Genomic DNA, 72,089 nt, shown 5'->3' with positions numbered 1-72,089 from the left:
AAAAAGAGAGATGAGACTGATCAGAGATGATGAGATCCATGAGAGGCATATAACACACATTAAATGACACTCTCCAGCACTGATAATTAGGCTATACTAACACACACACACACATAGTCAGCTCTGATGTGCCTCCTTCCCATGATATAAAGATCTTATCTGTAGCTTGTAAATTTACTCTCCTCACATTGAGGTTTACCAGCATGAAATGTGGGAGTATGTGTGAGCTCATCTTGGAATGCAGGGGGGAGACACTTCAGTGTGAGAAAGGAGAATCTGTCCTGCCCGACCCTAAGCCAGAAGATTAACAGTTGGATCCTAGGGTAACCTAGGACTGATAGGGACAGATTGGACTTATATCAGTGAAATGCAGTATTTATTCTAATTGCAGAATGAATTAGAGAATGTGTTAATTTGCTATCCTGGGTATATTTAAGAATCTTGTTTTCATGGTAATACCCCTTTAATGAGTGGAGGCTGCTACTGGACATTTTATTAACAAAGGGAGGCTGCTGTACATTTAATTGATTAGGGTAGAATGCTGGACATTTTTTTTATGAGGGAGGTTACTGGACATTTTATTAAAGAGTAGCAGCTGCATTTCACACCCTAGGCTTATAGTTGAGTCAATATGTCTTCCTCTGCTTATATTCGGGTTGGCTTATACTGGACTATATACAGTAACTATACTCTATATAAAAGTAAAACAGAGCAGCAAAGTAACTTAAACTGACACAGTTGATAATCACTGGTTTCTTTATTGAGGATGTATAAGTAATATTTATTCTTTTTCAAAATATGGTGGAAAATTCCAAGCCAGCAATAGATAGAAACGAATAGAAGGACACAAGACAAAAGTTATATACCATATGATGTACATTTCAGAATTTTAGAAGTGATGTGTGGCAAAATAATTCATTCTGTATAGAGCTCATATGCGATAATCAGGCAAGCAAAAAAATAATGCAATATTTTAAAGACCCATCCAAATATTAATACACATACGGATCCTCTCAGTTCAGTTATATTCATATATCTATTTTCCCCAAATATAAACTAGATAATTAACACTCTCAGAAATCTACCATCTGATCCATACCTTTTTAAGCAGTGTCACTACTGAGAGAATCCTCTTTGCACGATGATACAGGATTTGGACTTCTAATTTCTTTTTGATGGTCTCATTTTCCGAAAAAAAAATTGTAATTATGCTAATGAGCTGCAAGTGTTCCAGTGTTCCTGCTCTTTAGCACATTTTTAAAACATCTTTTTAGAAAAAAGAGACCATAACAAGTATTACAAGGCCAGATACTGTATCAAAGAGGATTCAGTCAGTGATGTTACTTTATAAGATGAGAATCAGTAGGTTTACCCCCAAGTGTACACATAATGTGGGACAAAATAAGATGTGAACATTTTATGCTATGCATAAGTATGAAAAATATGTATTTGTGCTATTCTGGCAGCAAATGAAAACTAAAAATATAAAACTAAAATATATCTGTGTAAGCATTATTCGTAATGTGCACCAAAAGACAAGTAGAAAGACCCAGTATAGAGCCATAGTCATAGTCATAGCCACAGAACCATTCTGTAATGTTAGACGTTCAGTAAGCAAAGTTTCTTGCTCTTTGCCAGTAGACAATTTCAAGGATTTCTTTGTTAGATGATGACAAGCATTAGGCTCTTTACATACTCAAAACCGTACGGATGCTGTAAAAAAATACATAGGTTACAGACTTTTATGATACATCTACTCAAATAACTGAATGACATGAAAATATTTTATAGAAGAAAGATTTAGTTTTTTCTTTGTATATCACTTTTTTAATCTGCTTTTTAAAGTGTGTATAAATCAACTTTCCCTCTTAAACACTTAGGGACAGATATATTGCAACTGGGCTCACTAGTTCTATTTTTGCGCCTACATGAGGTGCTTTGTTGTGCTTGAATTATCACAAGCTACAACCATCTGTCATGAATTGAGTTCCTGCCTCGTATTAATCACTTGTCTCAAGATGATTGTGTAACTGCATTTTACTTTAGGTGTAATTTAGGCACAATATAGGTACAATCTTTCAAATCAGATTGATTTTTATTAGTTTTACAATTTTTTAAGAAAACAAGACAATACAAACAGTACTCTCTCAAAAAAACACCCCATCCCACCCCATCCTTCCCCCGTCCCGGTTCCGGCCCACAACAGCTTCACCTTCTACAATTCTGGGATGGGTCTTGTCTGTCCACTTCTATCTTATGGGATAACATAGGCCATGCCCCAGCCATTCAGCTTATTACCAAACATACATAATGACTCATACTCCAACATTCGTACCCCCGAGTCTAATCCTTCCTCTCAGTAATGCTTGTAATGCCAGTCCCGGCGTATCCAACCACTCACTCCACAATTTCTCAAATTTGTCCGGTTTCCCCCTTTTTTGGAACACCGCATGTTCGTTTAGCAACAACCCATTTGCTTTGACAAGGATTTCTGCCTCAGTGGACGATACAGCCTGTATCCAGTGGGCCGCTTTTGTCTTTCGCGCTACCAATAGGAGGCGACCAACAGCCGTTTTACCTCTTAGTCAACTGCACTACCTCCATGCATCCCAACACACACAGCAGTATGTTCCTAGGTAATTGTGTAGAAAAAACCTTATCCAGAAGGTCCAACACCCCTAACCAAAAGGAGGAGAAGTGTGTGCAGGTCCACCACATGTGAGCCATATCTGTGGGAACTTCCCCACATTTTGGGCATCAGGACGGATGCCTATGTCATGCAAGAGTTTAGGCATGCAATAGGCGCAGTGTAATAATCTGACGGATTCGGACTGAGCACGGGATTTAACTTTTAAATTGTGTCGCAAGATCAAGCATTTATATGCACCAGGAAGAAGAAGGTGAACTCCGGCAGACCTGAGCGGAGAAGTGACGCTTGCAGGATAGGGGGCGCACGATCTCAGTGAATCGCGGCAAAGTGCATGATTGTCGGACAATGCACTTTCTGTGAACTCCTCCCCGGACAGGTGAGTAAATGTGCCCCTCTGTGACTACTCTGACAGTAGAGAGCTAAAACTAGTTGTTGTTTTTTTTACCAAAATTAGTGTGATGCCTAATATACTTTCCAAGAAGTTGAAATTAGGGGAGATGATGAATGGCCCCCTTTAAAGCTGTGCTGGATTAGTAAATCAAGAATGGATTCTAAGCTTGGAAAGTTTTTTTTTGTCAGCTGACAGATACATACACTGTTAAGAGAAATCCCTTAACAGCCCCTTAATGCCCAGCCCACTATTGTTAAATGGATTATGACAGCCACTGTACTTGTGCTGTTTAACACAAATCAACAGGAAATCTACCAACAAAATCAAGCATGATAAATCATGGACATTTACTTATAGATCCAGGCACTGTGACTGTGGTGTCCTTCTTATATCTGTTATACAAGCAGGGGCGTCGCTATGTTAAAAGATCCGGGGCTCGTGCCCCGGATCTTTTGGCCGGAGCCCCGGATCAGCAGGTCACTGGTCCCGCTGACCGGGGAGTTTTTCTCACTCTCATCCCTATCTGTGTCGTCAGGACACAGATAGAGATGTCTCGTGGAGTGGAGCACTGAGCTGTCAGCTCCGTGCAACACTACACAGAACCGGAGTTGCAATAATGTGATTACATTGCGTCTCCTGCTTGGAGCAGCTTAAGACAGCAGCCGGGAGCAGGAGACGCGATGTGATGACGTCACCGCCGATCGTCCTGCACAGAAGACTGAAAGGGTAAGGAGGGAAGACTGGTGAGTATTAGTGTATTTTTTTGGTTTATTATTAGACAGTGTGGGCATAATTATGGACTGGGGGCATTACTGTGCACTGGAACTATTACTTTATAAAGAGGGTTTTACTATGGATGGAAGGCATTACTTTATAAAAGGGGTATTGCTTGGGGCATTACTTTATAAAGGGGGCATTACTATGGACTGGGGGCATTATTTAATAAAATGGGCATTGCTGTGGGCTCAGGGCCTTACTCCATAAAGGGGGAATTTCTAGGGACTAGGGGCATTACTTTACAAAGGGCTTCATTACTGTGCACTGGGACATTACTTTATAGAAGGGGCATTGCTGTGGGCTGGGGCATTACTTTATAAAGGGGGCATTACTTCAGTCTGAGGGCATTATTTTATAAAGGGGGCATTACTGTGGGCTAGTAGCATTACTTTATAAATTGAGCATTCCTGTGGGCTGAGCGCATTACTCCATAAAGGGGGCATAATTGTGAACTGGGGGCATTATTTTATAAAGGGGGCATTTCTATGGACTGGGGGCATTATTTTATAAAGGGGGCATTTCTATGGACTGGGGGCATTATTTTATAAAGGGAGAATTACTGTGGACTTGGAGCATTACTTTATAAAGGGGGCATTATTTTGGCCTGGAGGCATTACTATATAGAGGGAGCATTACTGTAGACTGTGGATAATAATGTGGGATGCAGGTAATTACTGTGGGCATTAATCTGGGCTTTACTGTGGTGTGTGGACTTATTTGGTGTGAAGGCACTATTAGGCAGGGGGCTCCTTTCAGTGGACAATGTTAGGATGGGAGCCTCAATTGGGGAAGGGGAATTATTAGGAAGGTGAAACCAATTGTGGAGGGGTATTATTTAGTGTAGGGGTCACAGTGAGATGACATTAGTGGGGTCCACAGGGATTAAGTGTGGATGGCATTATAGCATGTCAGGACATATTAATGGAACATTTATTGGGTGGTTGGCACAATTAGGGGACATTATTAAATGCAAATAACACAAGAGAGAGGGGTAATATAATGTATGGGACTACTGGGGGGGGAGGGATTGGAAGATAATTCATAAAATGTGAGGACCACAATAAGGGTATATTATAAACTGTAAGGATCAAAATAGGGACAATATACTAAGTTTAAACCACAATGTGAAGTTTAATGATTGTGGGTCATTACTAAGTGTGGGGGCCAAAATCAGGACAGCATTCTGCCACAATATCAGGTTTTATAAAGAATGGGGCCCACACTTGAGGTAGTGCTGGTATTTTAGAGTGCAGGAATGAGGGCTACAATGGGGAACATTTGACAGTGTTTTACTAGGAAGCATTATTACTGTGTACTGGTAGTATTTTCAGGGGTACTTAAAAATACCATTAAGTACCCCTGTTGGGGGAGCAGCAGCATAACACTGTTAGGAGATCAACATGTAGGGACATAAGATGTGTTTGTGGTAAACCACACAGGTATGAAGTGTTGCTGAAAGAGGAGACATGGTGATACTGGGCCTAATGGAAAAGATACAGAACAGGTACAATGCGAGGGCACATCAACTGCATTTACTGGATGGAATAGGTAGGGATTTCGCCTGTGTTTTCTCTAGCTGTATAGGTACAATTGTTTTTGCTGCAAGCACATGTACAGGAGTGGACACTTCAGAAATTATGGTACATATGCATTGGGGCCCGTGCCACGGATCTTTTGCTACCCTAGCGACGCCCCTGTATACAAGGCCTCTTTTCTTCTAAATTAAACTTTTAAAATTATGCTAGTGAGTCACAAAGCCTCTTGGGGGCATTGCCAAAGATCATCCATGCTGTAGCTTTACAGGCTGTCACACATTCAGGCCCCCTCCCCCCTCAGCTCCTAATGAACTTTTATATCCTTCTGCCTGCTGTACTCTCACAGCAGAAGAGGAAGTTTCAGTACAGTAGCATAGGGGAAGTGCTATTGTACAGTGAAACAACCTGTGAAGCTACAGCATGGTGGTATTCCGGTAACACCCGCAGAGCCTCTCTGACTCATTAGCATAATTCTTAACTTGATTTTAGAAGGTAAGAGGCCATGTATAAATAAATATAAGACTATTATCATGGTCATGGGGCCTATGAGAAAGTTTCCTTGGATTGTTATGCTTGATTTTGACACTGCAAACACTGCTCAGTATAGGGGAAGAAAATAGCCGAACATAAACAGAGGAACTGCTGCAGATGAACGGGGTGTTCCCCCAGTGATGTCACTGTCCAATTACAAACAGTGACACCACTGGGTCCTCCCCATACGTCGATCGGCAGGGCTGTGAGGAGAGATGCAATATGCTGCATTCACTCCCTCAACGTATACACTTAACGTATACAAAACATTGTAATGTGAACCAAGCCTAAGCAAGTTTTTTGGCTCTATGTAGAGTCTTTGTGAATTGGTTTTAATTTTTACTGGCCAACCTCATTATAGTTTGAAACAATTGAAACTGTATGTTATTTGTTTGCTTGGAGATTGTGCTGCGAGTGTGGGTCTAGTTGTGTGGACCTAAATATTTTTCATATGGTGCTGCGCTGGACATTTGTTTAAAAATCTGATTCAAATTCTTCACCCAGCTCTTACTCTGTTGTATAGCAGTGCTGTAGAAATGAGTGGACATGTGCATTTGTGGACTTTTGTTATGATCCCCAAATATTTAAGAGTATTACTAAAATAGCACTTCCACTTTATTTATGGTGTATATATTTGTAAGGAAAATGTACAAATATACAGATTTTGTGTATTAGAAAAAAGCAAAAGTACCTTTTTCCTTTGCGCAGAAGTTCAAATCCTAAATTGATGTCTTTGAATGGTAGTTCATTTGTGATCAGCGCATCAAAATTTATTTTCTTATTCATATAATCAGACACATGTTTTGGAACACAATCTTTACTCTTACAACCTGTCTCCAAACATAAAAAAAAAATATTTTTTTCTATTATACAGGAGAATAATATATATTAGTATATTTTAATGTTACAAAATGCTTAGATAAAAATTGATGTTAATTGAAATGAATGTATCCTCGGAACTAATATATTGCTTTAGGTTAAACTTATTGTTAAAGAGAACCTGTCACCACATTTTTCACAAATATAGCTGGTGGCAGGTTCCCATAGAGCCCATAGAGCTAAATGCCACCTTACTTCTAGCGAAAAATTGTTTCCCCCAGATCCCCATATCCAACTTTATAAATTTACCTAGTATGCAGGGATATCTATAGCGAGCCAAGGGGGTCATGGCCTCCTCGGGTGGAATCCAGCAACTCATCCCCATGCATTCTCAGCGTGCAGCAGTAATGCCATGTGACCAAGGTGACATCATTTGAAGTCCTTTAGCTTCCTTACATTAGCAAACTGCACACCATGCATATATCTCATGAAATCACACCATATCATATCACATGAAATCACTGCAGCCTCCATGGACTTCTCCTCCTCTCCATGCCTCCTACTGGGCTGCTTTGATTTCATTGATCAGATATATGCAAGGGGTACAGTTTTGTACAGGAGACTAAAGAACCTGAGATGATGTCAGCCCGAGAAAGTCAAGCCCCCTTCTACTCGCTATAAATATCACCAGGTAAAATTATAAAGTTGGTTATATGGGTATCTGAGGAAAACAATGTGCTAAAAGAAGGTTGTCCATTTATAGAGATGCTAGTTCATTTTTAATATTATTAGCAATTGAAAACCAGGATACATTGTTTTCTCTGTGTATTTTATATAATAAGCTCCTGTCCGGTGAATATAGGATCACTATGTGAAGTATAGAAACAAGGATCTGCCTGCATTCATCAGCATTTAACTCAGCAGGTAGTTGTATACATTGTTATAAATTTTTTTTTATATTTTTGGAATTTTTCGGTTACTTCAACTGTGACATAGAACTCAAGATCATAAGTTTTAGGGCTCAGTATGCTAACTAGGATCTCTACTGGGTGTTATTGGTCTTGAGTAGACATACTGTACCTACACTCACAGCAGAGAGCTAAAAATAGATTTTTACCAAAATCATTGTGATGCTTATTACAGTTTTCGAGAAGTTGAAATTAGGGGAGATGATGAATGGCCCACTTTAAAGCTGTGCCGGATTGGTAAATCAAGAATGGATTCAATGCCTGGAAAGTTTTATTTGCCAACTGACAGATGCATTCACTGTTAAGAGAAATCCCTCCGTTGATGCCCAGCCCACTATTGTTAAATGGATGACAGTCACTGTACTTGTACTGTTTAACACAAGTAAAACTTCATTCCTTACACACAAGTTATAAAACATGAGATGTGAGAAAAATGTTCTTATATATAAAACATTACCTCCTAACATAGATCCAGCAAGAACACGCCCAGTTAGAAGTAGCATTGGATCAAATGTAAGCTTAGCATGTGGAGGAGCCACACCTATGATCACAGTTTTTCCACAAGCAAAGTGACTGGATAAAAGAGCAGATATCTAATGGAAATTCACAGAAAACCGTAATTTAGCATTAAGAAAAACATCTAATATAGTGATTGTACAATTATTATTTGTTTTAGTCTTAATTTTGAAGAAATATGTCCAACACTCAACATTCAGTATAATGTTATTATAATATTGAAGAACATTTTGTATTCACATACCATAAGATCAGTGTTTCCTACAACCTCAAAGGCATAGTCCACTCCGTCATCAGTCATTGCTGCCAAAACCTCATGGATAGGACGGTCATAATCTTTGGGGTTGATACATTCAGTGGCTCCACACTCTTTGGCTTTTGCAAATTTATCGCTGTTTATATCAATTCCTATAATCCGGGAAGCGCCAGATACTTTACATCCAATAATCACAGACAAACCAACTCCTCCCAGACCAAACACTGCACAGGATGAGCCGGGTCTGACCTGTAATAAGTGAAACAATTAAGGCTGCTGTTACAACTATAAACAGGGGCACATTTGCCATTTCTGGTCCGCTACAGGGAGCCAGTCAAAGCTCTAAACTGCTCCATATCCTATGGAGAGCAATATCAGTATCTGATGGGTCCCAATCAATTCTATTGTGGTGTAAAGCAAGTCAGGAATTTTTAAAATTCCTGGCCTGTCTTGCACCAGATTAATAAGAACACAGCAGAAAGTGCTGGAATTTACACTCACCGGCCACTTTATTACCATGCTAGTAACGAGTTGGACCCCCTTTTGCCTTCAGAACTGCCTCAATTCTTCGTGGCATAGATTCAACAAGGTGCTGGAAGCATTCCTCAGAGATTTTGGTCCATATTGACATGATGGCATCACACAGTTGCCGCAGATTTGTCGGCTGCACATCCATGATGCAAATCTCCCGTTCCAACACATCCCAAAGATGCTCTATTGGATTGAGATCTGGTGACTGTGGAGGCCATATGAGTACAGTGAACTCATTGTCATGTTCAAGAAACCAGTCTGAGATGATTCCAGCTTTATGACATGGCGCATTATCCTGCTGAAAGTAGCCATCAGATGTTGGGTACATTGTGGTCATAAAGGGATGGACATGGTCAGCAACAATACTCAGGTAGGCTGTGGCGTTGCAACAATGCTCAATTGGTACCAAGGGGCCCAAAGAATGCCAAGAAAATATTCCCCACACCATGACACCACCACCACCAGCCTGAACCATTGATACAAGGCAGGATGGATCCATGCTTTCATGTTGTTGATGCCATATTCTGACCCTACCATCCGAATGTCGCAGCAGAAATCGAGACTCATCAGACCAGGCAACGTTTTTCCAATCTTCTACTGTCCAATTTCGATGAGCTTGTGCAAATTGTAGCCTCAGTTTCCTGTTCTTAGCTGAAAGGAGTGGCACCCGGTGTGGTCTACTGCTGCTGTAGCCCATCTGCCTCAAAGTTCGACGTAATGTGCATTCAGAGATGCTCTTCTGCCTACCTTGGTTGTAACGGGTGGCGATTTGAGTCACTGTTGCCTTTCTATCATCTCGAACCAGTCTGCCCATTCTCCTCTGACCTCTGGCATCAACAAGGCATTTCCGCCCACAGAACTGCCGCTCACTGGATGTTTTTTCTTTTTCGGACCAATCTCTGTAAACCCTAGAGATGGTTGTGCTTGAATATCCCAGTAGATCAGCAGTTTCTGAAATACTCAGACCGGCCCTTCTGGCACTAACAACCATGCCACGTTCAAAGGCACTCAAATCACCTTTCTTCTCCATACTGATGCTCGGTTTAAACTGCAGGAGATTGTCTTGACCATGTCTACATGCCTAAATGCACTGAGTTTCCGCCATGTGATTGGCTAATTAGAAATTAAGTGTTAACGAGCAGTTGGAAAGGTGTACCTAATAAAGTGGCCGGTGAGTGTATATATCAGCCCCTTGGTCTTTGAAGTGCCTTTTCCTATAATTTTATGCACTTTTTTGCAGTACCAGGCTTATAGTTTGCATGAATTTAATGTCATGTGTTACTAACATGTCCCTTGTTTTGTCATAGGGCATTACATTTCCTGAAAATTTAAAGTAACTATGTTTAGTAAGGCAATACCGCAAAATAAATTAAAATTAATTAGAAAAATTAATTTTTTATCACAAATTTTAACTAAAATTAGCTTACTAACTCTCACTGTCTCGCTGAAGCATCCAACAGTAGTCTGCCATCATTGCAATGCTCAAATTTCCCTGGAATCGTTCACTTTGCTCTACACTCACAGCTACCAAATTTTCAGGAAAGCAGTGAAGGTGGGAATGGAGGAAATGCAGCTTCAAGGTCCTCATGAAACCTAAAGCTTGAAATGCTTGCAGCATCTGTCCGACGATCATTTTGTAGTCAGGATCTTTTTCATTGCCTAAACATTTCTCTAAAACTTCTTTAAATACAATCCACCCTTCTTTTTGAGGATCCGTCATGTTATTGACAAACTCTTTATCAACTACAAGCCTCTTATATCTGGTACGACGAACACAACAATGAAACAAACAAATTTGGGCAAAGTAAGGAACAGACTCCTCGTGATGTCTGAATCATGATAGAGACACTTCTGGTAACAACGAATTCCTGATGTTGAGCCTTGATCTGAGTAACTTGGTTGCATCTTTTGGAAGATTCAAAACTCTTACTAAAACCTTTTTCTCTTCCTGGGAAAAAAAAACCTTTTGTATTTATAAAGTCAGAACTTGATTTGTCATTCAGGTATCATTCCATCTTCATCGGAGCTAGGAATCTCTTCCAAAGCAGCAGGGACCTTTGGGTACTGGTATATCTGTTCTGCGATAGATGGGGTGATGTGCTGAGTCAAGATTGGGAGATAAAATGGAATGCTTTCATTCAGAATTATACCCTTTCACATTGCATAAGCAAAAGTAACAGTCTTCACGATAGTTCGTTTGTTCTCACTATACTACAGAACTCCCATTATGGAAGGCTTTTTTCTTATCCTTGAACCGATTTGGGAGGTCCTGAACACACCGGTTTCACACTTTATAAGGCACAAAAACTTTTTCTTGATCTCCAAGTTTTAATCCGAAGTATGCAAAGTATATAGTATAGGTTTGTGGCAAGCCATGACGTCTAGATTTTTTTCAATATTTTTTTTTGTTTTCAACACACCAGAATGCATGGAAATGATCAAACGGCTTATTAGTCACAGACCCGTGTTATTATTGTGCCAACCTCTCTTTGAAGCACCCATTACATTTATAAATAAAAAAGATTACTGATTTATTTCAGAGTAATCTTTATAATTTTCTACTTTACTGTGGCCGTTCTGCAAATTATGGCTAATCACTAAGGGTCTCTAAGTGGGGTAGTTTATGATTATTTTACTAAAGAGGTACTCTACTAACTAAAAAGAGATTGTAAAAGAACAGACAACTCCTTTAACAAATTACTATGAAGAAACAAATCTAGCTCTTACTTTCGCAGTATTCACAGCGGAACCATATCCAGTGGAGAATGCACAGCCAATGAGGCAGACCTTATCCAGAGGTGCATCCGGGTGTATCTTCACAACAGCAATATCATCCACCACTGTGTACTCGGTAAATGTGCTGGTACTGACAAAGTTATACACTGGCTTCCCTTTGCAGGTGAATCGAGAAGTGTTGTCCAGGAGCACTCCACTATATCTCCCAACGCTGTAAGAAATAGAAACAAATGTTAAATGGACAACAATAATCTTGTGTATTGCTCTTCTTACTTTTATGTGATTATCTATTCATTTTCAACCCTGGATTACTAGATTGTCTAGAGCAGGAAAACATATTTTGGGAAAAAAAAACTATACTATGTGCAGTTTGCCTGTTGAGTGTGCAGGGTGCGCCTGATTATTGAATACTGGCACATGGTCTGCAATAATCTGGTGCACCTTTAACATATATAGTGTACATGACACAGTAATAAATAATAAACGCCCCTTTAAGTGCAGAATTTTGAGGCGTGGTAGACACAGTGAACCCCACAAATAGCAACCCAGAGCATCAAAGCAAAAACTTAGATCACTTAGATGAGATCAACCAACTTTCTTTACTGATCACCCTCCAATTGTAACCTCAAATGTGTTATATTGTTACTGTATGTTACTGAATCAGTGAAAACTGTGACTAATCATAAATAACAATATTAGTCAGGACCAAATTAAATGGAAGAAACTTCTTCCACCAATCTTGGGAGTATCAACCAAACAGATTGAACAACATTGTTTCTTGTGGTGATGTTTAACATCCCCCACTGGGTCCTAGGCTTTCTTCGGTGGCTACAGACAGCCAGGGCCCAGAATACCGGAGTGGCTGGCTAGTGCGGCCTTGGGCATGATTTTGTCACACGGCTAGGTATTGGGCCTTGAGGACGGGCCTACAGCCCGGCATATCTCCAGCAGGTGGTGTGTGCGAGCTATATGGATGGAGAGGCTGATGCAATAGATTTCTCCCTGGGGAAACCCCTGAGGTGTATATGGCCTCGTGATGGTGAATCAGCTTGATCCAGGGATTACACGGAGGCATGTTGTGCAAATCAATTTACAGTTCTTTATTCAATTCCAAATTTAACATAGCCTTAACAGTAGCAGATTCAACATGCTGGAAAGCTAGCGGGAGATAGCTGGCCCACAGGAAAGATTGCACGCAGCCTGGTAATAACTTCAGGCTGGGCTGGTAAAGATGGTGCCGAGTCCAGATGCTCTGGGACTTAGTCTTCTCTGACTTGCCCTGAGTATCAGGAAGCTTGCACTAACACTTCTGCTTCCTGGTAGTGTGTCTGGATCACAGCTCAGCAGGAGCTTCAGACTGGACCTTGGTTCTTACTGACTTGCAGCACTGACATGTGCTTCAGACCACGAGGTCTATCTCTCTGCTCTGATCATGTGCTTCCAGCTCGCTTTACAATAGAATAAAGATTCTTATTGTATAACAACATTTCACATTGTTAACTATTGCCTTACCAGGCAGTGGTTACAGCTGCAATTACAAAGTTCTCCGGTACTTAGAGACCTCCTAGAGAGGTGATCAATCTCCCTAACAGCTCCTAACATGGAGAGGTCACTATTCGCAACTACCACCATGCCTATGCATTGACAGGGGTGTTGCATATGCATTTAAGTGCAATCCAATTAAGGGATTGACAGAAGCGTAACTCAGACTCCTAGTATAAATTGTGTTGCGTTGGTTTGTTGGTTTTGATAAAGTTTAATGCGACCCCCATTGACTCTATGAATCTGGTTGCCTGAAGCACTCTTTCATAAGGGTCCCTTAGTAACCCCTTCCCGCCGCAGCCCTTTTTCGTTTTTGCGCTTTCATTTTTCACTCCCCACATTCAAAAATCTGTAACTTTTTTATTTTTCCATGTACAGAGCTGTGTTATGGCTTATTTTTAGCGTAACAAATTACACTTGTCGTATTTAATATTCCATGCCGTGTACTGGGAAGCGGGAAAAAAATTCCAAATGCAGTGAAATTGGTAAAAAAACGCATTTGTGCCATATTCTTGTGGGCTTGGATTTTTTACGGATTTCACTGTGCGCCCCAAATGACATGTCTACTTTATTCTTTGGGTCGGTATGATTACGGGGACAACAAATTTATATAGGTTTTAGAATGTTTTCATACATTTAAAAAAAATTAAAACCTCCTGTACAAAATTTTTGGGGGTATTTTGCCATCTTCTGGCGCTAATAACTTTTTCATACTTTGGTGTACGAAGCTGTGGGTGGTATCGTTTTTTGCGGATTTTGATGTTATATTTAGAATGTTATTATTTTTAGGATGGTAGGACCTTTTGATCACTTTTTATAGAATTTTTTTAATTTTTTTTTTAAACGGCAAAAAAGTGCCATTTTCGACTTTTGGCGCGATTTTCCGTTACAAGGTTAAACGCAGTGAAAAACCGTTATCATATTTTGATAGATCAGGCATTTTTGGACGCGGCGATACCTAATGTGTTTATGATTTTTACTGTTTATTTATACTTGTATCAGTTCTAGGGAAAGGGGGGTGATTTGAATTTTTAGGTTTTTTTATTAGAATTTTTTTTTTTTACTTTTTTTTATTTTTACTCCCTTGGGTACTTTAACCCTAGGGTGTCTGTACGATCCTATCATATACTGCCATACTACAGTATGGCAGTATATGTGTATTTTACTACTCATACATTACATTGTGCTGATCTTTTTGAAGCCGCCGGCAGGAAAACAGCCCTGCAATATGCAGCAAAGACTTACTGGCTATGGAGAAGGCTCGGCCCGCGAGCCCTCTCCATGCACCGGGACCCGGCATGTGACATACTAATACGTCACATGTCGGTAAGGGGTTAAAGAGTGCTTCAGGTGACCAGATTCTGAGAGTCAATGGGGGTCCTTTATCTTTATTTTTATTTTTCAAGAATTTTTTTGGTGCATTGCAATTTTTGGGGACTTTTTGAAATGTGCACTGAAGTCCGCCGGAGATTTGTTTATCGTCAGTAAGACAGATTTATCTTCTATTTCAGATGTGCTGAATGTCACAAATGACATTTATGTTTTCAAATTGTCTACAATTTGTGACATTTTTTGGCGCAAAAACTCCAGATGAAACCATACTTAACCCCTTAACGCTCTGCGCCGTAGCTCTACGGCGCAGAGGTATAAGGGCTGTATGAAGAGGGCTCACGGGCTGAGTCCTCTTCATACAGAGGTGGGGGTTTTTGCATATTGCACAAAACCCCCACCGCTAATAACCGCGGTCGGTGCTTGCACCGATCGCGGCTATTAACCCTCTAAACGCCGCCCGCAAAGTCGCGGGCGGCGTTTAAAAGACGGCGGCGCGTGGGCGCCGCCATCTTTTTTTCGATCGCCACGCCCCCGAACGTCATCGGGGGGCGGCGATCGGTTGCTATGGTAGCCTCGTGTCTTCTTTTGACACGAGGCTATCTGGCAGCTGCAGATTCGTTACAATGAGCCAGTGGCTCATTGTAATGAATGTGCTGCAAAAATGCCATATATTGCAATACAGAAGTATTGCAGTATATGGTAGGAGCGATCTGACTATCTAGGGTTAATGTACCCTAGATGGTCTAAAAGATAGTGAAAAAAAAAATAAAAAAAAAAGTTTAAAAAATAAAAAAAATTAATAAAATATTAAAAGTTCAAATCACCCCCCTTTCCCTAGAACGGATATAAAACATAATAAACAGTAAAAATCACAAACATATTAGGTATCACCGCGTCCCAAAATGCCCGATCTATCAAAATATAAAAACGGTTACGGCCGGCGGTGACCTCCGAGGCGGGAAATGGCGCCCAAATGTCCGAAATGCGACTTTTACACCTTTTTACATAACATAAAAAATGAAATAAAAAATGATCAAAATGTCGCACAGACCTCAAAATGGTAGCAATGAAAACGTCGCCTCATTTCGCAAAAAATGACCCCTCCCCCAGCTCCGTGCGCCAAAGTATGAAAAAGTTATTAGCGTCAGAAGATGGCAAAAAAAAATTTTCTTTTTTGTACACATTCGTTTAATTTTTTAAAATGTATTAAAACACAATAAAACCTATATAAATTTGGTATCACCGCGATCGCACCGAACCAAAGAATAAAGTAGGCGTATTATTTGGAGCGAAGAGTGAAAGTCGTAAAAACTGAGCCCACAAGAACGTGACGCACGTGCGTTTTTTTTTCAATTTTTCCACATTTGGAATTTTTTTTCAGCTTCGCAGTACACGGCATGTTAAAATAAATAACATTACGGGAAAGTAAAATTTGTTACGCACAAAATAAGCCCTCACACAGGTCTGTACACGGAAAAATGAAAAAGTTATGGATTTTTGAAGTTGGAGAGCGAGAAATGAGCCGGAAAACCCTCCGTCCTTAAGGGGTTAAGGAGAAGTGACTTGAGACATTTGTGTGACACGTTGAGACATTTGTAACAAATGTTGCAAAAAGAGACAGGAAAAAAAAGTGAGATTGATAAATTACCATAGTAGCAGATGGAAAAAAAGACAGACAATGAGCCCCCCAATGAGCTTAACTTATTGGAAGATTCTACAACAAAATATAAACCCTGCTACCTTTATATTACACTACCACCAGGGTTAGTTGTATAACTCTTTCCTCTTCAATCTCTGTAGGTGGGCCCCATGGGCATAGCTAATCTTTTATACATACAGGAAAATTGGCAGACATACATGAAAATTACTGCAATAAATGAGTACTTTGTGTCTGCTAACCTTATCTAAATGCTTACTCATTTTTGTAGCAAAGATTACTCTCTGGATTCAAACAACTTCTGCATTTTCCACATTGTGGGACACAGAGCGGGATGACTTTGTCTCCTGTAATAAAGGTGAAGGAAATAAAGGTTAAAGGAAATCTACAATTAAAATCAAGCATGATAAACCAGGGACTCTTAGTTATAGATCCCAGCACCATGATTTGATGTAAAAAAAAAAAAAAAAAAAAAAAGTTAAAAAGCCACTGTGGCATTCAGACCAAATTTGGCTGCATCCACTAAGGGCAAACATATGTTAGACTAGTAAATAAAATGGACTTTAGCAGAAACACGTAATTCTTACCAGGTTTCAGGTCTTTTACTCCTTCTCCAACACTCTCTACAATCCCAGCACCTTCATGGCCCAGTATTACAGGAAATTTGACATCTCCTAATTCACCATTTATGACATGATCATCTGAGCGACAAATTCCACTTGCCACAATCTGTGGTGATACAGAAAAATTTACAATTATCTCTATAGACACCACCAAATCTAATTGATATACCAAATGCTGTACATTCTGTGGTTATATTAATAGCATGAAGGACAGCTACACTGTCTAGACGGGTATTTCAGGTGTGCAGCCTGGGGAAGGTTGGCATGTGCCCTTGGTGCGTTGCTAGGGTGGTAAAATATCTGGGGTACGGGCCCCAACGTATATGTATAACCCTTTCAGTAATGCCCACCCCTATACACAACACATATAGCTCCATAAAACACAGGAGAAACCCCTACCTACTGAATCCAGTGCCAGGAGGTGCTTCCTAATATAACATGTTATAAAAGTCATAAAACCTATTTACAAGTGATCTCCTACTTTAGAACACCCGACTTACAGACAACCCCTAGTTACAAACGGATCTCTGGATGTTGGTAATTTACTGTACTTTATCCTTAGGCTACAATGATCATCTGTAAGAGTTATCACAGGTGTCTACAATGAAGCCTTATTGTTATTTGGTATTTGTGACAATCCAACATTTTTAAAATCCAATTGTCACAGAGACCAAAAAAATTCTGGCTGGGGTTACAATTATAAAATATACAGTTCTGACTTACATACAAGTTTAACTTAAGAACAAACCTACAGAACCAATCTTGAACGTAACACTGTATGTATTATATACATACTTTCTGGTTTATAATAAAGCTGAAAATTACTGCCTCACCACCGTATAAGGCCCCATAATTTACATGACAGTGTGTGCCACCCACCTAATAATGTTACCTAATCTTGAACTAACAAGTAATAATGCAATTTACACTTAATGACTGTGGCCCCCACTAATTAGCTCTCAATGTGACCCTAAACCAAATAATTCCCTGCCTAATCAGGCCCACATAAAGAATCCCCTCACCTTATACCTCCACTAAGTAATGTCCGCACAGCCCTCAATAAAATGTTCTCCAGAGCCCCCTGTAATGTTCCCCACCGCCCTGACAAAGAAGCCCCTCACAGTGCCTTTAATGTCCTCCACAGCCCCCCACTAATGTCCCCCACACCCCCTTCAATGTCATCACAGCCCCCCTAGTAATGTTCCCAAAGCTCCACTATGAAGTCCCCCACAGCACCCAGTAATGTCTCCAACAGCCCCCAATGTCTTCACAGCCTCCAATAATGTCCCCAAAGCCCTCTGTAATGTTACCTACAGCCCTCCCATGTCTTTACTGGTGGCTGTGATGTCCCCAAAGCCCCCTGTAATGTCCCCCACATCACCTCCAATGTCTCCAAAGACCCCTGTAATGCCCCCCACACTCCCCCATCATCCCCAATGTCTTTGCAGCCCCCTGTAATGTCTCCAAAGCCCCTTGTTATGTTCCCCAAAGCCCCCTGTAATGTCATACAAACCCCCCTGTGATGTAATGTTCCCCATAGACACCAGTAATGATAAGTCCCCTCAATGTGCCCCCTCCACCTTGCATATTAAAAAAAAAACACTGATACTTCTCTCTGTATCTCCCCCGGCTTCTCTCCGTTCGCTCCTGCACTGAGGCATGGTGACATCATCACCCGGCATCTCCTGTCGCTGTAGCGAGGAGCTTGCAGCAGGAGACGCTATGTTATCGCATCTCCTGCTCCCTGTAGTGGAGAGCACTACAGTGCTGAGGACATAGATAGCGATGAGAGTAGGAAAAAATTGCCTGGACATTCGGGCCACAGGTCAAAAGATCTGGGGCATGGGCCCTGGATCTTTTGAGCTAGCAACGCCCCTGGTAGAAACATTTACTAGTCACAACTAGTTGCATAACTTTAGCCCTATTTATTCCATAAGCATGTCTATTCTCTGGAACGTTGCAATGTTTAATGAGAATTACTGACTTGTTAACAAATGATGTTGACATAAGATTTTGATCTGTTAACTCAACCACACAAAGGCTTTATTGTACGAAACAGCGGGTGCTGGGTGTGCTACCCTTCAGGGGCAATTCAGGACATGTGGGATATTGGTGGTGAGTCCCATAAAGAAATAGCATAACTTTGTCATATGGCATCACTTCATTACATATAAATACCCCACAATGTTATGTAACCAATGTGGTATATTTTAGAACCAAAACACATGCCTACCATAGTATGGAATAATTGTAGTTACTAAATAATAATACAATTGTTTAATTCTCACCTTTATGCGAACTTCATGAGCCTTCGGAGGTGCAACCTCAATCTCTTCAATGCTGAGCGGTTGTTTTGGTGCCCAGCATATGGCTGCTTTACATTTGATCACCTAAAGGGAAATAATAAAGCATTAACCCCTTAAGGACGCAGCCAGTTTAAAGCTTATAGGGGTATTTACATTTCAACTAATTACTGTTATTGTTTGAATGATGAAAAGTTATACAATTTTCCAATATACTTTCTGTATCAATTCCTCGCGGTTTTCTAGATCTCTGCTTGCTGTCATTCCATAGAAAGCTTCTTTGTTTACTTCCAGTGGACAGAAATCTGACCATGGTCACACAGGTGCACAGCTCGTTATATCACAGAGAGTAATCAAAGCAAGCAGAGATCTAGAGAACTGTGAGGAATTGATACAGAAAGTATACTGGACAAAAGTATAACCTTTTTATCATACAAACAATAACAGTAATTTGTTGTAATGGGAATACCCCTTTAAGGCTCAGCTCCATTTTTTGTATTCTGACCTGCATCTCTTTATATGGTTATAACTTTTGAACACTGTTATTTTTTAAAGCGATTCTAAGATCGTTTTTTCCCCCACATGTTGTACTTCATTTTAGTGGCTGATAATTTTTGCGTTTATTTACAAAAAAAAGAAAAAATACAGAATTATTTTGAAGAATTAGCCATTTTCAAAATTCTAAATCATTGCGTTTTAAGGATAGATTTACCACCTAAATAAGTTGCTGAATGACATTTCCCATATGTCTGGACAGACGTATTTGATAATAAGATACAGAGGTATTTTAGTGAATCTTAGGTCTAGGGCTTCGGGGATCTCCTGGTCCACCAAATAAACGCATCTATGAATAGTGTCCTATAAATCAACCATTTGAAACCATTTTTTTGTTTCATCAAGTTTTACTTCTTTCAAATATATACATGTATTTACATCAATTCATTTTCATTTTCTTAAATCTTCTTATATATTATAACATTTTTTTGGCTAGTGTACGTACGTCCTAGTGAGTGTGCTATCACATGAACTTTAAAGATATAAAGAAATTCACCTCATTTGGCGTTCTAGTAGTTTTTTTCTTCGCAACACTCACATGTTTGGGGGCGTGTCCCTCGAAACGTCACAGCAGGTGGACGATACCATTCTGTCCAACAGTCAGAGACAAGGCAGTCTCAGCCCTGGGGCCTCCAAACATGTGAGTGTTGCGAAGAAAAAAACTACTAGAAAAAAACGCCAAATGAGGTGAATTTCTTTATATCTTTAAAGTTCATGTGATAGCACACTCACTAGGACGTACGTACACTAGCCGAAAAAATGTTATAATATATAAGAAGATTTAAGAAAATGAAAATGAATTGATGTAAATACATGTATATATTTGAAAGAAGTAAAACTTGATGAAACAAAAAAATGGTTTCAAATGGTTGATTTCCCATATGTCTACTTTACATTTTCATCATTTTTGAAATGTTTTGATAATTTATTTTGATGTCACGTGGCTTACAAATCGAATAGCGATTTTTCTGTATTTTCAGAATTGACTATTTTGGGGATAAATACAGAAAATTTACATATTTAACATAAAAAACCCTTATATAATCAACCCCCAAATCTGCACCCCTCAACCTATCAGAAACAGCTTTTAGGAAGATGGTTAACCCCTTGAGATCTTCATAGTAATTGAATCAAAATGGAGGTGAAATAGTAAATTTGTGTCAGTTATACGTTCATTTAGCCCTAAAATTTACACATTTCCAAAAGATAAAAATCCACCTTACAATTTGTTATGCAATTTCTCATGAGTACAGAGACCGCCCACATGTGGCCGTTACTTGTTTTATGGGCGCACAGCGATGCGCAGAAGGGAAGGAGCACCCTTCAGCTGCCAGGATTTTAGTTTCCTCATTGTTCCCTTTTGAAGGCTATAAAATTTTACTGGGACCATGTGACGGCAATTTTTTTGCAGGATGGGTTGGTATCCCCTATTGTTGAAAATGTAACTTTTTTGAGGCCGGAATAGAAATGCATCAATTCTGTACTGGATTTTTAACTTTTTTTTTGTTTTGGTGCTCTCCGTTTAGCCTAATAATCATGTTATCATTATTCTATGGATCAGTACGATTACAGGGATACCAGACTTGATTATTTTTTCTTACGTTTTACTAAATTTGCCAAATAAAACACCAATGGCTTGTTTTTTTGTGGGACATGTTGTACTTTGCAACAGTATCATTCTGGAGTACATATGTTTTTTTGTTCACTTTTTATTGCATTTTTTGTGGGGTTCAATAGGTAAAAATCATCATTTTTGGCGAGTTTTTAACAGTTGTTTTTAGCAGTGTTCATCGTGCGGGTTCAATAATTATTTACTTTTATTTGACGGGTTGTTACGGACATGGGGATACTATATATCTGGGGTTTATGTTATGATTTAGATGTTTTTTGCGTTATATGTCTCTTTATATGTCATGGAGCTTATAGGCATTTTTATTTATTTATTACTTTATTTTTTTTATTGAAAACCTTTTTCTTTTACTAGTTACACCACGGGACTTGAACAAGCAATAATCTGATTGCTTGTTCATGATAATACCCTGCAATACTATGCACAAGAAACGGTCCACAAAATGCACCACAAAACGGTCATGTGCGGATACTCCTTAAATACCTTTGCAAGCAGTTTTCACCTTAAAAAAGGCAATGTTAACTCAGCAAGTAACTGTGAGATAAACCTTTGAATTTACATTGTACAGCATAATATGTATATAACATATATGTGATGTGTATTTGCTGTATATGTGTGTATATCTGTGATATTTATATGCTCTATATATGTGCATGAGTGTATAAATATGCATATAAGTGAACTGTATGTGTACCATGTGTACAGTATTTTTCGGACTATAAGGCACTATAATGCGCACCATCAATAAATGCCTGCTAAAATGTCTAGGTTCATATATAAGGCGCACTGGACTATAAGGCGCACCTGATTATAAGGATGAATGACCAGTAGGTAGCAGACCTGTGCACAGTTCAAGGCAGCTGTTGTCTGTAAGTAAGGTTCATATATAAGGCGCACTGGACAATAAGGCGCACCTTTGATTTCCGAGAAAATCAAAGGATTTTTTGTGCGCCTTATAGTCCGAAAAATATGGTATATAAAGTTTATACATTTGTGTGTTTGTATATATATCAGGGGACGGGCCCCATTCAGAAGCCCTTCCTTTCCTAGTTAGGCTATTTAAGTAATGCATTATTTGGCTGTAAAAGTCTAAGGGTGATGACACATGGCGTTTTTAGGACGTTTTTGGCCCTTTTTAGTGCGTTTTCAGATCGTTAAAAAACGCATGCGTTTTTGACCAGTTTGAATTAAGATAATTGGTCAAACCTATCAAAAACTCAGGCGTTTTTTCTGATCTGTATGTCACCATCCTAAGGGTGCAGTCACAACGGCATCACAATCAGTTATGAGGTGGTGTTAGGTGGTGTGACCGCACCCTCAGAGTAGGATCTACTATCATCAATAATAGTACAAACTTAGACTGCACTTACATACGTACATAAAATGGGCGCATGGAGCGATACACTGCCCCACACGTATGGAACCGTACTGATCCAGACCTGGGGAAAAGATAGGGTATGTTCTATCCTTCCCTGTGTGCATGGCCATATGCCATGCATCTATATGGAGAGGGGAGGGGTCACCCCCTCCTCTCTAGAGTGCTGGACATATGCACGGGCTGGCATACATTAATGTGAATTCGCTCTTAGTCACAATGTATTGTCTTTTTGTGGAACAAGTGAAGCCCTCATGTACTCTACAAACTGCTAGAATAAAAGTGCTCTTATATTTTGCATATCCACTACCACCTATCCATCCACATCTAGCAGCTAGAAAGCCCATAGAAGAAGCTGCATGAAATATAAACCTTCCAGATGTGAATAATCCAGCAATGTCCGATAATATACTCTGTATAAATTTTTTCTATAGTATTACTGATGTGCTTAGGAAATAAAATTGTATCGTAAATTACAAAATAGTAAACTCCTACTTACCTTTCCGGCTGTAGCCATATTCTACCTCCTTCTGTAAACCTTTCTTGAGATGAATGCGAATCTAACAGTACTTGCACTTTTGCAAAAGTTCCAAACTTCACCTCCCTTTTTCCCAAATGTGCATGGCTATGTGCCTAGTACTCCACCCTTAGAAATTAGTCACAGAGAGTTTTTCTACCAGCAAAAATAAAGCCCATAAAATATACAGATCTTTCATATTGTAATACAGAAATGTTTTAGCTCACTTTGCTATTTAACTATTAACCTAGAGCATGTATTTTGTATGTGAAAACATATAGTATAAAGCAATATATATATAAAATAGTTTTCTCCACCATGTGCAGAACTTGTTGTTTCCAGATCCATACACTGTGCACGAGAGCTACTTGGTTAGGTTATCAGAGGTTATACCTACCTAACATTCTAACCTATCTTACAGGGAACCTGTCACCGGGGACCTCATTTTCACTAAAGACAGGTTGCAGAAGCCCATCACACCTGCTGTGCAAAAATGCCTAAGCATTTGTATTACAATATAATTGTGTGTTATAACTTACCTTGCACCCTGACAAAATCCTGGGGTAGTCACAGGGGTTGGGCTTTGGTTTGGATCTAACACCTTCAATAAATGTGGCACAGGGTATTTCAGGTGCTGGGCAGGGGTGGGATTGAATGATTGTACTGGGCAGTGGGGTTATTGTACTGGCTGGATGGGTAATTAATTGATTATACTGGGCAAGGGGGTGATTGTTGTACTGGGAAGGGGGAGGTGATTGTACTAGGCAGAGGGTAGCTGTATAGTTGTATTACTGGCGGGTGAGGCGGCTGTACATAGATGTATTAGTGGGAGTAAGGCGGCTGTATATAGACGTATTACTGGGTGGTTGGTGGCTGTATATAGATTTATTCCTGGGGGTGAGGCAGCTGTAGGTAGATGTAGTACTGGAGGGTTGGTGGCTGTATATAGATGTATTACAGGGTGTGGTGAGGCGGCTGTATGTAGATGTATTACTGGGGGTGCAGAATCTGTATATAGATGTATTACTGGGAGGTGCAGCAGCTGTATATAGATGTATTACTGGGGGTGTGTGGTGGCTGTATATAGATGTATTAATGGGGGTGTGGCAGCAGTATATAGATATATTACTGGGGGAGTGCTGGCTGCATATAGATGTATTATTGGGTGGTTGGCGGCTGTATATAGATGTAATACTGGGGGTGAGATGGCTCTATGTAAATGTATTACTGGGGGGTTGACGGCTATACATAAATGTATTACTGGGGAGTTGGCGGCTGTATGTAGATGTATTACTGGGGAGTTGGCAGCTGTATTTAGATGTATTACTGTGGTTGAGGCGGCTGTATATAGATGTATAACAGGGTCCCCCACCAACCCTAATCTGGCCCTGCTTAGGAAAGCCTTTCAGAATAGCAAATAAATTGAAAGAGGGACGATTAATAAAGGAACTCCCACTCTCGAGGTCATTTCCAGGATGATAACCACTTTTGACAATGAGGCAGAAGAGGCAAAAAGGATAATACAAAAACACTGGCCTCTCCAATTATGGATATAAATAAAATTACCCAATTTACCTTCAGAAGCGTTGTTTCCTAAGAGACAAACTCACTATTTTATCACCCCTAAACCAGAGGAGAGATGGTTCAACAAATTAAGGGATGTTACAGATGTGGGGGGTGCATTCAGTGTTGGATTGAAAATTATTTCGGAGGCCCTAATTTTTATGCCATTTTAAACTGTGTTTCCATTGAATTTTGAAATGCACTGAAAACACATCAGGCAAAACACATCATTATTAACCCCAGTTTGTAGCCTAAGGCTCAGCCCCATTTTTTGTATTCTGACTTTCGTCGCTTCGTAGGTTTATAACTTTTGAACACTTTTCTTACCAAAAAGACTTTAAGATTGTTTTATTCTACACAACAAAAATATTTAACAAAATGTTCAAATAATGTAAGCAATTTTTCATACTGTATTCTGGAGCATATGCATTACAAATATTACAAATTTTGTTCTTTTCTGTGTCAAAAAGGGCCTTACCCTGTGTCCTTGTAAAGATTGTGAACATGGAAAGGAGGTTTTATAAATATTTCACAAGTAATGCTGTTTTGCCAAAATCTTGAAAATGTGAAGGGTTTATAATTCTTGGACTGATTTAATACAAACTTTTTGGCTGCCAGCTACACAAGTTTAAACAATAATTACAATAATAAACCTATATTTTCGTCAGCATCCAGAGGGCATAGAATAAGGTGTATGGAGGTTATCTTGTCTCACAGTAGATTAATGGGCACAAGTCACAATATGTATAGTGATGGGATAGTGGTAAATCCCCAGGCCATACCCAGCTAGTGAAAGGTCTCTCAGATGAAGATGTTAGGGTGTTATTGATGTTAGTGTAAGTTAGAAATACCCAGAAGTCACATACAAGGCACTAAATAGGTATCTCACTTATTTTGATACATGGGGCTTTAAAAAAAAAACCCTTTTCTAGTCCCTTTGTCTATCTGTAGGAGCATTATTTCTGTATTCCACCTCTGACTTAAAGGAAACCTGTTACCAGCGTGCCCCCCCCCTTTCTTACAACCACACTCATAGTACCTTTAAGACTCCTCTATCCATGGGATTAGAGCCACCATTCTTCTAAATAAGTATTTTATTGATGCCTTCTGTTGCTTGAGATCCAGTGATGGAGGCAGGGGGGCACCAGCATACAGTCAAGCTACCCTGCCATCCTCACTGACACTGCTAACCTAGCCACCCTCAGGAATAAGAGAGAGACCGGTGACTGAAGAGAATTCCTGAAAGAGTTGGGAATGAAAAGGTTTATTTCTCTTCACACATTCAGTGTCTCCCTAGAACCCTTCCTGAGGGAATGGTTAATGATGCAGCAGAGCCGAGTCAAACAGAGCCACTGTCTCTCTCAAACTCCTCACCACTCCCGCAGGAATTCTATTCAGCTGGGTTAGCAGTGTCAGCATCAGTGAGGAGGTGAGGGAGCTTCCCTGTATGCTCGATCGCATCACCACCATGACTAAAACAGAAGGCATCAGAAAGTCTTTTTTAAAAGAATGGTGGCTCTTATTCCATGAATAGAGGCATCAGTGAAACATGTATAAAATCAACTAAAAGGTATTGTGTGTGGTTTGTAGGGGGGGGCGGGTCACTTGTGACAGGTTCTCTTTAACACCCTGGGAGATATTGCTTCTCTAAATCCAAGGACACAACATCCTGCACCAACATGAGTTCTCTTTCACTACAAAGCTTCCAGCTGCCATTTTTAGCAGGATAATGCTCACAAAGCAAGGGAAAAGTTCCCAGCTGAAAATTGGGATATAGTTGAAATATAATATATAAGCTGAAAGTTGAAATATGCAGCACAGATTTACATCACACAGAGGGCGGGATTTACATCACACGGCACGCCAGTGTGTGATAAATCAAGTCAGTGGCTGTAAAGAATGTGAGACAAACAATAAATGTTATAAAAGGTCAGATAAATGGGAATCCTATCTAAAGCATCCACTCCTAATTTGAGAATTTAAGCTTGTTGGCTCAGCTTCCTGGGTGCCCTTAAAATCAGAAGAGGTCAGACTTATAAAAAACAGTGAGTTTGCTGTACTATTTCTGTAACTAATAGGAGCTGGACAATAAAACCAACAGGTGAAGCATACATTTATCTGATATTTATGGCATGTGTGTATTAATGGTGGATGCTGTATCTATGATGAAATGAAAACAAACATGAACATTAAAACACAGGAATTTGTATTGGACATAAGTATTTTATTATAAGATCTGGGATCTGTGTAAACATACTTTTGAAGGCATAAGTAGCAGCAGAAATGTTAAAAATTTGTATTCCAGGATTGTAGATGGCCTTGGAGTACTGAGGGAGTCTCCTCAAACATATGTGTTCTTAGATCTAAAACTTTTCCATTGTCCACTCCAGTACTACAATATTAACCAAAAAATCTACTACAGCACTTACTGCAAATGGGAGGGGCGGTGCTATCTATAAGACAGTCTATCAATTGTGTCCGACGTCCAGGACCCCCCCCCCCCCCCCGATTTGTGTCGCATGCAAGCCTGGCGCGATGCGCCACAATCCGATCGCGTGCGCCTAAAACCCGGGGCAATTCAGGGAAAATAACACGTGAAACCCAATGCTCAATTACATCTGCTGTATATCTTGTGGCTGCTACACTATAAGCAAAGATCTAACAGACACTTACGTCCTTGTTTCAGCAGAAGACATAGAAAAACCACATTCTGCTGAAAGGTATGTCTGGTCACATGACCTCCCATCAACAGCTATTCTTAGGAGATGCATGCTCTGGGGAAAAATGAATGGGGTTGTAAAGAGGTTAGAAAACATGGCTGTTTTTTTTTCAAAAATAGCACTGCCCCTGACCATGCGTAATGATGCTATTGAATCTCATTATAGAAATAAAGCTCAATATAGAAATAAATGGAATTTGGCTACTTTCTTTCCAAAACAGTTCCTCTCCGGGCCATAGGTAGTGTTTGTTATTACGACCAAGTTTTTAAACCACTGTAAGTGATTGTTAATATACAATAGGATTGTTGTTAATTCAATCTGACCATGTGTAGTGTGTGGTAGTGCAGCTTGCTCCACTTATTTCTATAGAGCCGAAATGCAATAATGGCACAAACCATGAACTGGTGTTGTGCCTTTTCCGGAGGAATGCAGCCGTGTTTTTCCAACCTTGTACAATCCTGTTAAGGATATAGAAAAAAATCTTGTTTCACTAGGTCCAAAACGGAACCTCTATATATTGTCACATTCTCAGTCATAACTTAAAAATTTTTGTGTTGATGTAGCTTTATCATTATTCTTAATGTGTATTTGAAAAATAAGTAAATTCATGTTAGAATATACACATACACATATTCAATAAGATTAGACATTTCAGATCAGACATTTCAGCCATATAACAATCGTTTCTTGCATGCTGTAGGCAGATGGTAATAGTGATTTCTTTATTAGTTGATGACACGGATTAACCTCTTCAAAGGGATAACACTGTGCGGATACTAAAGAAAGAATAAGGGTTAAAGAGTACAAAATGGTAACTATAAAGTAATGCAGCTTATATTAAAGTTTAACTAAACATTTGATGTCATTATGAATAATTCAAAAGTGTAAACTCTGTTGCAAATGTTGTAATATGCTTCTTTATCCTATCTTTCCCTTTTTCTTGTCCCTCGAGCTGGTCAAATGTCTGCATACACTTTCTTAAGGAGAGGAGGATAAGGCTTAACTCCTTACATACCCATATTTCCTCTCAAAAGCAGATAATTTTATCAAATGACTGAAAGGAGATAAGTTGGTAGAAACTTTAAAAAGTTACTTTTATTCTATGCGAGTCTATGTGGATACAAAGGTAACTTAATATAGACACAATTCTAAGGGCACATTCACATGGCCGTCTGCGGGGACGTACATGCGGCCGCAAATTTGCGGCCGCATGTACGTCCCCATAGACGGCAATAGCGCATGCTCTATCTTTTGGCGTGTGTGCGGCCGTGCGCCGCTATTCTCTATGGAGAGAGGAGGGGCTGCCTCCTCCTCCTCTCCAGCACACGGCGGTATGCCCGCACGGTGGGCATACCGCTGTGTGAATGTACCCTAAGGGCAAGGAGAAAGGTTTCTAAAAATCAGAAAAATACATTTTGTAATGGTAATGATAAACTTTGTAATATACTTCTACACAATTCAATACAGAAAAACATGGTTTAAAAATGTTTAGTCTAGCGGTGTTCTTTACTCATGTTCTATATATTTGTACAGATTTCATAGTGTGCTCCAAATAACACATCTCCTTTATTCTTTGGTTCATTATAATCAGACATACAAATTGATATAGTTTTGTTAAGTCTTAGCACTTTGCAAATAGTTTTCCATTTTCTGACAACAGTTACTTTTTCATACTTCAGTTTGGAGCATTGATAACATTTTAGGACCTATATCACCTTTTGACCACTTTTTATTACAATATATATTTAACACACAATGACACTCCCAGCTCTGCTACATCTCAGCTATAACACACACTCTCAGCTCTGCTACATCTTAGCTATAACAAACAGGTATGCTGAAACTATGGTTATCAGAGCACTAGATCAGAATATTGTACAATTGAATGCATTGTATACGTGCAGTATCAATTTTAGGACAAATTGTACCTTTCTCCTTTGCGCAGAAGTTCAAATCCTTCATTGATCTTCTCAAATGGTAATGTGTGTGTTATCAGACCATCAAAATTTATTTTCTTATTTATATAATCACACACAAGTTTGGGTACATCATTTTTACTCTTCCAACCTATCCCCACAAAAAGAAGTTGCTGTTTAGAATAATTTTGTTATATATTATTATTAATATTATATTTTCTTTACTACGGATTTACAAAAAACTCCAACATAATGTAAATCTGATCCTAATTAAATAAGTACAAAAAAAAAGAGAAACCAAATTAGCGTAGTTCTCTACATAAATATAAATGGTTAATAACAACCCCCCCACACACACACACACACACACACACAAATGCCCTACCCCAGGTGGTGGTAATGACAACAATAAGACAAACATTAAAAAATCGGGGAAGTGACACATGCAAGAAATCGGGTGCACAATCTTCTTGAATCGCGGCAGATGTGCAATCCGGTTGGACTTTCGGGGATCGTGCAGGACAGGGGCAGTAAATGTGCCCCTCTGTATGCTTGGATAGGCAGACAATGAGCCATATGATAAAGATGGGCGGTCCTGTGTTCCTGTGGTGGTCCTGTGTTCCTGTGGCGGTCCTGTATCCCGATGGCCTTCCAAAGGTCCTGCCTTCCCGGGGTCCTGCCTTCCCGGGGTCGTGCCTTCCCTGTGTCCCTACCTTGGCTGCCACTGCGGGCCTAGTCGTACCCGCGGAACGACCTGGTGGACCCCGAAGACCAGGGGTCCACTTAGATTCCGGTCCCGGCTTGCGGCTAGTACCATAATCTCCCATGGTGGTCCAGGGAGTCCACAGACTCTAGTACCTAGAGACTCTCCCACACCCCGTGTGTGACACCCATGTTATTATTATATTCTGTGTGTCACCAGTAAACCTGATATTTTTAGTCAAACACATAACAAACTGGACTGGTGAACATTGCAGCTTAAGTCACTACAGACACCTAGTGGCAGTACTGGAGAATCAGCAGCTGCATGTTTTTCCCCCCATGGAACCATAATGTGGAGGTATTGATATCCATGCACAGCAGCCGTCATCACATCACTTTGGTTGCCCTCCTCTAGGCCCCAATTTTATGCTCCATTAAAGATTTGTTTTAGTTATACTGTATGACCTCATAAGTTTTAGCCTGTCTAGCAATCCCCACTATTTTATATTCAGTGATATGAACCTTGACTTTTGGGGGTATACTTCACTGATCCATGTTAAATTTCCTTAAAGGGGTTATGCCACGAAACAATTGACTTCAAAAAGCTGTCAAAGAGGTTAAAATATTTCATAAATCTATTTGTAATGGTTACCTGGAAGTAAAGATTCCTTTCTATTTGTTATTATGATGCTTGTTCAGCCTCTATTCTGCTCCACACAGAAGCAGATGTGGGAGGGGCCAGGCACATGCACAGCACTGACAGCGGCAGTTACTGCACAACTCAGTGCTACAGAGCGCTCAGCCTTCAGAGTCTCCTTCCACCTGCTGTGCTCAAATAGTCCCTGCATTTACTGATCCAATAGAAGTCCAATTGAAATGTGTCCTACGCCCCATGTTAAAAGTGCACCAAAAAAAGTTGGTGCAGTCTGTCAAAGCAGTGCAAGGGACACCAAATTCAAGAAGAAAGTGCGCCAGAAATCCTGAATCTGGCGCCCCCTGCACACTACACAGGACACTGCACATAGTACACATGTACTATGTATTCTCACAGCAACATTGTCGGTCAGGCTGACATGCATGGATGCATAGATAAATAGGTGACAGCTTCTACCATGTTACTGATCTTTAGCTACTTCCCTGCTAGTCAGGGACAGGGGCCCCTTTGCAGGACAGCAGGGTAGCATGGAGTGACAGTGAATGGTGGAGAGTACAGGAGGAGGACTACAGGACAGCAGTGTAACATGGAGGGACAGTGAATGGTGGAGAGTACAGGAGGACTGCAGGACAGCAGTGTAAAATGGAGGGACAGTGAATGGTGGAGAGTACAAGAGGAGGGCTGCAGGACAGCAGGGTAACATGGAGGGACAGTGAATGGTGGAGAGTACAGGAGGAGGACTGCATCAGGAGAGATCAGAGCTCAGCCTGTTACTTGTGTTATCTCTGCAGCCTCCTGTGTGACCTGACTAATGGTGGAGGGGGGAGAGGGCTGCTGCATTGCTATGATCCATGTTAGGGGAGGACTTCTCTGTGCAGCAGATAGCATGTCTGTCTGGCTGCAGTTACCTTGTATCTGCTGCTGGAAGCAAGTGTGGAGCAGTGGAAATGCAGCTCTCTGCCCCCTGTCTCACTTTCTATTGGCTGCAGTGTGTCAGGTGATCTCTCAGTGTGGGAGGAGCTGTGAGCCCGTGGAGTGATCTGTAGTGCAGAGCAGCTGCTGACTCCTTGAGCGCAGACTCTGCCAGATCAGCTGTAGCTCAGGACGGGGCACAGCTACCACTAGAGGGCGCCAGCAACCAGGACAAAAGGAGTTATCTCAGTAAGGCTGCAGATTTTGTAATAAGTGTAAATGGTGAAAGTACTTGTCACAATGCATTGGACCCAATTACAGCCATGTGCTATGGTGACACAACCCCTTTAAACTCATAAAATTTTTGTAACCTTCTTTCTTTACTTGAGTTGCAGCCAGAGCAAATTCTACTTAGCAGTCTAAGATCTTAGATTCTGTGCATATATGGAGGGGTCTCGTGACAAAACACAAGACCCAGTGCAGCATACTTTTTTCTGCAACTTCAGGAGTTTATTTAAATAAATACTTGGGCAGCACGGTGGCTCAGTGGTTAGGACTACAGCCTTGCGGTGGTTGGGTCCTGGGTTCAAATCCAGTACAACATCTGCAAATAGTTTGTATGTTCTCTTCGTGTTTGCATGGTTTTCCTCAGGTTTCTCCGGTTTCCTCCCACACTCTAAAACATACTGGTAGGTTGATTAGATTGTGAGCCCCATTAGGGACAGGGACCGATTTGGCAAGCTCTATGTAGCGCTGCAGAATCTGTGTGCGCTATATAAATTAAGGAATTATTATTAAATGTGAAATACATTTTCTGGTCATTGTTAACTTCCACATATTACTTTCCAAGTAGTGGAAAGTAGTGGACTAAACGGATTTGGGCTGGTGTATGGGCTTTACATTTGTGTTCCTATGAACTGGGAATAGCCATGTATAATTAATGTTTGATTTTTACCACACTTTCCCTGACAATCTGCTTCAGAGATCATTGATCTGTTGTATAATGAACTTAAAAACTTTACCAATTGCTTAAAGCGGTATTCCCATCTGGGCTTTTAAATTTCATTTAATTCATTTGCTATCTGTAAACATTTCTTCAATTGGATGTTATTAAAAAAAATGTTCCTGTGTGAATATAATTTCTCATAAATGTAGTCATATGGTCCCTTAGATACCAGATGGCTTTGATACGACCACCTCACATTTTGGCAGCAGTGGCCAGACATGCACTATTGAGCCCTGTGTGACCACCTGGATTCAGCGATCATTACTACAGGACGGCTGTGAGACCTGTTTATATATGGTAGATTAATTAATCTGGATGTGAATGCCCAGATCAGAATACCCCATTAACTGTTACACAAGTTGCAATAAATTAAATATATTACCACCAAATAGAGCTCCCATCAGAACACGTCCAGTTAGAAGTGCCAATGGATCAAATGACATGGTTGCATTTGCTGGAGCTACACCTACAATCACAGTTTTTCCACATCCAAAGTGACTGGATAAAAGAGCAGATGTCTACAGGGGGGAGAAAAAACGAAGTTCCACATTGAGAAATATTACTACTTTGATAACTATGCAACTATTAGAAGTTAGGGACATAATGGAATAAAATGACCAACATTAATTAATATGGTTTGCTTGTACTTATACTGAGTGAGGAGTGTATGATCTTCCTACTAGAATGCTTTTCCCGAATGGCTCGGGTGATCTGATACCATCATACTCATTACTTTTCCCATTGGTGACTTAATGGATTTAAAATAAAAAATGTAATTAGACAGTTTTTAATTTCATCCCAAATCACATACCATGACTCCAGTGTTTCCAATAACTTCAAAGGCATAGTCCACTCCGTCATCAGTCATTGCTGTCAACACTTCGTGGATAGGACGGTCATAATCTTTGGGGTTGATACATTCAGTGGCTCCAAATTCTTTGGCTTTTGGGAATTTGTCGCTGTTTAAATCAATTCCAATAATCCTGGAAGCACCAGCTACTTTACATCCAATAATCACAGACAAACCAACTCCTCCCAGACCAAACACTGCACAGGTAGAGCCAGGCTTAACCTGCAAAATATTGAGAACAGCAGCTACAGCGAGTATACAGCTCTTCAAAACAGACTTTGCAATGTCCTTCAAAAAGCTCTGAAGGATGAAGAATAATTATTACAAATTGCTAAAGAAGATGTAAATTTAAATGAAAATCTAAGGTGCAAATATTTTTGACACAAAAAGCAATCTATTGTTTGACACATAAACAAACCAATAAGAGCTACTAGCAAAAAAGGGGGCTGATATGAAATGTAATCGCCCTATGGGAATAAACCTCAAATAAATTTCCCCTAAAATCTCAAAGATCAATTATATGAAGATCTGTCATATGCATACATTGCACTTAAAAGACAGTCACTACAATAAAATGTTTATACTGTTAAAATATTTATATCTTTATTAAATAATTTTTAAAACATATGCGTTCACAAGGAATGCAACATTACACAGGCAATTCATTCCGGAAGGATTCAGCAGGGCACAGTGATAAATGAATCCATCAAATATAATGGTAATCCCTAATACTAAGTACCATAATACATTGCCAACGTTACATGTTAAGTGTAAAACATATCATTAACCACATCAAGAAATAGGCAGACATAACGAGTATAAACTAGTGTTAACAGGGTATACAGCTACTAAATAATAACAGTATGGCCTCTGTAAAAGCCAGACGAAGGTGAAGGCGATCAAAGTCGAAACATGCGTCGGGGTGCTGCCATTCCGGAGCTTTCACAGAACCCATACTGTTACTAAATCAACATGGGGAGAGAAAAAGAACTGGACCGCACATCCACACAATGATCTACTCCCACTAGGCTACATTATATAACGAACTCGAGGTTCTTAGTTACATTTTGATACAAGCCCAACAACCATTTCACGGTGACCTCTTTATGGTGGGTTCCTATCTGATAACAGCTGTTTTAATAAAAATTCAGAAATAGTTTTTTTTGTTTCATTAGCAAATATTTAGTTTGAAGTACAAAGAGCAGAGAGTTTTTTTTGTTGTTTTTTTTAGAGAAGTTATAGAACATCTACCACCCGGATGAAAGACTGTATGCAAATGAGCCCCTGGGGCTCCAGGCTCCATTAACATCTATGGAGCCTGAAGCTACTCAGGCTCATTTACATACAGTCCTTCATCCTGGTGGTAGATTCCCTTTTTAAGCTTGGTATGCCCCAGCTCTAGCCCTTTGCTGTCTTGTATGGTCCCTCTGATGTCAGCACAATTCACCTTGAAATCCCACACCTCTACTATGTACAGCAAGCTTCAGTGCATGCACTATGAGTACATTTGGGGCTTCTCCATGCTTGTACTAGTGAAGTTACTTAATTGACATGGACAGTCTCATCAAGCAAATGCTGAAACCTCATCCAACAACTTTAGAATAGGTATTATATGTCCTACATGCAGAGTAAGGTACTATTTTTGGTTCTAACAGTAACTCTGTGCAGAAACATTTCCTTCAACATGAAGCAGTGAAAATATAAATAGTTTCTGAAGAATTTTAGGGTATTTATAAAAACAAGGCACTTTTATTTGTTTTTCCATGCACAAATTCCAGAAGACAAAACATATTTTTATATACATTGATTTATGGGGTTAGTTTTTTTGTGGCAAGAATCCTTTTTTTTTCTTTTTTTTTAATAAATCCTAAACAGAATGACTAAAATTTACCCCTAAATTTAAATACAATGTTAAAATCACTTAAAATCATTTGGGTAAATTAAAGCTTTCTAAATGTATTACAGTATTGCATGGAAATTTAGCACAGGACAGCCAAGTCCTACTTCTCAGTACAAGATTCTAATGTACTGGTACCATAATTATATCCTTATGCACTCCTTCAATCCATCTATTTCTCCATAGTTTTTGAGTTTTCATCTGGAATGGGTCCTTCTAGGATTTCCCATTTATTGGACCATTTTGGCATGAGGTATGACTGTTGACTTGTGAGCCGTGTCTTCTAGCTAACCCTTTTGGTTTATTTGCTGAATCTATCTTCATGGGTCATTGGCAAGAGGTTTGCAAGATTTTCCTTAGATCCTACATTCAGATACCTATAAATTCATACTGTTGCCAAAACCCTGACCATTTCTAGCTCTTACCTTAGCAGCATTGACAGCTGAGCCATATCCAGTGGAGAATGCACAGCCAATAAGGCAGACCTTATCCAGAGGTGCATCTGGGTGTATCTTTACAACAGCAATATCATCCACCACTGTGTACTCGGTAAATGTGCTGGTACTAGCAAAGTTATACACTGGCTTCCCTTTGCAAGTAAATCTTGTAGTTTTGTCGAGTAGCACTCCATCATATTTCCCAATGCTGTTTATAATATAAAATTAATTGGAAACTATTAGAATTTACTACATAATTATATAATAGTGAAAAATAACATACACATGCTAACTATAGTTTGCTTTATTTGTTTGTTAATCGGAGGATTACATAACTGAGTTAATCTGTTGTTGTAAAAGTAGTTAAAAAGGTTGTCCACTTTAAGCAAATTCCAGCAAATAACCAATATTCTTTGTGTAATGATAGAGTAAGTATATTGGAAAATTGTATAACCTATCAATTATTCACAGTTTTCTAGATCTCTGCATGCTGCCCTTTTGAAGTCCTTCAACTGGAAGCTTCAATTTTTACTTCCTGTGGATGCACGCTAGTCCACGGTCATGTGATATAATGAGCAATGCACTTGACCATGGAGGTAAACAATGAAGCTTTCTATTGAAGCACAGCAAGCAGAGACCTAGGACTGCCAGCAATTGATAAGCAAATATATATTGGAAAACTGTATGACTTTTTATTACACAAACATTATCAATTATTTCCTGATCAAGAAAATGGACCATTTTCTCTAACCCACAGACTGCATGTACACAAGTCAAACTTCTATTTGCTCATGAAAACCAATAAGATCTCAGATTTTATTTTATAGACGGTTGTGGGAAAATGAAAGCTGTGCTCCGATTGGTTTCCCTGAGCAATTAGAACACTCAGACACTTTTGACCCTCTGGGTCTATACAATTATGTCAGTATAAAATATGTGTAGGCTCTTTATGGTTTACAAAATGTTTGTGTTTTTTTGGGCCATACATTTTTTTTGTGGAAAAAAGATTTAGTTTTTATGTTTGAACTGATTTTCAACATTTTACCAATTGAGGACTTTACCACTAGAGGGCTTGATTACTGATAACATATGTTATTCTAACAGTGCATCAAGGGTTTCTAGGAAATTTATTTGGGCGTACAATAATAAAGGAAGTTTTTTCACATCATTCCGGTGAGTGCCGCATTTCACTCTTTTGTTTTGCCTCATCTGTCTGCATATATTGGACGTGCGCCCTGGACTGCTTTGTTTTCCCTAATGCCCAGTCTCCTGCCTTTGGTCTGCAGAAGGTGTTTATTAATTTTGGTGTGTGCAGTGCCGGCCTTTGAACTTTCCTTTCTCCTCTCCCTCGGGTATCAATGTTAGGCCTCTGTCTGCCTTAGTAACTGTAAATACATGAAGCCACTCCATTGGGCTATACAAACAGGGTCGTATCATAGGGGGGCTCAAATGACCACCGCCCAAATTGCCAACAGTGTATTCGGCTCTGGACTCCGAGCAAGAGTGTGACTATATAGTTATAGGGGGACTGCATAAAGTTATAGGGAGGCTGTATAGTTATTATAGGGGGACTGTATATAGTTACTATAGGGGGACTGTATATAGTTATTATAGGGGGCAGTATATAGTTATTATAGGGGGCTGTATATTGTTATTATAGGGGGCTGTATATTGTTATTATAGGGGGCAGTCTACAGTTATTATAGGGGCTGTATATAGTTATTATAGGGGGACAGCATGTAGTTAGTATATGGAGGCTGTATATAGTTATTATAGGGAGTCTGTATAAAGTTATTATAGGGAGTCTGTATATAGTTATATAGTTATAATAGGGGGCTGTATATAGTTAATGCTGTGGGACTGTATATAGGTATTGTTGGGGGCTGCATACAGTTATTGCTGGGGAGCAGTATTTATTACTGTGGGCTGTATACAGTGATTGCTGGGGGAGCTGTATACAGTGATTGATTGCTGGGGGAGCTGTATACAGTGATTGCTGGGGGAGCTGTATACAGTGATTGCTGGGGGAGCTGTATACAGTGATTGCTGGGGAAGCTGTATACAGTGATTGCTGGGGAATCTATATATAGTGATTGCTGGGGGAGCTGTATATAGTGATTGCTGGGGGAGCTTTACATAGTGATTACCGGGGGAGCTGTATACAGTGATTGCTGAGGGAGCTATATGCAGAGTATATACTTATTGCTGGGGAGTGGTATATAGCGATTGTTGTTCCCTGTATGGACTATATTCAATGGGAGCCCCCACCATGTTCTGCACCCAGGGGCCCCACCAACCTTAATTCGGCCCTGACATACTTGAACTGTAAGTAATTGTGGTATTTTTAGGGGCTCAGTGAGGGGGATCTGCTTGCCAGAGCTGAACACATCTGCCAGTCACCTGTGAGGTACTAGATCCTACTTCTTCCTGTGTCAGATCAGTATTGTATTCACTGAGTAACCTTCTAGTGTGAGACAGCTCTCAGGTTATGTACGGTTATATCTATAGGGTCAGAGAGCCAGGTGTGACTTGTCTATGTGGTGTCGGGACATAGTGGCGTTATTGTCATCAGTTATTTTAAAGGTTTTCAGCATTTCCTTATTGGAAGGTTGGTGAACAGTTCGAACACTTACATCGCTAATCACAGCCCAGCCACCAGCAGAAAGCCCGGGACACCAGGGGTGACTCTTATACTATCCCTTACATTAATGGCCTGAGATAGCATCACCACTGCAGCCCCTGTACACAAACCAAGAGCCGAGCACTAGCAGAGAGGGAGGGAGAAAGGGCTTAGCTTATGCTTTATTTCACTGCCCTCGCTAGTGCTTAGAAATTCCCTTTTTCCAGAATATTTCTATGTAGTAGTAGGTGGGCCCCAAAATCAATTTCACTGGTGGGCCCCAGCAACCCCAGTCTGATACTGAGCAGGACTGTGGGGGACCTAGGCAAAGGTAAGTAGTTTTTTGGTTAATAACCAGGAAAAGGGAATGACAGGGGCAATATAAGCAGAGGGGAGCACTATATGACAGTGATGGAGGACAACAGGCCACTATATGAGAAGGATGGAGGAGAGGAGGCCGCTATATGAGAGGGATTTAGGACAGGATGCCACTACATGAGAGGAATGGAGGACAGGAGGCCGATATATGAGAGGGATGGAGGACAGGACACCACTATATGAGAGGGATGGAGGAGGGCAAGAAGCCACAATATGAGAGAGGATGGATGAAGACAAGAAAAGCCACAATATGAGAGAGGATAGAGGACAGGAGGCCACAATATGAGAGAGATTACGGACAGGAGGCCACCATCTAAAAGGGATGAAGGAGAACAGGGGGCCAAAATATAAGAGGGATATGGGGGACAAGAGGCCATAACATGAGCGGAGGAGGCCACAATATGAGGGGAGATGAGGACAGGAAGCCACAATATGAGGAGAGATGAGGACAGGTGGCCACAGTGTGAGGGGAGATGAGGACAGAAGGCCTCAATGTGAGGGGAGATGGAGGACAGGAGGAAACAATTTGAGAGGGATCATGGAGGACAGGTGGCCACAATATGAGGGAGAATGGAGGACAGGAGGCCACAAAGAGGGGTATTATATTTTGCATTAGTTGGTATTATATAGGATCTCAGGGGGGTTGGCCACAGGAAGGGAGCATTATAATATGTGGGAGCCATTAAGGATGATATTATACTATGTTTGGGAGTGGGACAAGGGGCAGTACAAGGGACATGGTTTCTGAAAAGGGAGGGACTTTTTGTACCACTTTCTGTAGCCCACAAAGTTGGGAGGTATGAAATAGATTGAAAATAAGAAAACCATACACACCTCTTTCATGTGATGGCTAAAGTGTACAAAAAGGGGAGAGAAGGTCACATCATCCAATATGATGAAAAAAGGGTTAAACCTTTATTCAGACAGGAAATTGAAAAAAGGGCAACGTTTCGATTCACAATGAATCTTTGTCAAGCTTGACAAAATGTGCAAATATGTTTTTTCATCATCTTCACTGCATTCAGAATTTTTTCCCCGCTTCCCAGTATATGGCATAGAATATTAAATACCGCGCTATGAAGTGCAATTTGTTACGCAGAAAACAAGCCCATACACAGCTCTCTACATGGAAAAAAGTTCGATTTTTGAAGGTGGGGAGTGAAAAATAAAGACACAAAAACTAAAAAGGGCCTAGTCCTTAAGGGTTAAGGATAGAGCATTGTGATGTGCTCAGTACTGCTCAGAGATCTATAATTACAGATCTAATACTGAACCAACTGACAAATCATGCATTTTGGAACTATAGGTTAATCATCATTAAAACTAATAAAATTATCAACCTCTAAAAAACATGTAGACCTGGAGATGCCGGCTGCAGAAGGATAAGCAAGATCTGTGTGTGTTGCAGTATGAGAAGGTGGGGAAACAAGACGTTTTTTGAAAGGCTTTCAAAAAAAATCTGAGCTGTGTTGGATGTTTTGTCATGAATGCAGTAACATTAAAAAATGTTGATAGATTGGGTATTTTTGAAATTGGGACAGGATGGGACATAGCAAATAATAATAATGATGGGGACAGGATGTGGTTCGAATTTTATTTATTTGTATTTCTAGGGATAGGTTATGTTAGAGTATAAAAGGGCAGCTGAATAATAAGCCTGGGAGCCTCAGAAATATTCCCAGCTGTCATGGCAAGCAACCTTTGTCCTCCTAAAAATTGGGGAGCCCATGCTCCACTGTTATTTAAGTGTTTAACTGTGGCACTTGAGAGGTTAACACCTAGTTTGTGAACCCTATGCGTCCAATTATTATTTATTATTGTTGCATAAGACATGAAATACTTACTCAGTTTTGTAGCAAAGATTGCTGTCTGGATTTACACAAGATCTGCATTTTCCACACTGAGGAGCAAACAATGGGATGACTTTATCCCCTGAACGAAAGGAGATATACAAAATATATAAATATATTATCTTACAGTTTAGTAAGATTCAAGAAGATTATTTTGACATTTAACATCCATTTTTGGCTTTAAATGCGTTGACCATTTTTCATTCATGGCATATGCTCAGGACAGCATGTCTAGATCATGGACAACCTATTAAAAAAACATTTTTTGTATTTTTCATGTCTGCATTTTTTGTGAACTGGACTTTATATCCTTTATTTTCCTATATTATCCCAAAATGGTAGCACTAGTCATCTCCTGCTGCAAAAATGACTCCTTAACTAGAATTAGTAAGAAAAAATTACAGGTTTCAGAATATGGGAAATTAAATTTGTAATCTCTAATCTTAATGATTTAATGATGGTGTCCCAATAAAAAGTTCTTTTATTATAATTCTATACACTGCAGTTGCGGAAATATAGAGTTATAATAGTTATGCAAATTTACCCTGGGGAGCTCAGGCTTTGTATTTTTCATTTAGAGTTTAAAAGCAGCTTAATTTTTTTCCTTTCTATATTTACAATCCTTTGAATTATAAGTCTTACCAGGTTGCAGGTCAGTTACTCCTTCACCAACACTCTCTACAATACCAGCAGCTTCATGGCCCAGTATAAGGGGGTACTTTATATTACTTATTGCACCACTTAAAACATGATCATCTGAACGACAAACTCCGGTTGCCACAATCTATGAAGAAAATGTAACATTAATTTAAAGGGTATGAGCAAGGGATTTTGCAAGAGAAGTCAAATGATGTTTCTCATATCCATGTGCACTTTGCAACTGCTCCCTAATCCTCTCCTTTGGTTTCAGTGATATACAGAGTGTCAGGGTTCTGGGTCTGTGGAGCCTCTGGACCACCGCGGGAGATAGCCGACACCTGGGACCGGAGTCTAAATGCCACCAGGTCATTCCACGACTAGCCCGTGGCAGCCAAGGTAGTACACAGTCCGAGCCTGGGGTGACAGCAGGAGAACAGCGCTGGAAAGAACACTGGAACTCACGACAGGAACCCAGGAGCTGGCACACAGAACAGGAATGCAGGAACAGGATCACGGAACAGGAACGTGAACACAGGAACGAAAGTGACCAGCGCCAATCACCTGTGCACTGGCCCTTTAAACTCCAGAGTGCCGGCGCAAGCGCCCTAGGGAGCGGACACGTGCGCAGGGCCTAGGCCGGATGGGAGCAGGAGCGTGGATATTGCTGTTACCACCAATGGCTTCCCCATCCATTACCCAGGAACATATCTTACAGACACTCATGGGTTGCCCCAGGGAGAATCAGTACATCAACTTCTCCCTCCATATTTCTTGCACCCATCACCTGCTGGAGACCTGCCAGGCTTTAGGACAGTTCTCCGGTCCCCATACCAAGCACCATGACATCAGTATGCTCTAGGCCACAACTGCCAGCCACTCTGGTATTCTGAGTCGCGGCTTCCTCCAGGCCCCAAGAAAAGGGGTGGGGGATGTTGCAAGAGCAGCCTCCTATATACTCCCAAGTGCCGCAAAAAGGGAAATTGCTGTTTTTTCAGAAATCCCTGTCTAGCTGACTAACCCTATGATGAGCCGCAAGCTCTCTTTAGCTCTATCAGCTATGTGAAATGAATGTGACCCTGCTTTAATACTACAGAGTCACATGTTCAGCCCAGCCAATCACATAGGACATGTCCACGGTTGCTAAGCTGCTGGAAACTGCTTAATTGGCTGCTTCAGCAGTTAATCAAACAGCTTGGTGCTTTTTTCCTGAACACAGAGCCAAATCCCAAACAGCAGCACTTGTCTCCAGTCTCTGTGTTTGTGAGTACTTAACGCCAAAATTCAGAATGCACAGAGCTTGCTGAATCAGTCCCTGTTCCCAATGGGGCTCACAATCTAAACAACCTACCTGTATGTTTTGGAGTGTGGGGGGAAACGGCCAGCTGGAGAAGATTGATATCTGGGAAACACTAATCAAGTATACATGTGATTTTACTTTAATAAAGGTTTTATTACTAGTGAGATTGTGTTAGAAATAAAATTATTCTATTTGTAATATATGAGATCAGGGCCGCATCTGCCATGATGCAGGATGAAATTTTTGTTTCCGGCAGTATATATAAGATCTATCACCCAGCAGAAGTTCCTGCTGGCTGCTCTCTAATCCCCCTGCAAAGGTCATATACTATTTTTGAAGAATCCTTTTAGCTAGCAGCCAATTAACCGCTCAAGCCACCATGAAGCTCCCCAACTTTATGGGCAGCAGTGCATAAAGACACCATGACGTTGTGGAACATCATGACTTCTGTCTGTCACTATGACAAAATGCAGGGTAACAGGATCCATCCTGTAGTTTCTGAGAGCCAAGGCCCTAAGCAACATGTCAGGGGAGGAATAGTAGTAGCCCCCCCCCCCCCTCTCAAGGGATTTCTGTGACTGGTCATTTAAATCACAGCAGAAAGCAGGCATTCCCTGGCTGAATTCACCTTATCAGTATCCGATCTCCAAATTTTCTTTGACAGAGAAAGGAGATGAGATGCCTACAGTGACCCTCCACACCATAAATCACTTGCACACCACATACAATTAACCCCTTCACTGCCCAGCTGCATACTTCTCCCATCTGTGCTCTCCTCTACATTTTGATTTAACTTTGAAGAAACCTAAAGCTCCTTAAAGACATATTGAATAATTTAAGGGTAGTGGGGTGTAGTTTCTTAAATGGTTTAATTTATGTGTTTTCTGTTGTTTAGGTCCATTACAATCACTTGAGAAATGAAAATGCCCTTAATAAAATGAATTTGGAAATTTTCTTGAAAATAGCAACTAAACATAAAAGCCTTCAATCATCCTACAGATACAAAAGAATTTTTAAAAATGTTGCCAACACAAAGCAGACATACGGCGAATGTTATTTATTAAGTCATTTCTGTATTATGACTATTTGTTCCAAAAATTTAACAGTTCAAAAGTTTAAAAAGGAGCTAATTTTTACAACTTTTTGCTATTTTTCCGTTTTCAAAGTTATTACAATTTAAATTGAAACACATGTTAGAATAGAAAAATCTGGCTGTGTCCATAAAGTCAAAATAGGTTTGTTAACTGGCAATAGAAGGCCATGTGACCTTCTCCTGTCACGAGTGAAAGAGAAGAGCTTCTAGTGGTATCTAGCAATGTGTGATAGTAGGAGCCAGGCTGGGGCTTATTTATACTCTATAGACCAGTCTACAAGGGGAAAAGTGAGGACAAATACCTGCCACTTATTCTGCCCCTGTTCATACTCTGTTTAGAGCCCCCCCCCCCCCCCCCCCCCGCAATCTACTGGAGAAGAAGAGAAGAAAGGGGAGCAGGGTGATGGTGGCTGTGCTTCACCTTGGGTCTTGGATCGAACTGTATCCTTCCCCTTCCGGAGAGGGAGAAAATACTGATCTCAGGAGGTAAACAACTGATAAATGTGGGCATGTGTGTGAGTGATTGTCTACAATCACAAGATTGTGGAAATAAACATTTGAATAGGCATATGTATACAGTGTTGGGGGGGAGGGGGCCCATTTGAATTTTCGCCTCAGACAGAAATCAGTCCTGTCTGATATTATACAAAGTTTTTTTAATGCTGGATGAACTATCTTGAGCCGACACTAGATGGCACTGTACTGTTGCTATACTGTAAATGTGTAGTTTGGTATGTTCTTATGGATATTATGTATTTTAGTTTTCTGTGGTTTTCAACAAGGTTAACGATAATGGTTGTAGCTCAGGGCTGTATTGTAGGGTGGGCATCCAGCGCACAAGCCCCAGGGCGTCCCCAGGGAGTATGAGAATGGGGCATCCACCATCCTGCCTGCCCCAACTCCTGATGCATTACCAGCAGTATAAGTGTACTGGCGACATCAATACTGCTGAGTCCAATAGAATGAGTCATACACTCCCTCTACTATCCTAGTTCCTAGTCTTAGAACCTAGAAATGGAACCAAACGGCAACGGGGCGGAGATACACGAGTGGCGTGGTGCGACCTGTGATATCACTGCCTATATTATCCCTGTACCGTGTATTATCACTGTGTACATTATGAGGTTCAGCAGCAGCTGTAATGTTTATTAGTAACTTCTTCAGCACCTGAGGTGTATATGATAGGATATCTGGGATCTATTGAGAAGCATTATTATTTCTATGGAACAGCACATTATCTTTATTGGAAAAAAAATAATGGGAAGGGCCTCCATCACCCTTAACTTGTGCCTGTTGTAGCTTGTTCCTGAACAAAGTTACCAGGAACTCTGCAACATATTTCATAAACACTGTGCGCAAAAGTTTACATGGGATTAGGTCAGCTACTTAGAGGATTATTCTTATTCATGACATATAGCACATATAGCACTATACCAAGAATATACAGAGGTTCTGACACTAAACATGTTACATCACCAAATAGTTATAATACAGTATTCATACAACTGTATCACCTTTATGCGAACTTCATGAGCCTTTGGTGGTGCAACCTCAATCTCTTCAATGCTGAGTGGTTGTTTTGGTGCCCAGCAAACAGCTGCTTTACATTTGATCACCTAAAGATGGAGAACAATGTAACAATCTAACAATTTTCCTCTTCATATCAGTCAGCCTACTTTCAAAGTCAATTTTAAAAGTAATATACATGGCTTTTACTCTGGTTCCCTCAGCCCAAAGAAACATCCTCTTGACCTGATTAATTTTAAAACAAATTATATATTGTGTATAAAATTCCAAACCAGTACATTAACACATAGATTTAACTAAGATGTAATATATTAGAAATAATTAAATGCTATATAATTTTATCCATCCCCAAATTTTTTTCGAAATGATCAAAAGGTTTTCCATGCAGAGAAATCACTAAGAATAGGATTGCTGTAGAAAGAAAGATTAGGTATTATACTAACTGCTGAAGTTCTTTTGAATTTGTTTCATTACAAGAAGATAGGGGCAAAAGGAGTATCACATTGCCAACAGCCTGCTGTGCAAAGCTTTATGGGAAGTGTAGTCATACAACTAAACAGTGTGCACTTGGTTCATAGGAACATGTAAATTATTTTCTCCCTAAAGATTTGTGTTAGGGCATGGGGATGTCACCCCTTTAAGCATCGCTATAGTATATTTTGCACATCAGGAAATAGGCACGAACTTCAGTTTTTGGCAACTGTATCCATATACGTATTTCTGAGCATGACACATGCCAACACTGTATATACCGTACTTTATATGCCATGTGTTTGAATTCAATGACTGAAATTGTTTATATACTCTTGACATTAATTTAAATATTTACGTAAGAAATGGCCATGTGAGGGTAGCCTTTCTCTGGGGAATGAAACTATCTGAGATTATGGGGCAGTTATGAGTATTAAAGAATACGTAAAAAAAAAAATTGGTTGTAAATGGTTGTAAAATATACATTCACATTTATGACATGCAACTCACATGGAATCTTAAAACCAATCTCTCAGTAACAAAATGAACATTGGTGAATTGGGTGGGTTGTTTCAGGTAAAATCGCTACGCAGAGGGTTTGTTAGTCACCATAGAGCAACATAAATCTACCTAGACCAAGCACAATTGAAGTATGTTCACATTCTGGAAATTTGATGTTCAGGAAATCTGTACTAAATTCTGCATTAAAATCTGCAGAATTTCCCCACAATTCAACTATTACTATTTAATAATAAGTACATTGCAAATAAGCATATTCAATCACATTAAAGAATAGCATGAAATTTGACTTTTATAAATTCCCTTTAGGATGTAAAGAATAGGGACATGTAAATATTTTCCCACAGGAATGGTCTAAACATGTGTGCTAGGGCATGGGGATGGGATATTTTTAAATCTTTCAACTCCCTTTAAGTGTCTGCATTATAGATTTTGCACATCAGGAAATAGTATTGTAGCCATACATTTCTGATCAGGACACATGCCAAAACTGTATATACTTTATTTAGATCTGTGTGTTTATACATACATTTGTATTTTCATATTTTTATTTGCTAAAAGAAAAATCACAAATATAGAGGTAAATAGTTTAAACACATTACAACTTCTACTTACCTTTCCAGCAGTAGCCATAGTATATGTCCTTCTACAAACCTTTCCAGAGATAAATGGGAAGTATTAGTACTGTAACAAACTTTGTAAAACTTCCAAACTGCACCTCCCACTTCTTACCCAACAGGTGTATTACTATGTGCCAAGTACTCGTCCAATGGATTCTCAGTGAGAATAAATGAGTCACCGTACTTCTATGTATAAAGCACATAATAAAGCAAATAAAGTTATCCCCCTTACTAAGTGAGAATAATTCTTCCTCAGACTATATTTGTAATTTCATAATTCGACTATATTCATAATGCAGTTCCTGCATATATTTATATATTATCATTTAATCATACTATAAACAAAATGATTTTATATGTACAGAAGGTAGAGAAGCTCCTAAATGAATTAATAATTGTGAGTATACAGTGATGAATATGCTATAGCCATTCTGCAATACTAAAAAGTCTAATCTAAAAAGTCATAAAACTTGAAACACACACAAAAAAAAACTAGAAGAAGCCCTGTTTGAGAACCACACTATACCCTATAATTGTAGTTATATAGTAACAGACCTTCAACTTACAAAGGAATCAAGGTGTCTTTGTATAAAGTATATCATGAAACAGCGCAAACACTAGTTTATAATCTTAACCTTAAAAAGTGTCAACATAAGGGAGGGATATTTAAGAATGACTTTCCTGATGCAATGTGTAACAACACACTTTAAAATACTAACATCTTTTCAGGGAAGATTAGTTCAGTACATATCATTAATACTATGTATGGTAGACGCCTATTCTAATGTGTATAAAAGACAACTATCTGTTCAAATAAAGTGTGCTATTTGCTCAGACTATTTGCTTTCACACTTGCGTTGCAGATCACGTCAGAGTTTGATCAGGGTGCGATCAGGGTTTGGTCAGTGAAAAGGCACACATTTTGCATCAGAGTGCAATCAGTTTTCAGTCAGAGTTTGTTCAATGTCTCAGTTTTTCACTCGTGTTTTCAATGCAATTTCAATGCAATTTCAATGCGTTTTTCACGCGCATTTTCTGCATGTGAAAAACGCATTGAAATTGCATTGAAAACGCGCATGAAAAACTGAAAAAATGGACTCAGGGCTGAGCTCTATCTTTTCTATGGCAATTGATGCATGAAAAACGCATTGCACTTGCATTGCACTTGCATGTGTCTCAGAGTGCAATGCGTTTTTGATGCACTTTTTTATTTTTACACGTAAAGATCTCTGTAAGGGTTTGTTTTCTGTGTAACAAATTGCACTTCAAATTGATGGTATTGAATATTTCATGCCATGTACTGGGAAGTGGAAAAAAAATCCAAATGCAGTCAAAATTGTGAAAAAACGCATTTGCGTCAATTCCTGTAGGCTTGAATTTTACAGCTTTCACTGTGCGCCCCAAATGACATGTCTACTTTATTCTTTCGGTCGGTACGATCACCGGGATAACAAATTTGTATAGGTTTCATACTTTTTCATACTTCGGTTTAAGGAACTGTGGGTGGTGTCATTTTGTGCGACTTTTGATGAAGTTTTCAATGCTATCATTTTTAGGACTGCACAACCTTTTGATCACTTTTTACAGAATTTTTTATATTTTTCAAAATGGCAAAAAGTTCCATTTTCAACTTTGGGCCATTTTCCGTTACGGGGTCAAACGCAGTGCAAAACTGTTATTATATTTTGATAGATCAAGCTTTTTCGGACGCAGTGATACCTAATGATTGCTTATGATTTTTACTGTTTATTTATATTTATATCCGTTCTAGGGAAGGGGGAGTGATTTGAATTTTTATGTTTTTTTATTATATTTTTTTTACAGTCTAGACCCCCTAGACTACAGTATGGCAGTATATGGGGATTTTCCACCTCATCCATTAAAATGGGCAAATCGCACATTGAAATTATTGGCCCGAGGCTGTCATGAATGACCCGAGGCTGTCATGGCGACTAATTGTCACTTCCCGACGACATGGACGTCGATATCTTTTTGAAGCAGCCGGCAGCTTTGACGAGTGTGATCGACGGGGTAACACTCGCGATCAGTGCTAGTACTGATGGCGGTCGTTACCGGTAAGTCTTTGCTGCAATATGCAGCAAAGACTTACCCGCTATGGAGAGGGCTCAGCCAGTGTTCTGTTCTGTTTTACTCTCTGGTTAGTGTACAAGAGATACATGAATTTTGGACTAAGGGTAGACATACCATTTCCTCATCCAGGGCCAGGAGGATTTAGTGACGCGTCTCAAGGGTAGTCACTGGGCAAGTCATAAATCATGGGTCCACAAATCCGAAAACCTGAGAGTACACTGAGGTCAGGTTTAAATGGTACCGTAAGTTGCAGGACAAGAGATTTATTTGCCGTCTGTTTTAGGTTGCCCGGGAGTACATTGGAAGGAATACACAAAAGCAGGAGAGCACGAGAGAATAAAGAGGTAGACAAGGGTAATATGTGTGTTCAAAAGCAAGAGAATAAGTAGGGTTACAGTGCTTATGAGATAGTACTAAAATGGAAAAGGAAAGCGGCAGAAAGGAATTGAATAAAATTGTTAAAGGGTTTAGGAATGTGTGGAGATCCCTTAGATGTAACTGCCTGTGGGTAACCAGTACAAGATGGATTCAGGATAATAAACTGGTAAGACAAGAAAAGGCGTATAAGGAGGTAGCAAAAGAAAAGAAGCGAGAAGGTGATTGGGATTGTATTTGTGTTTTATGATATATTGTTCTACATTTTGTAGACATAAAATAACTTGTCAGATATTTCCACGATGTGTCACACAAAGCCTGAGAGGTTTCCACAGGCCCCTGTCTGTTAGGCTTCTATTGGGATTACATAGGAAAGAGGTGTGATTGGAATAACTCACTTTAAGGAATGTTTCAATGTTGCTGTTGACATTCAGGGCTTGAATTGTAGTTGCTAAACAATTGGAGTCTGAGAGAGTACATCCCCTACATGCATCTGTGTGATGTTTATGATGATCTTTGAATCTCAATAAGAGTTAATTGAATGTTTGATAAGTCACGGTACCGTGTTGATTTAAACCTATACTTTTCTGCTCTCCCACTCATGGACATGCCAAGCTGTTGATGTGTGTTGTCTAAATCTAGATTGAAATTATTGTGTTTTATCACATCTTTACCAGTAGTTACTTTTTACTTTTTTTTGTGAAATAGTCCACTGTACGTTGAACCTCAAGTTGGGTGATATGAATTATAAACATCTCACTGTATCCCTAGGGGCTGTCACTTATATCTGTGTAACTAGTCCTGGGAATGAAAACTGTAATTCCAGGTCAGATGCAGCCTGGAATATGGGAAACTCATGGAGATACATCTCAGGTTAGGCTATGACTTGTATTAGCTCAAGAAGGGAGCCCCTTCTAAAAAGAATGACTCTAACTACAACTAATTCTAAATGGGGTTGTAACCCATCATACCGATCTTAAAACCCTTAAACCCTTATGTTATAAATATGTTTCAGCCTTCCCCTGGGATGATGGCCTTTATGTATAAGGACTATTCATGATAGGGAGAAGCACCCAACAAGGGACATTCTGGTTGAAAGATACAAGTCCAAAGAGAGACAAAGAGTCTCCGCACTGCTCAAACTAGGTGTTGACCTGCACTGGTGTCTTTTTATTTTTTTATTTTTTGGGAGAGTAGATGCTTAGAGGCACTGCACCGATTCTGTGAGGTTCCGTTAACGGTGTTGCTCAGCCGGAACACAAGTAGTCCATAGTAGGCATACGAAAAGTAAAGGGTGGCACTCACCGGGCATGTGGAACTGCTTCTTTAATTCAGAAAACGGTGTAATACAGTGAAAACACTGGAGCCAGACGGCGACGGGCCGCTTCGCGCTTACTACTGCATCATCAAGCCGTTGACCGATGTCAATGGCTTGAAGATGCTCTAGTAAGCGCGAAACGGCCCGTCGCCGTCTGGCCCCAATGTTTCCCCTGTATTACACCGTTTTCTGAATTAAAGAATATAAATAATATATTTATTCATATTTTGTGTGTGTGTTTATATGTCCCCCATGACATCATAAACACCCCAGTGGGGACATTTTCACCGTTTTTGTCTTTTTTTGCAAGTTTTCCTCTGCAACGGGCATCTTTAAGAGCCTCATTTACAAGGGGAAACGGGCACCTGTGAAGGGTGATGTTAATCAGAGCTGATGAACCCCTTTAGACCCTATCGTGAATTGCGGTAATAAACCGCATCTTCCTTCTCCCAGAGGAAATTCTGTATGAAAACCTGCATGTTGATGCACATTTTCGCTCTCCCATAGACTTCAATGAAAAAAAAATGAATGCAAAAATCTGCAAGCATGCACAAGACAAGGAAGGCTATCTGCACACATTTCAGATTCCATGCATAAAAGTAAATGTGATTTGGGGCAAAACTTTTATAAAACTTTTTTTTTGCGCCTTTTTCGCCATTTTCACTTTCATCAGTGTTTCCAGATGTTTGATATATGAAAATGTTGCAATTTTGGCGCAAATCCTTTAACAAGTCACATAAAACACTACAGCTGCTCACCTGCCGGATACTAACTGTTTAACTTGGCGGATTGCCATTATACATCTCATACAGCAGAGGGAAGTTGAAAACTGGTGTTGGACCTGTATACCTTAGGCGGGTGAGAGCAGTTTTAGGTGTTTGATCTTGATAACATCTGCCATTAATTGCCAGGCTAATATTAATACTGCATCCTAACAATACTTTAAGTGACTGATAACTAGCTCGAACTATCTGTATGGGACAGATTTGGCAAGCTCTGTGTAGCGCTGCGTAATCTGTGTGCGCTATATAAATAAAGGAATTAACTAAATAATTATTGATTTCAATGGATAAAAGTGAATCTGGAATGAGTTTTTGTAATTAGCAACAACGAAAAGAGGAAGACGGAAATAAGAACCGATACCTTTACTAGCCTACAACTAACAATTCCTCACTTGATAACTGGACTGCTATGCAGCTTTATATCTGGACATTATTTATAGTGTGGTCAGTTACCTTTATAAATCAAAACAAGGCTGAAAACTGGTGGTTGGAGGCATATACCGTAGATGAGTGCCGTCTTAGGTGGTGGACTTTGGAAGTGTTTGGCTTCTCACCACCAGGTTAATATCAGTATAGTAAATTAGTAATACCTTGAGTACAAAGTAGAAGAGACTACGTTCCATATTTCTACAGAGCAAATCCCATGCGTAAAACGATATGTAAATGTTTTATGGGTAAATGAGCCCCCCCCCCTTTAAGGAAAAACTACTTTGAAAAAGCATAGGTGGAGTAAGGTTCTGGCCCTTCAGGGGGGTGAGGGGGAATGTTTCTTTTTTTTTTCCTCGTTTTAAATGTCGGTAAGAATAATCTCCTGGAATATATATTATAGCGATTAAAAAGATGTGCCATATTCGATCTGCTACAAAAACATCTTCCAGCAATTGTATGTATCTTCGAGATGCACTTGACTAAGGACACAATTAACAGAGTGAAGAAAAAATGGACGGGTTGGAATACCATTCATTTGGGAGCAGTTGCTTGAGTGGTGTTCCAGTGCTGACACATTATAAGATCAACTTTATTCCATTGGAGTGCAATATTGACAAGCAAGGTAAATATACTTTTCTTTTGGCTTTCATATACACTCGCCGGCCACTTTATTAGGTACACCATGCTAGTAACGTGTTGGACCCCCTTTTGCCTTCAGAACTGCCTCAATTCTTCGTGGCATAGATTCAACAAGGTGCTGGAAGCATTCCTCAGAGATTTTGGTCCATATTGACATGATGTCATCACACAGTTGCTGCAGATTTGTCGGCTGCATATCCATGATGTGAATCTCCCGTTCCACCACATCCCAAAGATGCTCTATTGGATTGAGAACTGGTGACTGTGGAGGCCATTTGAGTACAGTGACTCATTGTCATGTTCAAGAAACCAGTCTGAGATGATTCCAGCTTTATGACATGGCGCATTATCCTGCTGAAAGTAGCCATCAGATGTTGGGTACATTGTGGTCATAAAGGGATGGACATGGTCAGCAACAATACTCAGGTAGGCTGTGGCGTTGCAACGATGCCAAGAAAATATTCTCCACACCATGACACCACCACCACCAGCCTGAACCGTTGATACAAGGCAGGATGGATCCATGCTTTCATGTTGTTGACGCCAAATTCTGACCCTACCATTCAAATGTTGCAGCAGAAATCGAGACTCATCAGACCAGGCAACATTTTTCCAATCTTCTACTGTCCAATTTCGATGAGCTTGTGCAAATTGTAGCCTCAGTTTCCTGTTCTTAGCTGAAAGGAGTGGCACCCGGTGTGGTCTTCTGCTGCTGTAGCCCATCTGCCTCAAAGTTCGACGTACTGTGCATTCAGAGATGCTCTTCTGCCTACCTTGGTTGTAACAGGTGGCGATTTGAGTCACTGTTGCCTTTCTATCAGCTCGAACCAGTCTGCCCATTCTCCTCTGACCTCTGGCATCAACAAGGCATTTCCGCCCACAGAACTGCCGCTCACTGGATGTTTTTTCTTTTTCGGACCATTCTCTGTAAACCCTAGAGATGGTTGTGCGTGAAAATCCCAGTAGATCAGCAGTTTCTGAAATACTCAGACCAGCCCTTCTGGCACCAACAACCATGCCACGTTCAAAGGCACTCAAATCACCTTTCTTCCCCATACTGATGCTCGGTTTGAACTGCAGGAGATTGTCTTGACTATGTCTACATGCCTAAATGCACTGAGTTGCCACCATGTGATTGGCTGATTAGAAATTAAGTGTTAACGAGCAGTTGGACAGGTGTACCTAATAAAGTGACTGGTGAGTGTATATATTCCCTCCTTTTTCTCTGTCAGTTTTGAGCAATTTAATGGGATATGTTGCTGACTAAGATGAATGTTCTATTATGATCATAGGGTATTTTAATGCCTTATCAGACCTGAAGATGGATAGGCTTAAAATGTCTGGGCAGGTTTCAGGACCAAGAAAAACCAAGGTCTAAGCTGGTAGATTTTTGTGAAGAATTGGGACTGTTGGAGATGCCTGGGGCCTAGGAGGGGGCCTGTGGGCCTAGGAGGGTGTATTCATGTTTGAACAAATCTCATAATACACTATCCAGAATTGATTTATGCCTTGTGAATCAACTTTTTATCCCTTTTGAGCCATAAGATTATGTATGAACCAATTGCCTTTCGGATCATTCACCATTGGTGGTTACAATTGGAAGTATAAAGAGGGTTGATAGACCCTTTAAGCTTAACTCACACTGGTTGAGTGTTCTGGGGGGACAAGTTGATATGAAAAGGGAAGCTGAGTTTTTTTGGGAAAGTAATCAGGAATTTGGCGAGAAGTTAAAGGTGTGGGATACGTTTAAGGCATTTATATGAGGTATATATCGAAAAGCGATTTTTGTTATGAAGGGGCAGTACAGATGAGAGGAGGAGGTACTTAAGAAAAGAGGCAGTTAATGCAAAGAGAGAGTTGATGGAGAACCCTTTAGAAAGGAATCAAATGGAACTATGAGAAAACAAATGAGATACATAAACATTTTGAATATCAAAGGCCAGCATAAATCCTTTTTTTTCAGGTCAAAAGGCCTACATAAAAGGTGGGAAAATCGGGTAGATTCCTGGACGAAAAAATTCAGAACCCTAAGAAATATAGTCATGTTGCTGTAATTAAAGGTATGGATGGGGAGATTAAACGAGACCCTGAGGAAATTTTACAACAGTTTGCTTTATTCTATACAAATTTATATAAATCTTAGGGCCGGGAATTGGAGGTAGAGATAAATAGATATTTAAATGATATTAAGCTTCCTAAATTGACAGATTGACAAAAGGATGCTTTAGACTCCCCAATAACACTGGGGAGCTGGGAAATATGGTGCAGAGTTGTAGTTGAGTCACTGCATCTGGATGAGTTGGACTCCCATTTAGTTTTTATCGGAAGAATGCAGAGGCAATACTACCAGGACTACTGGAAGTGTATGAGGATGCCTTTTCACAAGGAAACGTTTCGGAAAGTATGTCTGAGGTAGAGATGAGCGAGCACTAAAATGCTCGGGTACTCGTTATTCGAGACGAACTTTTCCCGATGCTCGAGTGCTCGTTTCGAGTAACGAGCCCCATTGAAGTCAATGGGAGACTCGAGCATTTTTCAAGGGGACCAAGGCTCTGCACAGGGAAGCTTGGCCAAACACCTGGGAACCTCAGAAAAGGATGGAAACACCACGGAATGGACAGGAAACAGCAGGGGCAGCATGCATGGATGCCTCTGAGGCTGCTTAATCGCACCATTATGCCAAAATTATGGGCAACAGCATGGCCATGACAGAGTGACCGAATGAGGCTAGATAGCATCTAAAACATCAAATAATTGACCCTGACACTATAGGGGACCGCATGCAGAGGCAGCGGCAGCGGCAGCAGCGGCAGGCTAGAGAGTGTCATGGCAACATACCCTAAATGGACTCAGGCTTCAAACCAATGGGTGGCAGAGAGGAACCAAAGGAGGTGAGCAAGAAGCGCTCAAATAATATCGGTACATGATAAAAGTTTGCCAGTATATTTTGTGGATTACACAGCAGGGTGGCAACAAAGTTAACATGGAAGCCATGAAAACAATCCAAAATTCTGCCTGACACAGCTCGTTTGATAAGGGGACCATGTATGGAGGCAGTGAACTAGTAGTAGATTAAAGGTGCTGCAGTTAAAACTATGTTAGTTGGATCTTGGCATGGAGCTGGCGCTCCGCTGCCAGGCGAGCTTTCGCCAATCCAAGCCCCTGTCTCTAGGCTACTCCCCAAACAGCACTTCTAAGAACCTTTTGTATACGATCAAGTGTAGTAGCGTTCTTATAAGTTTGGGATATGGCGGGTGAGGGGAATGTAAACATCTGCGCAAGAAGCGCTGAAATAATATCCGTAAATGAAAAAAGTTTTCCAGTATATTTTGTGGCTTACACAGCACGGTGGCGACAAAGTTAACAAGTTTGATGTGGAATGCCCTGTAATAGCTCTTGGGCGGTGTGCCTTTTATCACCTAGGCTCAGCAGTTTGAGCACCGCCTGCTGTCGCTTAGCGACGGCACTGCTGCTGTGCCTAGAGCTACCGACTGATGGCGCCATGCCCACGGATGGTAATTCGGAGGAGGAGGAGGTGGAGGAGGGGTGGGAGGAGGAGGAGGCATAGTAGGCCTGAAACACCTGGACCGAGGTAGGCCCCGCAATCCTCGGAGTCGGCAGTATATGACCAGCCGCAGGGTCAGACTCGGTCCCAGCCTCCACCAAGTTAACCCAATGTGCCGTCAGCGATATATAGTGGCCCTGCCCGGCAGCACTCGTCCACGTGTCCGTGGTCAGGTGGACCTTGTCAGAAACGGCGTTGGTCAGGGCACGGATTATGTTGTCTGACACGTGCTGGTGCAGGGCTGGGACGGCACATCGGGAAAAGTAGTGGCGGCTGGGGACCGAATACCGAGGGGCGGCCGCCGCCATGAGGCTGCGAAAGGCCTCGGTCTCTACTAGCCTATAGGGCAGCATCTCCAGGCTTAGCAATCAGGAGATGTGCACATTAAGGGCTTGGGCGTGCGGGTGGGTTGCACTATATTTGCGTTTCCGCTCCAGCGTCTGGGGTATGGAGAGCTGAACGCTGGTGGATGCTGTGGAGGATCGTGGAGGCGACGATGGGGTTTTTGTGGCAGGGTCCTGGGCAGGGGGCTGACTATCAGCTGACACAGGGGAAGGAGCAGTGGTGTGCACGGCCGGAGGTGAACGCGCTTGTTGCCACTGAGTGGGGTGTTTAGCATTCATATGCCTGCGCATACTGGTGGTAGTTAAGCTATTAGTGGTGGAACCCCTGCTGATCCTGGTTTGGCAAATGTGGCACACCACAGTCCGTCGGTCATCCGGTGTTTCCTTAAAGAACCTCCAGACTTCTGAAAATCTAGCCCTCGCCGCAGGAGCCCTCGCCACGGGAGCTTCACTAGTTGACACATTTGGCGCTGATGCACCAGCTCTGGCCCTGCCTCTCCGTCTGGCCCCACCACTGCCTCTTCCAACCTGTTCTGGTCGAGGACTCTCCTCCGTCTCAGAAGCACTGTGTTCACCCGGCCTCTCAACCCAGCTTGGGTCTGTCACCTCATCATCCTCCGATCCCTCAGTCTGCTCCCCCCTCGGACTTCCTGCCCTGACAACAACTTCCCCACTGTCTGACAACCGTGTCTCCTCATCGTCGGACACCTCTTTACACACTTCTTCCAGTACGTCAACAAGTTCATCATCACCCACAGACTGCGACTGGTGGAAAACCTGGGCATCGGAAAATTGCTCATCAGCAACCGGACAAGTGGTTTGTGACTGTGGGAAGGGTCCAGAAAACAGTTCCTCAGAGTATGCCGGTTCAAATGGCAAATTTTGCTGGGGGGGGCAGACTGGGGGGAGGAGGCTGAGGTGCAGGAGCTGGAGGAGTGCCGATTTCGGTGACATGGGTGGACTGCGTGGAAGACTGACTGGTGGACAAATTGCTCGAAGCATTGTCGGCAATCCACGACATCACCTGTTCGCACTGTTCTGGCCTCAACAGTGCTCTACCACGAGTCCCAGTAACTTCAGACATGAACCTAGGGAGTGTAGCTCTGCGGCGTTCCCCTGCTCCCTCATAAGCAGGTGGTGTCTCACCCCGCCCAGGACCACGGCCTCTGACCCCTGCAGTAGTTGGACGCCCACGTCCCCGCCCTCGTCCTCTACCCCTAGCCCTCGGGTTAAACATTTTGAAAATGAGAGTTATAACTTTAATTTTTTTTTTTAACTTTTTTTTGTGTTTTTTTTTTTTTTGTGTTTTTTAGTTTTTAAAACCAAACGATGCTATCCTATTGCTATGGCTATTTTCCAGCCAAGTATTAAAGCACACTACTATGCCAGATGAGATGACGCTGAGTTATGAAAAAAATAAACGTAAAATAAAAAAGGAAATGGCAAACTGTGCCTAATTGAAATCCAACCCCGGGCCCTAATAAATTTTCCCACTTCGGTCTTTGCGATGGATATGTGCGTCACTAAGCGCAAAACACAGTGGTCGCAAGTCTCACTCCAAATTGCTCACAATTTGCTAGTAAATGCACTGCAGCAACTACAGCCACCAGCAGATCAACCAGAAATCAAATATATATAACGCTACTGTAGGCGTAAGTAAGCCGTTTGGATTCTCCTATGGCTATTTTCTAGCCAAGTATTAAAGCACACTACTATGCCAGATGAGATGACGCTGAGTTATGAAAAAAATAAACGTAAAATAAAAAAGGAAATGGCAGACTGTGCCTAATTGAAATCCAACCCCGGGCCCTAATAAATTTTCCCACTTCGGTCTTTGCGATGGAAATGTGCGTCACTAAGCGCAAAACACAGTGGTCGCAAGTCTCACTCCAAATTGCTCACAATTTGCTAGTAGATGCACTGCAGCAACTACAGCCACCAGCAGATCAACCAGAAATCAAATATATATATAACGCTACTGTAGGCGTAAGTAAGCCGTTTGGATTCCCCTATGGCTATTTTCTAGCCAAGTATTAAAGCACACTACTATGCCAGATGAGATGACGCTGAGTTATGAAAAAAATAAACGTAAAATAAAAAAGGAAATGGCAGACTGTGCCTAATTGAAATACAACCCCGGGCCCTAATAAATTTTCCCACTTCGGTCTTTGCGATGGATATGTGCGTCACTAAGCGCAAAACACAGTGGTCGCAAGTCTCACTCCAAATTGCTCACAATTTGCTAGTAGATGCACTGCAGCAACTACAGCCACCAGCAGATCAACCAGAAATCAAATATATATAACGCTACTGTAGGCGTAAGTAAGCCGTTTGGATTCTCCTATGGCTATTTTCTAGCCAAGTATTTAAGCACACTACTATGCCAGATGAGATGACGCTGAGTTATGAAAAAAATAAACGTAAAATAAAAAAGGAAATGGCAGACTGTGCCTAATTGAAATCCAACCCCGGGCCCTAATAAATTTTCCCACTTCGGTCTTTGCGATGGAAATGTGCGTCACTAAGCGCAAAACACAGTGGTCGCAAGTCTCACTCCAAATTGCTCACAATTTGCTAGTAGATGCACTGCAGCAACTACAGCCACCAGCAGATCAACCAGAAATCAAATATATATAACGCTACTGTAGGCGTAAGTAAGCCGTTTGGATTCTCCTATGGCTATTTTCTAGCCAAGTATTAAAGCACACTACTATGCCAGATGAGATGACGCTGAGTTATGAAAAAAATAAATGTAAAATAAAAAAGGAAATGGCAGACTGTGCCTAATTGAAATACAACCCCGGGCCCTAATAAATTTTCCCACTTCGGTCTTTGCGATGGATATGTGCGTCACTAAGCGCAAAACACAGTGGTCGCAAGTCTCACTCCAAATTGCTCACAATTTGCTAGTAGATGCACTGCAGCAACTACAGCCACCAGCAGATCAACCAGAAATCAAATATATATAACGCTACTGTAGGCGTAAGTAAGCCGTTTGGATTCTCCTATGGCTATTTTCTAGCCAAGTATTAAAGCACACTACTATGCAAGATGAGATGACACTGAGTTATTAAAAAAATAAACGTAAAATAAAAAGAAACTGGCAGACTGTGCCTAATTGAAATCAAACCCCTAATAAATTTTCCCACTTTGGTGTTTGAGGTGGATATGCGTGTCACTAAGAGCTAAACACAACAGTAGCAAGTCCCCCTGCTAATTCCTCACAATATGGTACTAGCTGCACTACTAGTGCCAGCAAGCCCAGCCACAAGCAAATAAAAAAAAAAAGTATAACGTTATTGTAGCCCTAAGAAGGGCTGTTGGGTTCTTTGAGAATCACTCCTGCCTAACAGTAAGCTAATAGAACACCCTAACGCTTTCCCTGACCAGCAGCAGCTCTCTCCCTAGCGGCATCCAGACAGAGAATGATCCGAGCAGCGCGGGCAGCGGCTAGTCTATCCCAGGGTCACCTGATCTGGCCAGCCAACCACTGCTATCGGCGTGTAAGGGTACCACGTCATGCTGGGTGGAGTGCAGAGTCTCCTGGCTTGTGATTGGCTCTGTTTCTGGCCGCCAAAAAGCAAAACGGCGGGAGCTGCCATTTTCTCGAGCGGGCGAAATACTCGTCCGAGCAACGAGCAGTTACGAGTACGCTAATGCTCGATCGAGCATCAAGCTCGGACGAGTATGTTCGCTCATCTCTAGTCTGAGGCCAATATAGTACTAATATTAAAGTAAATGATAAGGTAGATATGGGGTCTTTATTAAATACAGACTTTATACGGCTGGATTAAATGTTTATATGAATCCCCGAAATCTAGGATAGTGCTGAATGAAGAAAGATCTAGTCTGTTTGGGTTGTCCAGAGGCATAAGACGGGGGTTCCCTTTATAACCCCTGTCTGCTCTATTTATCGAACCACTAGATGGTAAGATACGGGAGGATAGATAAGCTGTGTTTATATGTGAATGACATGGTATTATATGTTAGGTATTCCCTCAGTTCTATCCAGAGAGTTGAAGAGAAAGGGAAATGGTCGGGTTTGCAGATAAATTGGGAGAAGACCCAACTCCTTCCCTTGGACGCAGAGGTGGTGAGACATATAGAGCAGACTAGGTTTAAAATCTGTCACGAAAATCTGGAATATTTAGGGATTCAGATCTCTGCACGGTTGGATGACTTTCTACGTCTGAACTTTGTACCTGCAATTAGAGATAAAGTATATGTGTGGTGTGAGCTGTCTTTGTCAAGGGCAGCCAGAATTAGTTTGGGGAGTAGAACCATTTTTATCAGACTATTGTTTGCATTGGCTGCTAGCCCTGTGTGGATTCCTAGTTCCTTCTTTACACTGATTGATTCGATCTTGAATGATTTAATTTTGGGACGTAAAAAGGTCAGAATAAAAATCTGGCATTTGCATAAACCAATGGGGGGGGGGAGGGTTGTCTTGGACTCCCGTTTTTCTTAGGTTATTTTATTTCGGCGCAGTTAAGTAAGCTGGTTTGTTGGATGGAAAATAATTTTTTGGTATATTTATGGATTGCACAGAGAGAAAAATGGAAACGATTTTTGAGGTATTAGAAGGTGGATACTACACTCAGACACAATATAAGGATTTAATAATGTGTAATACGTTGCAGAAATCCTAGGAGTCAATCACCAATATGGTATAATAGGAATCACCCAGACCTCTGGGTTCTACCGGAACCCACTTTTTTAATTGATTGTGGGGTGCGGCATGTTTCACAGGTCTGGGAAAATGGTAAGATGATACTATTCTCCGAAATGGAGGATGTGTTTGAGGTAAGTAATAGGGATTTTTTGCAATACTTCCAGATTGCACATGCATTTGCAGCGGTTAAAAAGAAAAGATTCTTGAAGATTGAAAGTAATGATTGTATTGATTATTTACACAGCAGCACTAGCACTGGTAAAGTCATTTCTCAAATGTATAAATATGTATTTAGAGGGTATAATGGAAAAAAAGACACTGGTCAAAAGGTAAAGTTAGTTTAGGGTTTATATTGGAGGTAATATGTACACAAATACTAAAGAATACATCATTATGTTCCTATAACTTGAACCATAAGATTATACAGTATAATATTGTACACAGGTTATATTTACCACCACGGAAGTTGGTTAAGATGAAGGTTAGGGATAATGCTTGCTGTACTAAATGCAAACGACCAGACGCAGACTAAAAGAAAAACATTACAGCTCACTGTGGCAAACAATATCAAGCATCACTTCCAGGGCTTTTTTTAAGGTTGTAACTAAAAGGTTACCAATAGGTTACTAAAAGCCTTCTTTCGGCTTTCCTAAAGGACTTTTTTACAAGTTGGTACTTGTGATGCTTGGCTGCCTATTCAGTAACATTTGGCAGTGCTGCTGGCTGAATCGATTGTATGATAACATTTCTTATGTGAATTTCCTTGGCCGGCCTAGACTAGTCAAGGTGTGTGCATTGAGCCTGGACTATTTGTAGCATTGTCATTTTATGTAGGTGTGGTGTATAGATTGATTAGTTTCTCACATTGGACTCTTGTTTTAATTTTTTTTGCCCTTGCATTCTGGATACTGCTTTGCGACATTTTACAGTAGCTTGAGACATTTGACAAAAAGTTGCAAAAAAAAAAGAAGGCATCTATTAACAAAAAAAAAAACCCCACACTTTGATAAATATGACCCCAAAAAAACACATTAACAGGTGCAAATGAGCACTAGACAAACGAAAACAATGATGAAAGTCCCCCAATGCGTTTTTTTTCCACACAGAAATTTTTTCATGTCATGTTTCATGTGTGTGCGCTCACAAATTTTTCCATGCACATTTTTTTTTTACATTGATGTGCAGTTTTCATTCCAAATTCCCTCAGGCTAATAGGAGGTGGGAAAAAAGAAAGGCCCGAGGCGTTCTCGTTTTAACCCATTCATTTCAATGTGCGGTTTTAATGAATGAGGTGGAAAATCCCCATATACTGCCATGTACTATGGTAGGATAGATCAGAAAACCTGGGATTAAAGTACCCTAGGGGGTCTGAATAAAAGCGAAAGTAAAATTAAAAAAAAAAGTTAACAAAAATTATAATAAAAAAGCCTTAAAATGCAAATCACCCCCCTTTCCCCAGAACTGATATAAATATAAATAAAAAGTGAAATTCTAAACACATTTGGTATTGGGCGTCTGCAAATGATCAATCAAAATATATTATCGGTTTTTCACTGCGTTTAGCCCCGTAAAGGAAAAGTCGAAAATGCCACTTTTTTGTCATTTTGAAAAACATAAAAAATTCTATAAAAAGTGATCAAAAGGTCGTAAAGTCCTAAAAATGCTAGCACTGAAAATGCCATCAAAATTCACGCAAAATGACACCACCCACAGCTACGTACAACAAAGTATGAAAAAGTTATTAGCGCCAGAAGATGGCAGAATCAAAAAATGTTTTGTACAGGAGGTTTTACTTTTTGTAAATGCATGAAAACATTATAAAACCTATACAAATGTGGTAGGCCTGTGATCAAACAGACCCAAAGAATAAAGTAGACATGTCATTTGGGGAGCATAGTGAAAGCTGTAAAAATCCAAGCTCACAAAAAAATGGCGCAAAGGGGTTTTTTCATCATTTTCATCACCATCACTATGAAGTGCAATTTGTTACTCAGAAAACAGAGCTCTTTATGTGTAAAAATAATAAAGTTATAGCTTTTTGAAGGTGGGGAGTGAAAAATGAAAAAACAAAAAAGGGCCAGGTTGTAAAGAGTGTTATCAACAGGAAACAATCTTTTACGCTTACTCCTCAGTCCCCCAAAAAGATTGTCTTCAACCAATCTAGGTGGGACAACATCTTTAATATTAAATGTATCTCTTACGGCTTGAGTAATCTATCTATCTATTCAAGCGGAAATAAGTAGCTGGTTTCAGAGTCCTGTGATTCAGCAGAAGTAAGGCCTGTATCTTTATGAGAGCAAGATGGAGATTTGGAGTCCTCCGAGTGAGAGACATAACAGAGCTCATATCAATACAGAAATTTTTAGGGGGAGGAGATCACTGAGAGGCCATGAGGCTTTGGCAAGGGATACAAATTTATCTTCGAGAAAACCTTTGAGTTCGTCCATAAATTAAGTCTTTTCGGAGGGTCTGAATTGTTTACTGAGGGGGGTCTTTATAGCCCATAACGCCAGGTTAAAAAGAGAGAATGTGCATAAGCTAAAGTATCTACTAGTCACCTTGGAGGACTTGGAGTTACCTAATAAATGGCAGAGAACTAAAGTGTTGAGGGCAGAAAACTCCTCTGGCAACAGAGATTATCGATCTTAGATCAAAAGACGCTAGGCGCTAGAGATCGTATGGATTCTTTGAGTATGGCAAAAAGTGTGGCAGATGGCTCTCTAGGACAATTTACCCAAAATTATGTCCCTTCTTCTTCTTGTGCCGTCATTCAAACCCCTTCTGACATTCTAGAAACCTTCATCCTGCCCGTCCGATATTGTTTGGATAGAGCTGCTAAATTATCCACTTATCTGAGAATGCTCCCCCAGCAATGACCCAGACCCTGGGGGATGATTTTACCTATGAGAAACTCTTCCTAGTCATTAAAGAACTTAAGGTTGGCAAGAGTCGCAGACGAGGAAGGATTGTCTCCTTGCTTCTTTAAAATGTTGGATAATGATATCTCAGACCCATTGTTGAGCTCTTTCAAAGCCATTGCAAGGGGTATCAAGTTCCCGGATCAAGCTCTGATAGCCCAAATAGCTGTCATTCCTAAGCTGTCCATTGGGACCTTTGTTCAAACAGTCTTTGCTTCTATATGTATTCCAAAACTTGTTTGAGTCTTATTGATATGACATTACTATGTTTTTGCGATCCACAGGCTTGTAAGCTACTTTGTATACAATGTATGACTGTATAAGTTAGCATTTGTAGTTTCTAATAAACTTTTATTGAATGGAAAAAAACATGAGTATTAGATGTGGATTTTCTGCATGACAATTCGCAACGTGTGCAGTTGGATAGCTGAATGTGATCATTATTTTATTTTCCACATCGAGACAAAAAAAAAAAAACATTGAGTTGAAAGAAAAGCATCATCTACATGACTTTTTCCAAATTCACTTTAATTTTACTCAGTGGTATAGCTAGGGTTTCAGCAGAAGGGGGAGGGCATCTGAGTGGGCCCTCAACTAAATGCTTTTTACTGCAAAGTCACATACTACTATTTGAGTGCTGCTAGCAGTCAGCAGGTCCTTGGCTGAAGCAGAAGAACACTGTGTGTGCTGTTTACTCTGTCTTTTTTAAAGCATCATTGTGTTACGTCCATCACCTGTGTCTCCTGCTAACCCGGAGCCCCCAGCACACAGTGTTCTTCTGCTTTAGCGATCAGTATGCTTTTATAATAGGATAAAATGGCAATAGTGTAACTTAGTGGACCCAGCAGGGCCGGGAAAAGGCATTTGGTGCCCAAGGCAGACAATCAAAATTGCGCCAAACCACCCTTCTGTGAAACTATAGAAACAATTTGGCAGAATCAGAGACTAAATGAAATCCAAAAGGGCTACTGCTTTCAGATCATCAACAATAAGGCCTATCAGTAGAAAATATATAGCGCTAATATAAAAATATATTCTTCCATTTAAAATACTACCATATAGATATACACCTGAAATCTATATTACACAAATATTAATACATTCCAGCAATGAATATACCAAACACAAAGATAATAAATGACTAGGTCGCACATATAATCATTTACCAAAAATGAATATACAAGCATAAATATATATCAGCAGAAAATAACCACAGATAAATATATACCAGAATTTAATGTGCTGCACATCTGGGCTGCACTTGGGCACAGACATCACTTACTGTTAGGCTGCTGTTGTTTCCTTCTATGTTTGTGGTGGTCTCATCCATCCCGCTCTTCTTCTTGTAGACTCCTCATAGTAGCCAATCCTTCTCCACCAGGTAGAGAGCGTCATGGAAACTTCTCACAGCCGTGACTGCAGCCGTCACTGCAGAATTTCCCACCCTGGTGATTGTGGCCTCTGGAAACCATCTCCACACTCCGTCCCTAAAAAAAAAAAAAAAATCAATGAATATAATATTCCCTAGGTAACAGCTAAGTGCTACACAATGTGCCCCCTGTATATACAGATTATACACTGAGACCCCTCAATATATTATAATTTATACTACAGCACACCTCCCCCTCATTAATTCATATTTTACACAAGTAAATCCTAATTAATTTAGATAGCAGATCACCCCCAGTATATATCCGACCCCCGCATGTGCCCCCACTACATAAATGCAAATTCAACTTAAGAACAAACCTACACACCCTATCTTGTACGTAACCCGGGGACTGCCTGTATAGAGATTTATGTATGTGTACATTAGTATATATTAGTGTATAAATGTGCTTGTACAAATATGTATATGTTTTTGTAAAGGTAAGTGGGGCCCCATTCAAAAGCCTGCTATGGGCCCAAGCCTCTCCTAGGTACACCCCTGGAAAGCACTATAGAATTGTGAGAATTTTAAATTGTAGAGAAAGTCTCTTGAAACAGTAATCAGATACAGAGGATTGTGGAGATTGAGGTGCGTTCACAGGTTCAATTTTTCAGATGTAGTTTTTGATGTCCAAACCAGGATTGGAGTGAAAACAGAGGAAGAACAGATTCTCTCAATGCTAAATTCTCATCCTTCTATGATCCACACCTGCTTTTTGCTTTATAAACCACATCTAAAAACTGAACATGGGAATGCACACTAAGGCCCCTTTCACACTTGCTTTTTTCATGCGCGTTTTCTGTGCGTGCTTTTGAGGCGCAGAACTTGCATTGCACTGTGACCCATTGTAATCAATGGGTCTTTGCAGACTTTTTTTTCACACACACACACGCGCGTGAAAAACGCACCATACAAGTCTATGGAGATGCATCAAAAATGCATTGCACTCTGAGACACATGCAAGTGCAATGCAAGTGCAATGCATTTTTTCACGCATCAATTGCCATAGAAAAGATAGAGCTCAGCCCTGAGTCCATTTCACGAGCATTATCTCCACGTGAAAAATGCATTGAAATTGCAATGAAAACGCGCGTGAAAAACTGAGACAATGACGTGATCTGCAAGGCAAGTGTGGAAGGGGCCTTAGGGTGCAGTCACCTGTCGTGTCTAACGCATGCCTTTAAAAACGCATTGGGAGAGCTGAAGAGAGATTAGAGAATTAAACAGCTGTTAATATTTGCGTTTACAAAAGACAACAGTTAACGCATGCGTTAACATATTCGATTTGTAAACACAAGTGTTAACAGCCAAGTAGGCCAATCTCTCCATCTGTTGTGATGCATTTTTACATGCATGCATTAGATGCGACGTGTGACAGCACCTTGAGGGGGCATTTCGACATTTTTTTTTGGGGTCTTTAAATGCATCCAAAATGCAAGTGGGAGAGGTTCTTGGGCAAAACACATATGTGTTTCCAATGAAAGGCATGCGTATTAACATTGTGTTAACAGTTGCATTTTGTAAATTGTGGAGTCTAAAAGCATGAATTTTACATGTTACCATGCAATTTCCTGCTGTTAAACCGATTTTTTTTTCATTGCTGGAAGTTTATGCAGCAGTGAAAATAGCTTCTTACGCTTCCAACAATGATGAAAAATGGTTTTAACTCCTTAAAGGCGCAGCCAGTTTATAGTTCAAGGCTCAGCCCCATTTTTTGGATTCTGACCTGCGTCGCTTTATATGGTTATAACTTCTGAACACTTTTTGAAACAATTATGAGAATTATGAGAGTTTTTTTCCCCCATATATTGTACTTCATTTTAGTGGTAACTTTTGGCTGATAAGTTTTGTGTTTATTTCCAAAAAAAAAAGAAAAAGTGTAGAATTAAAAAAAAAAATTGCCATTTTTGAAATTCTAAATCATCCTGTTTTCAGGCAAATAGATTTACCACCTAAATAAGTTGCTGAATAACATTTCCCATATGTCTACTTTACATTTTCATAATTTCTGAAATGTCTGGATAATTTATTTTGATGTCACGCGGGTTACAAATCAAATATCGATTTTTCCATATTTTCAGAATTGACTATTTTCGGGATAAATACTGTTTTGAATGAAATTTTACATATTTAACATCAAAATCCCCTATATAATCAACCCATTTCCAAATCTGCATCCCTGAACCTAACAGAAACAGCTTTTAGGAAGATTGTTAACCCCTTGAGATATTCATAGTAATTGAATCAAAATGGAGGTGAAATTTAGAATGGTCAAATTCTGTCGGTTATACGTTTATTTAGCAAAAGATAAAAAGAGAAAACCCACCTTACAATTTGTTATGCAATTTCTCCTGAGTACAGAGACCCCCCACATGTGGCCGTTACTTGTTTTATGGGCGCACAGCAAGGCGCAGAAGGGAAGGAGGGACCTGCAGCTGCCAGGATTTTAGTTTCCTCATTGGCCCCTTTTGTAGGCTTCACCGTATAGCCTAATAATCATGTCATCTTTATTCTATGGGTCTATACGATTACGGGGATACCAGACATGAATATTTTTTCTTACGTTTTACTTAATTTTGACAAATAAAACACTAATGTGGGGAAAAATCTATCATTTGTGCATCGCCGTTTCCAAGTGGCATAACATTTTTACTTTTTGGGCTATGGAGCTGGTTGATGGCTTGTTTTTTGCGGGACATTATTCTGGAGTACATATGTTTTTTTGGTCACTTTTTATTTATTTGTGTGATTCAATAGGTAAAAATCATAATTTTTGGTGGGTTTTTATAGTGGTGTTCATCATGCGGGTTCAATAATTACTTTTATTCTCTGGATTGTTACGGACGCGGTGATACTATATATGTGGGGTTTGTGTTATGATTTAGACTTTTTTGCGCTATGTGTCTCTTTATATGTTATGGAGATTATGGGCATTTTTATTGATTTATTGCTTTATTTTTTATTGAAAAACATTTTTTTACGTTTTTTACTATTTCCACAATGGGACATGAACAAGCAATCATCTGATTGCATGTTCATGATAGTACTCTGCAATACTGATTTATTGCAGGGTATTAGCAGTGTCAGCCTATGCACATGCATGGGCTTACACTGTGCCTTTAAGATGATGTCACTGACGCCATCTTTCAGGCAGTGGCTACAGACAGCTCTGGGGTCCTGATCGGACCCAAGGGCTGCCATAGAAACAATCGTCGCCCCCTGAAAACGTCACAGAGGGGCTGATCGTGGGTAAAAGACCTCTGCAGGGCATGTTAAATGCCCCGGTCGCGCTGACCGCGGCATTTAATGGGTTAAGCACCCACAAAAGGAGCCCACTCCGACCACGGGTGTTACACTGGGGCATCGGCTGTTAGCTACAGCCGGCACCCTGCGTATCCCGATGCCGGTTCGGCTCCGATCCAGAGCTGAGCCGGCATCAGCACCGCAGCAGATATATCCGCCATTGAGCAGGAAGGGGTTAAAGCAAGCAAAGGCATGGTAAGATGCATTCCCAAAACTCTGTGTAAACACACCTGTCAAATGCTGGTGTATGGAGAGTGCAAATTGCAGCAAATACCGACAATCTGTCAACGTTGACAGCCTTTGGTCTATATATATTTTTTGAAAACCTGTAACAGTGAGCTGTGATTTTTTTTCTATGTTTGTCTAAAGGCTATGTTCACACACATTCTGCTAGTATTTTGTTGACATTGTCAAGTGCAATGTTACAGATTGCAATGCGACCAGGATGCAAACACAGTGTAAATGTTGACGCATTGTAAACATGTATGCAATGTAAACTCAAACGTGATTCAAGTGCAAAATAAACACCATGCAAATGCAAACGCTACGCAAACATAAACGCAAATGTAACATGAAGCAAAGGCCACGTAAATGGAAATACAACATAAACATGATGCAAACTCCAAATTGCAAATGTGATGTTAATGCAGAGTATATGCGACAGAATTTAATGTAAACGCAAAGGCGACGCAAATACCACATAAATAATTAAACATGCTGCATATGAGACACAAATGCAAATGCCATGTAAATGTAAACATAAACCCAATGCAAACATAACATAAACGCAAACGCCACAAAAGTAGGTGTAAACTACATAAATGCGAACAAACATAAACATGCAACACAAATGACACCTAAATAAATAAATTAAAATTATACATAAACACAATGGAAATACTATATAAAAAGCAAATGCAACATAAATGCAATGCCAACGCTGCGCAAACACAACAGAAATGCAAACACCATGTAAATTCAACTGCCAGCAAAACGCTGTGCAAATGCCACATACTCACAAATGTCAGGCAAACATGAATGCAAAGTTAGCGCAAACACAATTTAAACATCATGTTTGTGTAAATATAATGTAGCTACTTTTACATCACGCTTCATGTTTACATTGCTTTTGCGGTAACATTACACTTGAGTTCATATTGCATCCGTGTTCACATTACGTTTGCATAATGTTATCAAGTTTGCATTTACATTGCGTTTGTGGTAACATCGCATTTGGTATCACAACTTGTTTGCAATGTAAACAGAATGTACGCGCTATTCCGTAACATTGTGATTATGTAAATGCAGTGTAAACAATGTCAACAAAATATTAGCAGAATGTATGTGAACATAGAAAAAAAAACAAAGCTCACTACTGTGCATAGTAGCTTCTCTGACATTGCCCACATGTCCAAAATGCCACTTTTTTTTGCCAATTTGCAACATATAAAAAAAATCGAATAATAAAATAATAGAAAGGTTATTCAGTCCCCAAAATGGTAACAAAGAATACGCCAGTTCATTCCACAGAAATGACACCACACACAGCTCCGTACACTGAAGTATGAAAAAGTTATTGGCACCAGAAGATGGCAAAACTCAGGTTTTTAGTTTTGAAGGTTTTAATTTTATTAAAATCTATTAAAACACAATAAAACCTAAATATATTTAGTATCCTCAGGGATGAACCAACCTCAAAGAATAAGGCCCCTTCCACACTTGCGTTGCAGATCACGTCAGAGTTTGATCAGGGTGCGATCAGTGTTTGGTCAGTGAAAAACGCACATTTTGCATCAGAGTGCAATCAGTTTTCAGTCAGTTTGTTCAGTGTCTCAGTTTTTCATGCGCATTTTCAATGCAATTTCAATGCATTATCTGCGCGTGAAAGGACTCAGGACTGAGCTCTATCTTTTCTATGGCAATTGATGCGTGAAAAACGCATTGCACTTGCATTGCACTTGCTTGTATGTCAGAGTTCAATGTGTTTTTGATGCATCTTCATAGACTTGTATGGTGCGTTTTTCACGCGTGTGACTTGCAAAAGGGGCCTAAGTGACACATGTCATTTGGGGTGCACAGTGAAAGCTGTAAGAACCAAGCCCACAAAAATGTTGCACAAAAGCATTTTTTCACCACTTTCACTGTATTTGGAATTTTTTTTTCCCACTTCCCAGTACACGGCATGGAATATTAAATACCGTCACTATGAAGTACAATTTGTTATTCAGAAAACAAGCTCTCATACAGGTCTTTACATGGATTTTTTGGCGAGTGAAAAATGGAAACGCAAAAACGAAAAAGGGCCTTGGCGTTAATGTCTTTCAAATTTCATGTCCAAATGACACATTATTCTCTGGTTGAATATGATCATAGATTTCACCATATTCTGACGCACATAATTTTTAAAAATATTTCGGTGTATGGAGTTGGACAAGCTGTTCATTGATATCATTTTGGGGACTGTTGTCACGGGTGCCCCTGCAATCCCCATCTTGGATTGCAGGCACACCCTGTGGCGCCGACCGTTCCTGGTCCTCCAGACCTCACTTACCTCTCCGCGCTCCTTTTCCCATCCCGGCTGGTCAGCGCACCGCTGATTGGAGCTGGCCACTTCCTGGATTTCCTTAAAGGCTGGCTTCTCCAAGCATTCCCCGCAGGATCTTTGTGCTATTGCCGATGAGAAAGCTGTTCCCTGTGTCTCATGCTTGTGTTTTGATTTCCTGTTGTTTTTTTTACAAATTTTTTAGCCATCCCTAGGGTACTGAAGGTCTGATCGTTTTCACAGTATTCTGCAAAATAACTGTATAGCAGTATATAAAAATATTTATTTATTAAATCTGTTTTGGACCCTACCATGGTCTTTTTTATAAATCGTCCAAGCCAGTTTGCATGTTAAGGGCACATTCACATGGCCGTCTGCGGGGACGTACATGCGGCCGCAAATTTGCATGTGTGGCACCGATCTGGCACGCACACCGCAAAAAGATAGAGCATGCTCTATCTTTTGGCGTGTGTGTGGCCGTGCGCCGCTATTCTCTATGGAGGGAGGAGGGGTCACCTCCTCCTCCTCTCCAGCACACGGCGGTATGCCCGCACGGCGGGCATACCGCGTGTGAACGGACCCTAAGGCTCAGCCCGTTTTTTTTAAAATCTGGACAGTGTTTCTACATGTCGTAATAACTTTTTAACACTTTAATTTATCTAACTGATTTCAAGATTGTTTTCTTGTAACACATTGTAGTATTGTAGTAATAGTATTATTTTGTTGATTGGTCAGGTTTTTCGGGGATAAAAATTCAACATTATAG

At 40.4% G+C, this 72,089-nt stretch overlaps 2 protein-coding genes across 3 annotated transcripts; both read right to left on the bottom strand.

Annotated features, from left to right (window-relative positions):
• Window positions 1-738: 738 nt before the first annotated feature.
• On the bottom strand, window positions 739-23,348 carry LOC140071070 (alcohol dehydrogenase 1-like). Of its 2 annotated transcripts, XM_072118327.1 has the most exons (9): window positions 23,227-23,348; window positions 19,153-19,254; window positions 16,829-16,970; window positions 16,501-16,588; window positions 11,702-11,921; window positions 8,432-8,692; window positions 8,129-8,264; window positions 6,576-6,714; window positions 739-1,713 (listed from the first exon to the last, which is right to left on the bottom strand). In XM_072118327.1, exons 1-9 carry the CDS (start codon window positions 23,242-23,244, stop codon window positions 1,689-1,691), a joined length of 1,131 nt encoding a protein of 376 aa, XP_071974428.1. In that variant the 5' UTR covers window positions 23,245-23,348; the 3' UTR covers window positions 739-1,688. The 2 variants fall into 2 exon arrangements, with proteins under 2 accessions (XP_071974428.1, XP_071974438.1); XM_072118337.1 differs by lacking the exon at window positions 19,153-19,254 and having other exon boundaries at window positions 23,227-23,332.
• Window positions 23,349-27,010: 3,662 nt separating this feature from the next.
• On the bottom strand, window positions 27,011-47,023 carry LOC140071076 (alcohol dehydrogenase 1-like). The gene is made up of 9 exons (XM_072118351.1): window positions 46,912-47,023; window positions 45,294-45,395; window positions 41,393-41,534; window positions 40,745-40,832; window positions 35,891-36,110; window positions 33,530-33,790; window positions 33,101-33,236; window positions 29,456-29,594; window positions 27,011-28,303 (listed from the first exon to the last, which is right to left on the bottom strand). Exons 1-9 carry the CDS (start codon window positions 46,927-46,929, stop codon window positions 28,279-28,281), a joined length of 1,131 nt encoding a protein of 376 aa, XP_071974452.1. The 5' UTR covers window positions 46,930-47,023; the 3' UTR covers window positions 27,011-28,278.
• Between the last annotated feature and the right edge of the window lie 25,066 nt (window positions 47,024-72,089).

The sequence above is a fragment of the Engystomops pustulosus genome, chromosome 1 (genome assembly GCF_040894005.1).
Source record: "Engystomops pustulosus chromosome 1, aEngPut4.maternal, whole genome shotgun sequence".
Taxonomy (NCBI): Eukaryota; Metazoa; Chordata; class Amphibia; order Anura; family Leptodactylidae; genus Engystomops; species Engystomops pustulosus.
Note: the sequence above shows the minus strand (reverse complement) of the source record. Positions and strands in the feature narration are given on the sequence as shown.

What these genes read in the sequence shown, in the direction of transcription:
- LOC140071070 (XM_072118327.1), bottom strand. An exon ending in CTCATGAAGTTCGCATAAAG is followed by an intron (nt 16,971 to 19,152) that starts GTGAGAATTAAA and finishes GTATCACCACAG; the next exon opens with ATTGTGGCAAGTGGAATTTG. An exon ending in AGTAAAAGACCTGAAACCTG is followed by an intron (nt 16,589 to 16,828) that starts GTAAGAATTACG and finishes CCTTTATTACAG; the next exon opens with GAGACAAAGTCATCCCGCTC.
- LOC140071076 (XM_072118351.1), bottom strand. An exon ending in TTGGAAACACTGGAGTCATG is followed by an intron (nt 33,237 to 33,529) that starts GTATGTGATTTG and finishes TCCCCCCTGTAG; the next exon opens with ACATCTGCTCTTTTATCCAG. An exon ending in GATGGGAGCTCTATTTGGTG is followed by an intron (nt 29,595 to 33,100) that starts GTAATATATTTA and finishes TTGTGGGGATAG; the next exon opens with GTTGGAAGAGTAAAAATGAT.